The 71,575-nt window shown below is 44.6% G+C and overlaps 3 protein-coding genes, 1 long non-coding RNA gene and 2 other non-coding genes across 16 annotated transcripts in view; 2 read left to right on the top strand and 4 right to left on the bottom strand.

The window, feature by feature from the left end:
• Positions 1-3,454, top strand: part of LOC110524898 (ras-related protein Rab-6B) — a 178,433-nt gene extending 174,979 nt beyond the window's left edge. For 4 of the 5 annotated variants that reach the window (XM_090233558.1, XM_036982647.2, XM_036982599.2 and 1 more), the window contains exon 8: positions 1,547-3,454. In XM_090233558.1, the coding sequence (XP_090089684.1) occupies positions 1,547-1,611 (65 nt within the window). In that variant the 3' untranslated portion in view covers positions 1,612-3,454. The remainder of the gene's footprint in view (positions 1-1,546) is intronic. The other variant, XM_090233598.1, reaches the window with a different exon arrangement.
• Positions 3,455-26,679: 23,225 nt separating this feature from the next.
• Positions 26,680-31,865, bottom strand: im:7152348 (uncharacterized). Its single transcript, XM_021616297.3, has 4 exons — positions 31,577-31,865; positions 30,131-31,106; positions 28,183-28,293; positions 26,680-27,469 (listed from the first exon to the last, which is right to left on the bottom strand). The coding sequence occupies exons 2-4, from the start codon at positions 30,496-30,498 to the stop codon at positions 27,424-27,426; spliced, it is 525 nt and encodes a 174-aa protein (XP_021471972.2). The 5' UTR covers positions 30,499-31,106; positions 31,577-31,865; the 3' UTR covers positions 26,680-27,423.
• A 522-nt stretch (positions 31,866-32,387) lies between these two features.
• On the bottom strand, positions 32,388-32,459 carry trnap-ugg (transfer RNA proline (anticodon UGG)). Its single transcript has one exon. It is a non-coding gene; the product is annotated as a tRNA-Pro (tRNA).
• Positions 32,460-32,664: 205 nt separating this feature from the next.
• On the bottom strand, positions 32,665-32,736 carry trnap-cgg (transfer RNA proline (anticodon CGG)). The gene has a single exon. It is a non-coding gene; the product is annotated as a tRNA-Pro (tRNA).
• On the top strand, positions 32,679-54,908 carry cep63 (centrosomal protein 63). 4 transcript variants are annotated; one of them, XM_036981863.2, is made up of 15 exons: positions 32,697-32,846; positions 34,548-34,634; positions 34,772-34,949; positions 36,564-36,659; positions 37,212-37,307; positions 38,225-38,347; positions 38,686-38,799; positions 39,075-39,254; positions 41,296-41,540; positions 42,660-42,762; positions 45,517-45,714; positions 48,155-48,241; positions 48,386-48,588; positions 48,712-49,084; positions 50,299-54,908. In XM_036981863.2, exons 2-15 carry the CDS (start codon positions 34,567-34,569, stop codon positions 50,470-50,472), a joined length of 2,238 nt encoding a protein of 745 aa, XP_036837758.2. In that variant the 5' UTR covers positions 32,697-32,846; positions 34,548-34,566; the 3' UTR covers positions 50,473-54,908. The 4 variants fall into 4 exon arrangements, with proteins under 4 accessions (XP_090088831.1, XP_036837758.2, XP_036837739.2 ...); XM_036981844.2 differs by lacking the exon at positions 32,697-32,846 and adding an exon at positions 33,870-34,016; XM_090232705.1 differs by lacking the exon at positions 36,564-36,659 and having other exon boundaries at positions 32,679-32,846.
• Positions 51,856-56,687, bottom strand: LOC118965227 (uncharacterized). Of its 4 annotated transcripts, none has more exons than XR_016495390.1 (4): positions 53,915-56,687; positions 53,318-53,880; positions 53,057-53,255; positions 51,856-51,937 (listed from the first exon to the last, which is right to left on the bottom strand). It is a non-coding gene; the product is annotated as an uncharacterized LOC118965227 (long non-coding RNA). The 4 variants fall into 4 exon arrangements; XR_016495397.1 differs by lacking the exon at positions 51,856-51,937 and adding an exon at positions 52,916-52,957 and having other exon boundaries at positions 53,128-53,255; XR_016495388.1 differs by having other exon boundaries at positions 51,877-51,928; positions 52,059-53,880.
• Between the last annotated feature and the right edge of the window lie 14,888 nt (positions 56,688-71,575).

The following is a 71,575-nucleotide window of genomic DNA, read 5'->3' as shown; positions in this document are numbered from 1 at the left end:
TATATACAGTAGAAAGACTATATACAGTAGAAAGGCTATATACAGTAGAGAGGCTATGTACAGTAGAGAGGCTATATACAGTAGAGAGGCTATATACAGTAGAGAGACTATATACAGTAGAGAGGCTATATTCAGTAGAGAGGCTATATACAGTAGAGAGACTATATACAGTAGAGAGACTATATACAGTAGAAAGGCTATATACAGTAGAGAGGCTATATACAGTAGAGAGGCTATATACAGTAGAGAGGCTATATACAGTAGAGAGACTATATACAGTAGAGAGGCTATATTCAGTAGAGAGGCTATATACAGTAGAGAGACTATATACAGTAGAGAGACTATATACAGTAGAAAGGCTATATACAGTAGAGAGGCTATGTACAGTAGAGAGGCTATATACAGTAGAGGCTATATACAGTAGAGGCTATATACAGTAGAGAGGCTATGTACAGTAGAGAGGCTATATACAGTAGAGGCTATATACAGTAGAGGCTATATACAGTAGAGAGGCTATATACAGTAGAGGCTATATACAGTAGAGAGACTATATACAGTAGCGAGGCTATATACAGTAGAGAGGCTATATACAGTAGAGAGGCTACATACAGACACCGGTTAGTCAGGCTGATTGAGGTAGTATGTACATGTAGATATGGTTAAAGTGACTGTGCAGATATGATGAACAGAGAGTAGCAGCAGCAAATCGTTGGGCTTGTAAAGTCTATCCATCTCTTGGTATTTTCTCTTGTTCTTTTCTTGACTAAACGCTGGTGCTTTGCTTACTGTGTGTATTGAATGGTTGTATTTGACTAACAGTAGCTAATATACTCCCGGAAAGAGACCTATCTTAACATCTCATAAAAATGTATGATTTACTCTTATCCACTCTCCTAGCTGTCCTGGTAAAGAAGATGGTAATGGGTTGTCTTTTAAAAATATAAAAAAATTTACTTGCCTCTTCCATTTTTTTGTGGTAATGGGTTAAGTCATACTGGGCCTGAATTAAAGAAGCTAAAGTTAAACTTTCAAAGTAAGAGCTCTGTGTTCCACAGGAGGAGTAAATATTGGACAGTTGATCCGTGACCCTGTTATAACGCCCTCGTTGCATTGCTGCCTTTGAAAAAAGGTGAGATTTTTAGTCGTCGATGAACAACAGCACCACCTAGTGTCACAGAGATCATACTGCAGGTCCAGATTAAAACAGTACCAAGATGTTATGACTTTCGAGGACAGTGAAGCTCCATCCCTGAGTTACAGAGACAATTAAGACACCTTTTTTTTTTTCAACTCACCTTTCCTCGATTCCTCACATCCACTTCTTCACATCCTTCTCAAAACCCATTGGATAAGAACGTCTGAGAGGAGGAGCCTTATATCCTCTCCTTCAATGCAATTGAGAAGGAGGCGAGGAGATGTGGAGCCAGGAATCAGGGTAAGACTATTTTTAGATGAAGACATTGAATTCTGTTTCGCTGGTGTACAGCCGTATAATTGTTTATGCAAATACCTTCCCAAAGCTTCCTTAACCTGTCTTTCCCCCCAGTGATTGACATCAAGATGGACCAACCGCAGGAGCCTCCGACCACTGAAGGCGGGTGCTCCTGTTGATCCTGATTGGTTCATCTACACCCACTTGCTTGTTGTGTTACTTCCTATTGGTTAGCCTCGAATTTGCGTTTTCAGTTTAGAATCTGGTCTTTTCATCTAAATATTGGTTATCAGTTGGAAACTATCGTTATACACATAAAACACTGTACTTTATTAACAAATATTGGCAAAAGAAAAGTCTTTAAAATGATTACAATGATCATAATCATGAACAAAAAAATGTCCCTTAACCACATAAAACATGTCATATACTTGTTTTTGTAAAAGTAGAATGGAACGTTTTCTTTTTTTCCTTTTTTGTATTTTTGTAACGTTAAAGAAATAAAAAGACACGGACAACCTCTCCTCTTGGTTAGAGGCTCAAATGGCACCCTATTGTTCCCTATATAGTGCACAAATAAAGCCCTGGTAAGTGCACTCTGAAGGGAATAGGGTGTCACTGTGATGGAAGGAAAGAGATGAATTGGGAACACGCCATCTCGTATGGCTAGAGAGGACAAACTGACCAGTAACTTTTCACTGAATATCTAATGCATGCATGTAAAATATTATGATTATTTTTTTTAGGTTGGCCTATTAATGTGTCTGCTGATGTACACCGTTTGGATATGAAAAGGCTCTTAACCTACACATGTTCACTCGTTTATTTTTGTCTTCACAAAATGCTGTGATTGAAGCTGGATTTTAATAGTGTGTGTGTGTGTGTGTATGTGTGTGAGTGTGTAAATGTACGCTTTCTATATAAGACACTGTAGAATGCAACCATCCATTGAGGGCAGCTGCCAAACTGCGTCCTCACAGGGGGCCCATGTTCTAGCTGGTTATGACAACTGTAGAGGGGCTTGGGTTTGCCGCGTCACTCCTCCTAGCTGCTGCTGTTGCGGACTGCACTGTGTCATACATATCTACTATGGTATTGTGGTTAGGTGTTTGTCCCAAAGAGCACCCTTACTCCTTATACGGTGGACTACTTTGGACCAGGCCAAAACAGGGAGTAGAGCAGAGTGGACAGAAGATAGGTAGCAGAAAGCTTACCCCTCGCCTCCTAAACAGTAACTAAAATAAAATAAAATATTTTTAAAAACTCATCCTTTTATGCTTTATATGAAGTTCACCTCCACTGTTTCTGTTCTGTAAAAATAAAAAAAGCAGCTCGTCATTCACCACATAAACAAGTTGTAACAGTTCCCTCGTCCTAGCCTGAGGGCCAGTCTGTTTGTGTTATCATGCCAACTCCCTGTCACTCATTGTCATGCCAATTGACAGTCATGGAGTAAACAAGAGCACAGGGAGGGGGGGGGGGATCAGGCTATCCTGGTATCTGGTAACAGTTACACGTTCCTGTCAAATAAATCAAGAACAAATGACTCATTTGCACATGTAGACCTTTCAGGTTATTATGAAGTTGTTCCCAGACGCCTCGATTCCCGTCTGAGTTATTCCCTTTTTATGTACTTTTCTCTACATGCGTTTTTCTGACTTTAAACTTGAAGCTGCAATATGTACTTTTTTTTTTTTGCATGACAGGACAAAATACAAAATAGAAATGTGTATTATAGATCTGTCGTTCTCATTGAAAGCAAGTGCTAAGAAGTGGTAGATCTGTTCTATGTGCCCTATTTCTATGCTTCCCGTTTTTAAGTTTCGTTTTTGTATTTTTTTTTTTTAACTTTCGGTTTTTGTACACCAGCTTCAAACAGCTGAAAATACAATATTTTTGGTTATTGAAAATATATTTCACAGCGGTTTAGATGGTACAATTATTATTTACACTACACTTGATTGCCTACTGCCTACGTTTATATGTGACAAAACAAACTATTAAAATTGTAGTAGCCAGAAATGGCGGAGCGTTTCTGCGTAGTGTGTCTTTAAGCATGAGAACAGGTCTATTCGTTTTGGGTGGAAATGGAGGAAATGAAGGTGTGTCTACTGTTACACCAGATTCTGACCGTAACTTAATTCCCTCATTATTCCACCACCGTTACACACCCGGAAACCATGAATAAACTCGAGCAAACATACCGGTTCCAAGCGGGAAAAACATCATTTGATTTTTTCCTGATTAGAAATAACACCCCTCTCCACGCACTGTAATTTACTACTCGATAAGAGATATTGATAACAGCTAGCTAAAGGAGTCATCCGTTTGGAAAAGGGAATTGTAAATATAAATGACACTTGTTTTAGATCTATTTTACCTTGTAAACTCTGGAGAAAAATGTGAAACCCAGTTTTATAGCAGCAAACTAAAGCATATCAGCTTTCCCACGGTAAAGTTCATGAAAAGCTGTGCCATTATGCAGAATTTAAGTTGTGCAGCCTTTAAACTCGCGAATGTATTCATTGTAGTCTATCCCGACTTTCTCTGTTTCCTGTTTCTATCTTGTTAAATATGAGTCACTATCAGTATCGACCGTCAGTAGTCCTAATAACAACACAATGTACTGTTCGTTCCCTTCAGTTGGTATAGACTATATTATCATTCTATTTCATTCCAATGTTTCGTTTAGCTCCATGTGTTTCCTCGGTAAACGCCGTCACCGCCATGTGGTTGTTGCCGAGGATCGTTAGTAACGGTTAATAATATAGCAAATAAAAAAATCTGACATGTAGGCTAATTAAATCGCTATGGAGTGGAGTGCAAAAAAATAAATAATAATGATAGAAAAATATACAAAAATAAATAAATACTAAAAATAAATAAATTAAAACATTTTAATACAAATGGAATGGAGTGCAAAAAAAATAAAAAATGATACAAAAATAAAAATTTTAAATAAAATACTAAAAGTAAATTAAAAACATTAAAACATTTTAATAAAAATGAAGTGGAATGCAGACCAAGCCGTAACAGTTTGAACCTGATGCAAAACAAAATAGTTGGCTGTGTCATCACATAGTTCCATGGTTAGAGCAGGTAGTAGATGGGGGTATAGCTTACGATGTGTACACTATTCTCCCTGTTATAACAGTTCCATGGTTAGAGCAGGTAGTAGATGGGGGTATAGCTTACGATGTGTACACTATTCTCCCTGTTATAACAGTTCCATGGTTAGAGCAGGTAATAGATGGGGGGTATAGCCTACGATGTGTACACTATTCTCCCTGTTATAACAGCTCCATGGTTAGAGCAGGTAATAGATGGGGGTATAGCTTACACTATTCTCCCTGTTATAACAGTTCCATAGTTAGAGCAGGTAATAGATGGGGGTATAGCTTACACTATTCTCCCTGTTATAACAGTTCCATGGTTAGAGCAGGTAATAGATGGGGGTATAGCCTTCTATTGTACACTATTCTCCCTGTTATAGTTCCATGTACATTAATCTTCCAACATTACCATGGGTTAAAGAACTGAATCTGGCAATCTTCAGAATCAATCAAACCACTGTATTTTTTTATTCATCGATATATTTTGTGCCTAAAGGCTCTCCAAACTTGTTTTGTTACGATTCATACATACTTTCCTAAAACCCTAAAATATGCCTCAATAATCTACAAGATTAGAGTATTTTTTTTAAATCTACCAGTTTGTGTTAAAACTGAGATTTATATGCAGATATTTAGATGCCTGTCTTTCATTGATCCCTATTTTCTGAACCCGTTCTCTCAATGTATTTTAAGTCTGCCTGCAAAAATTCTAATTAAAGGTACACCGTATTTAAAGGGATATTTAAAGGGATGTTAAGAGAAATGTAGTGGAAAAACCCCTAATGAATGGAAAGTCCACCAGAGAATATGTGAGAGGGTTTTCAGCAATTCAATTACATTTAAACAGAAAACCTAGCCTGCAAAGCCTGTTATACACCTCAACGGTTGAACTGTTGAACAAGTGGAGGAGACTACATAACTTGGTTTTACATTGGATTGTAAACTGTCATCATCAAAACAAGCAAGTCCCGCAGGCTCTAGTTTTGTCTTATCTTCATTATTCTCCAGTCGTGTGATTGACTGCTGCAAAGAAAGACCTAGTGAAGCTGCAGCTGGCCCAGAACAGAGCGGCACGTCATGCTCGTCATTGTAATCAGAGGGCTGATATAAATGCTATGCATGCCCAGTCTCTCTTGGATAAGAGTTGAGGAGAGGCTGACTACATCACTTCTTCTTTTTATAAGACACAATGTGTTGAAAATCCCAAATTGTTTGCATAATTAACTAACACACAGCTCTGACACACACACACACACCCCTACCACACATGCCACCAGGGGTCTTTTCACAGTCCCCAAATCCAGACCAAATTCAACAAGGCGTACAGTATTATATAGAGCCATTATTGCATGGAACTTTCTTCTATCTCATATCGATCAAATAAACAGCCAACCTGGTTTCAATAAACAGATAAAGCAACACCTCACGGCACAGCGCCTCTCCTCGTTTTGACCCAGATATTTGTGTGCACAGTATTGATATGTAGGCAATGTGGGCTGTTTTTACATGTATATAGTTCTGTCTTTGAGCTGTTCTTGTCTATTCATGTTCTGTATTAGTTCATGTTCTATGTTTTGTGTGTGGACCCCAGGAAGACTAGCTGCTGCTATCGCAACAGCTACTGGGGTTTCCTAATAAAATGCCAAAATATCAAATAAGGTAAGTCTGAATACCAACTACTGAGAAGTGTGGAGTGAAGGCATGCGTAAGGAAAGGCGTCATTTCCTAAATCAGAATCGGGGCCTTGAAGCACTTCGTTGTAAATATACATCCTCCAGATATGTCAACTCCCCACGATGACAAAAACATTGACTTATTTTCTGCCTGTTGTTTAAACTGTTAAAAAGTTATTGCTACCAAAGTGAAGTTGCCATTATGCAATGTTGTCTTTTTTAAATTATTTTATAGATTCACAGTGGATGTCGTTTAAACTGAATTAATCTGGTCCTGTTTTTCAGGACCAGGTAACTTAATGTACTGGCGTTGTGGTTAAACCAGTGATCAGAACAAACCCTACTTTTATTTTGAAATGTGCGCTGTTATTTTCCAATGTCTTATGTGAGACTTTAATGCACTTTTAAGAACATATAGGTGTTTGAGAGTTAGTGAATATCTAGTTTTGTAGTCTTTCAAACACTGTAAAAAAAAAAAAGACCATATTCATCACATTTGTAGTACTGTGTCTTTAAGGTTAGTGTAGAATTTAAACATTTGTGAATATCTTACTCGCACATCTCCAAAAAGAGAAGCACCACCCTTGTGAATACTGGTGAAACATTTAATCCCGACCCACCTAATGAGCCAAATACTAGTCCAAGTTGAAGCCAAGTGAGCTAGCATCAGAACATGCCTTCAATTAGCCGGAGCAACAGCTCTCCACAGTGGGCTTACAAATGCACAGTAAAACGCAGTTGAATCCCTGATGTCGGAAGAGTCTCAGACAAAAGAAGAAGAAGGAGGAAACCTCAAAGTGAGAACTTCCAAGGTAGTTATTAGTCTTCTTCCTGACGCTTCTGTATTTGAGTTATTGATTTTACACAGCCCTTTGTAATGTACCCAAGTCTGACTGCGACTGCATACCACACGCTGTTGCCTGAGGACAAGGGCTTGAATTAGGTTAAAAAAATATATATATACTATTTTAGAATCATATAAATCTCCAGGCCTGGAGAGTCACAGAACTTCAGAACGACTTTGAAGAGAAAGAAAGGACAGGATACAGGATACCTATAGACTAGAACAGCCTAAAGTCAGACATATTAAGATACCTCAGTTTTAAAAGAAAAGCGGTGAATGAAGAATGTGTTCATGTCACCTCCTTATTCATGCCCACTGAAACATACCGCTGCACCAGAAACCAGTGAGGGGGGATTGATTCATTCTATTGTACTGTACACTTGTTGGTTTTTGTTTTTTTGTTTTCTCCTGACCTGGGTACAGCCTCCTCCTCTCCACTATAACAGGACTAGAGACAGTGTGTTCTCTCCTCCCCTGACCTGGGTACAGCCTCCTCCTCTCCACTATAGCAGGACTAGAGACAGTGTGTTCTCTCCTCCCCTGACCTGGGTACAGCCTCCTCTCCACTATAACAGGACTAGAGTTAATGTGTTTTCTCATGACCTGGGTACAGCCTCCTCCTCTCCACTATAACAAGACTAGAGACAGTGTGTTCTCTCCTCCCCTGACCTGGGTACAGCCTCCTCCTCTCCACTATAGCAGGACTAGAGACAGTGTGTTCTCTCCTCCCCTGACCTGGGTACAGCCTCCTCTCCACTATAACAGGACTAGAGTTAATGTGTTTTCTCCTGACCTGGGTACAGCCTCCTCCTCTCCACTATAACAGGACTAGAGTTAATGTGTTTTCTCCTGACCTGGGTACAGCCTCCTCCTCTCCACTATAACAAGACTAGAGACAGTGTGTTCTCTCCTCCCCTGACCTGGGTACAGCCTCCTCCTCTCCACTATAACAGGACTAGAGACAGTGTGTTCTCTCCTCTCCTGACCTGGGTACAGCCTCCTCCTCTCCACTATAACAGGACTAGAGACAGTGTGTTCTCTCCTCCCCTGACCTGGGTACAGCCTCCTCCTCTCCACTATAACAGGACTAGAGTTAATGTGTTTTCTCCTGACCTGGGTACAGCCTCCTCCTCTCCACTATAACAGGACTAGAGACAGTGTGTTATCTCCTCCCCTGACCTGGGTACAGCCTCCTCCTCTCCACTATAGCAGGACTAGAGACAGTGTGTTATCTCCTCTCCTGACCTGGGTACAGCCTCCTCCTCTCCACTATAGCAGGACTAGAGACAGTGTGTTCTCTCCTCCCCTGACCTGGGTACAGCCCCCTCCTCTACACTATAACAGGACTAGAGACAGTGTGTTATCTCCTCCCCTGACCTGGGTACAGCCCCCTCCTCTCCACTATAACAGGACTAGAGACAGTGTGTTATCTCCTCCCCTGACCTGGGTACAGCCTCCTCCTCTCCACTATAGCAGGACTATAGTTAGTGTCACAATCCTGAGATGGGACGATGTTTTAATGTGGATGGGACGATGTTTTAATGTTGATGGGATGATGTTTTAATGTGGATGGGACGATGTTGATTGGACGATGTTTTAATGTTGATGGGACGATGTTTTAATGTTGATGGGACGATGTTTTAATGTTGATGGGATGATGTTTTAATGTTGATGGGACGATGTTTTAATGTTGATGGGACGATGTTTTAATGTTGATGGGACGATGTTTTAATGTTGATGGGACGATGTTTTAATGTTGATGGGACGATGTTTTAATGTTGATGGGACGATGTTTTAATGTTGATGGGACGATGTTTTAATGTTGATGGGACGATGTTTTAATGTTGATGGGATGATGTTTTAATGTTGATGGGACGATGTTTTAATGTGTATGGGACGATGTTTTAATGTTGATGGGACGATGTTGATGGGATGATGTTTTAATGTTGATGGGATGATGTTTTAATAATGATGGGACGATGTTTTAATGTTGATGGGACGATGTTGATGGGATGATGTTTTAATGTTGATGGGATGATGTTTTAATGTTGATGGGACGATGTTGATGGGACGATGTTTTAATGTTGATGGGATGATGTTTTAATGTTGATGGGATGATGTTTTAATGTTGATGGGACGATGTTTTAATGTGGATGGGACGATGTTTTAATGTTGATTGGACGATGTTTTAATGTTGATGGGATGATGTTTTAATGTGGATGGGACAATGTTTTAATGTGGATGGGACGATGTTTTAATGTGGATGGGACGATGTTTTAATGTTGATGGGATGATGTTGATGGGACGATGTTTTAATGTGGATGGGACGATGTTTTAATGTTGATGGGATGATGTTTTAATGTTGATGGGATGATGTTTTAATGTTGATGGGACGATGTTTTAATGTGGATGGGACGATGTTTTAATGTTGATTGGACGATGTTTTAATGTTGATGGGATGATGTTTTAATGTGGATGGGACAATGTTTTAATGTGGATGGGACGATGTTTTAATGTGGATGGGACGATGTTTTAATGTTGATGGGATGATGTTGATGGGACGATGTTTTAATGTGGATGGGACGATGTTTTAATGTTGATGGGACGATGTTTTAATGTGGATGGGACGATGTTTTAATGTTGATGGGACGATGTTTTAATGTGTATGGGACGATGTTTTAATGTTGATGGGACTGCGACGCCACAGCAACTTTGAGAGAACGTCGTGTCTTTGTCCCAAATGGCACCCTCTTTCCAGGTCTTGGTCTAAAGTAGTGCACTATATAGGGAATAGGGCTCTGGTCTATAGTAGTGCACTATATAGGGAATAGGGCTCTGGTCTATAGTAGTGCACTATATAGGGAATGGGGCTCTGGTCTAAAGTAGTGCATTATATAGGAAATAGGGCTCTGGTCAAAAGTAGTGCACTATATAGGGAATAGGGCTCTGGTCTATAGTAGTGCACTATATAGGGAATAGGGCTCTGGTCTAAAGTAGTGCACTACATAGGGAATAGGGCTCTGGTCAAAAGTAGTGCACTATATAGGGAATGGGGCTCTGGTCTAAAGTAGTGCATTATATAGGAAATAGGGCTCTGGTCAAAAGTAGTGCACTATATAGGGAATAGGGCTCTGGTCTATAGTAGTGCACTATATAGGGAATAGGGCTCTGGTCAAGAGTAGTGCACTATATAGGGAATGGGGCTCTGGTCTATAGTAGTGCACTATATAGGGAATAGGATGCAATTTTGTGGGGGGGACAACCAATGTGATGTGACGACTGCTAGATGAGTTGGGTCATTCTGTACATTGAGGCTGAAGGCCAGCCTGCCCATCCCTGATTAGGTGTGGTGTACTGTAGATCATGTAGTCTGTCTCTCTGTCTGTAGGATAGGTATTTTATGCTTGATGCAAACCTGAGGTTTAAGTGTAGTTAATCAAGCAACGTCATCTTACTCGGTCTTTTCTCACGAGACAAATGTGTTCCGTGGTTTTTAACTGTCAAAATGCTGTACAGATGCATCTTTCACAGTCGGTGTTCTTGTAACAAAACTGCAGCTTATTTTCTCTCCTCAAACTAATAGACATGCTTGTGAATATTTCCCGACAAATCTTTCCCAGACTAGCAGCAATACCATAGAAATGTAATCTTTAGAAAGGGCTTAGAACCTATAAATCTGGCAGTTTTGACTGCTAAACTAGTGGGGTACATGTGCTCCTATGGGTACACTCCTAATGGCTGCCAGCCCACCCATTATGACGTCACTGACGTGAATGGGGAGACCCCTTCTATAGATTCTATTTCTATGCTAGAACCTGGTTAGTTAACGACTCAGAGTGGAGCTTGTTCTCCACTCCCACTGAATAGAGATTTAGCATGTCCCTAACCATGAATAAACATGACTTATTACAAAAACCAGCGCACGTTGTTCTTTGATTTCAGCAGATTTTACTTAACAAACGCAAGAGAGTTTCCTGGTTTGTACAGGAAGGCGACCGCGACGCAGAGATGTTTCCTGGTTTGTACAGGAAGGCGACCGCGACGCAGAGATGTTTCCTGGTTTGTACAGGAAGGCGACCGCGACGCAGAGATGTTTCCTGGTTTGTACAGGAAGGCGACCGCGACGCAGAGATGTTTCCTGGTTTGTACAGGAAGGCGACCGCGACGCAGAGATGTTTCCTGGTTTGTACAGGAAGGCGACCGCGACGCAGAGATGTTTCCTGGTTTGTACAGGAAGGCGACCGCGACGCAGAGATGTTTCCTGGTTTGTACAGGAAGGCGACCGCGACGCAGAGATGTTTCCTGGTTTGTACAGGAAGGCGACCGCGACGCAGAGATGTTTCCTGGTTTGTACAGGAAGGCGACCGCGACGCAGAGATGTTTCCTGGTTTGTACAGGAAGGCGACCGCGACGCAGAGATGTTTCCTGGTTTGTACAGGAAGGCGACCGCGACGCAGAGATGTTTCCTGGTTTGTACAGGAAGGCGACCGCGACGCAGAGATGTTTCCTGGTTTGTACAGGAAGGCGACCGCGACGCAGAGATGTTTCCTGGTTTGTACAGGAAGGCGACCGCGACGCAGAGATGTTTCCTGGTTTGTACAGGAAGGCGACCGCGACGCAGAGATGTTTCCTGGTTTGTACAGGAAGGCGACCGCGACGCAGAGATGTTTCCTGGTTTGTACAGGAAGGCGACCACGACCCAGAGATGTTTCCTTTCCATACATGACAGATAATAGATGACTCACCCCCAACCAAGAAAAGACAGCTACAGTAGCTACATACAGTAAACCACCTTCTGAAGTTTAACAGGCATGTTAACAACTCACATAACCTCACAATACAGCTAATATCGTGTCAAAGTATGGTACAATACGACTACTACAAATACTTATGATATTATATAGGTACGATACCACGACTACAAATACTTATGATATTATATAGGTACAATACGACTACTACAAATACTTATGATATTATATAGGTATGATACAACTACTACAAATAGTTATGACTCTGACTCTGTTATTATATAGACATGATACTACTACTGACTCTGTTATTATATAGACATGATACTACCACGACTACTGACTCTGTATTTTATAGGTCTACCACTTGAATCCATTGTTGCAATTACAGATTATGAGGTATTAGGATTGCTTGGGGAAGGAAATGTGATTCTGAAACAAGACTATTTCCCGGTACACGTTGTGACAAGCCCTTGGTCATTAGATCGTTGCAGGGTGATCTAGTTAGACAGGTATAACGAAACAGGTGTGTTTCCACCCTTTTTTCAGTTGCACACATTTACATAAGTTATTGTTGTTATGATGGGAACCACCATGCCTCTGATCTACCATAATGTCTCTCTAATAATATGGCTGGCTGTTGTGAATACTAGGAGGAGCTTAGCAAAGTTGATATGGGATGCTGCTTGCCATGTGTTCTATGGGGGAAGAGACCATGTGTTCTATAGAGGAAGAGACCATGTGTTCTATAGGGGAAGAGACCATGTGTTCTATAGGGAACGAGACCATGTGTTGCAGTGCCTTGCGAATGTATTCGGCCCCCTTGAACTTTGCGACCTTTTGCCACATTTCAGGCTTCAAACATAAAGATATAAAACTGTAGTTTTTTGTGAAGAATCAACAACAAGTGGGACACAATCATGAAGTGGAACGACATTTATTGGATATTTCAAATGCACCTGCACTGTGATAGTCTCAGAGGTCCGTTAAAAGCGCAGAGAGCATCATGAAGAACAAGGAACACACCAGGCAGGTCCGAGATACTGTTGTGGAGAAGTTTAAAGCCGGATTTGGATACAAAAAGATTTCCCAAGCTTTAAACATCCCAAGGAGCACTGTGCAAGCGATAATATTGAAATGGAAGGAGTATCAGACCACGGCAAATCTACCAAGACCTGGCCGTCCCTCTAAACTTTCAGCTCATACAAGGAGAAGACTGATCAGAGATGCAGCCAAGAGGCCCATGATCACTCTGGATGAACTGCAGAGATCTACAGCTGAGGTGGGAGACTCTGTCCATAGGACAACAATCAGTCGTATATTGCACAAATCTGGCCTTTATGGAAGAGTGGCAAGAAGAAAGCAATTTCTTAAAGATATCCATAAAAAGTATTGTTTAAAGTTTGCCACAAGCCACCTGGGAGACACACCAGGTTCTTCCACATGTGGAAGAAGGTGCTCTGGTCAGATGAAACCAAAATTGAACTTTTTGGCAACAATGCAAAACGTTATGTTTGGCGTAAAAGCAACACAGCTGAACACACCTGCTTTTCTTCAGCGGGGACAGGGAAGATGGTTAAAATTGATGGGAAGATGGATGGAGCCAAATACAGGACCATTCTGGAAGAGAACCTGATGGAGTCTGCAAAAGACCTGAGACTGGGACGGAGATTTGTCTTCCAACAAGACAATGATCCAAAACATAAAGCAAAATCTACAATGGAATGGTTCAATAATAAACATATCCAGGTGTTAGAATGGCCAAGTCAAAGTCCAGACCTGAATCCAATCGAGAATCTGTGGAAAGAACTGAAAACTGCTGTTCACAAATGCTCTCCATCCAACCTCACTGAGCTCGAGCTGTTTTGCAAGGAGGAATGGTAAAAAATGTCAGTCTCTCGATGTGCAAAACTGATAGAGACATACCCCAAGCGACTTACAGCTGTAATCGCAGCAAAAGGTGGCGCTACAAAGTATTAACTTAAGGGGGCTGAATAATTTTGCACGCCCAATTTTTCAGTTTTTGAATTTTAAAAAAGTTTGAAATATCCAATAAATGTCGTTCCACTTCATGATTGTGTCCCACTTGTTGTTGATTCTTCACAAAAAAAATACAGTTTTATATCTTTATGTTTGAAGCCTGAAATGTGGCAAAAGGTCGCAAAGTTCAAGGGGGCCGAATACTTTCGCTAGGCACTGTATATAGGGGAAGAGACCATGTGTTCTAGAGGGGAAGAGACCATGTGTTCTGTAGGGGAAGAGACCATGTGTTCTGTACGGGAAGAGACCATGTGTTCTATAGGGGAAGAGACCATGTGTTCTGTAGGGGAAGAGACCATGTGTTCTAGAGGGGAAGAGACCATGTGTTCTATAGGGGAAGAGATCATGTGTTCTATAGGGGAAGAGACCATGTGTTCTATAGGGGAAGAGACCATGTGTTCTGTAGGGGAAGAGACCATGTGTTCTATAAAGGAAGAGACCATGTGTTCTATAGGGGAAGAGACCATGTGTTCTATAGGGGAAGAGACCATGTGTTCTGTAGGGGAAGAGACCATGTGTTCTATAAAGGAAGAGACCATGTGTTCTGTAGGGGAAGAGACCATGTGTTCTATAAAGGAAGAGACCATGTGTTCTATAGGGGAAGAGATCATGTGTTCTAGAGGGGAAGAGACCATGTGTTCTATAGGGGAAGAGATCATGTGTTCTAGAGGGGAAGAGATCATGTGTTCTATAGGGGAAGAGACCATGTGTTCTATAGGGGAAGAGATCATGTGTTCTATAGGGGAAGAGATCATGTGTTCTATAGGGGAAGAGATCATGTGTTCTAGAGGGGAAGAGACCATGTGTTCTATAGGGGAAGAGACCATGTGTTCTATAGGGGAAGAGATCATGTGTTCTATAGGGGAAGAGACCATGTGTTCTATAGGGGAAGAGATCATGTGTTCTAGAGGGGAAGAGACCATGTGTTCTAGAGGGGAAGAGACCATGTGTTCTATAGGGGAAGAGACCATGTGTTCTATAGGGGAAGAGATCATGTGTTCTAGAGGGGAAGAGATCATGTGTTCTATAGGGGAAGAGACCATGTGTTCTATAGGAGAAGAGATCATGTGTTCTATGGGGGAAGAGACCATGTGTTCTATAGGGGAAGAGACCATGTGTTCTATAGGGGAAGAGACCATGTGTTCTATAGGGGAAGAGACCATGTGTTCTATAGGGGAAGAGACCATGTGTTCTATAAAGGAAGAGACCATGTGTTCTATAGGGGAAGAGATCATGTGTTCTATGGGGGAAGAGACCATGTGTTCTATAGGGGAAGAGACCATGTGTTCTGTAGGGGAAGAGACCATGTGTTCTATAAAGGAAGAGACCATGTGTTCTATAGGAGAAGAGACCATGTGTTCTATACGGGAAGAGACCATGTGTTCTATAGGAGAAGAGACCATGTGTTCTATAGGGGAAGAGACCATGTGTTCTATAGGGGAAGAGACCATGTGTTCTATAGGAGAAGAGACCATGTGTTCTATTGGGGAAGAGACCATGTGTTCTATAGGAGAAGAGACCATGTGTTCTATAGGGGAAGAGACAATGTGTTCTATAGGGGAAGAGACAATGTGTTCTATAGGGGAAGAGACCATGTGTTCTATTGGGGAAGAGACCATGTGTTCAACGGGGAAGAGACAATGTTGTTCTATGGGGGAAGAAACCATGTGCTCTATAGGGGAAGAGACCATGTGTTCTATAGGGGAAGAGACCATGTGTTCTATAGGGGAAGAGACCATGTGTTCTATAGGGGAAGAGACCATGTGTTCTATAGGGGAAGAGACCATGTGTTCTATAGGGGAAGAGACCATGTGTTCTATAGGGGAAGAGACCATGTGTTCTATAGGGGAAGAGACCATGTGTTCTATAGCTGTGCTTCTGCTAAAGGGTTTCCATCTACAGAGCTTCATATCTCAGACCGAAATAATAATAAAATAGCATAAGTGTGTGTGTGTGTGTGTGTGTGTGTGTGTGTGTGTGTGTGTGTGTGTGTGTGTGTGTGTGTGTGTGTGTGTGTGTGTGTGTGTGTAGATGTATTTAACTATACTTCGGGGGACTAGACTTGATTTCCCCACAAGAATAGTAAACAAACAACTGGGGACATTTTGTTGGTCCCCACAAGGTCAAATTCTATTTCCTGGGGGTTTAGGGTTAAGGTTAGAATTAGTGTTAGGGGCTAGGGTTAGGGTTTAGGATTAGGGTTAGGGTTAGGGTTAGGAGCTAGGGTTAGGTTTAGGGCTAAGAGCTATTGTTGGTTCTAGGGTTAGGGTTTGGAGCTAGGGTTAAGGTTAGGTTTTCAGGTTAGGGTTAAGGGTTAAGGAAAATAATATTTTGAATGGGAGTGAATTTTGTCCCCTCAAGGTTTGTTGTACGAGATAGATTCAACCTCTTATCAAATGAACCTGCATGGAAACATGCTCTTAAAGATCTGTTCTCACGGACGACCTTTGACCTGACCCCCCTTTCCTCACTGATTGGCCTTTGAACCCTGAATGACCCTTCCTAGTATACTCACAACCTACTTTCTGAAAGAAACCTTTGGTACATGGTTCAGTGCATGCCCACGCTTTGGGTCCACTTTTCTCACCCCCTCCTCAATTACTACATTGGGTTAGGGTTAGGGTTAGGGTTAGGAGTTAGGGTTAGGGTTAGGGTTAGGGCTAACCCACTTTTCCCACCCCTCCTCAATTACTACATTGGGTTAGGGTTAGGGTTAGGGCTAACCCACTTTTCCCACCCCCTCCTCAATTACTACGCTGTTTTTGAAGAGGTCACTGTCAGCAAACAGAGATTACTGATGTCTCATAGACAGATGGTGGCAGTTTGGTGTTACAGATCAGATGGGCTTACTTCCAACGCAATTATGATAAACTCAAATAACAATACTCTCTTTTTTTTTTTTTTTATCCATTAATTATAAACATAACAGATTCCAGCGTTCCCCCCCTGAATTAGACAGTGAGTAAAAGCCCCCTGACCCGAGTGACATTATAGTTGGAGCCTCAATAGGTTCCAAGAGGATAACAATTCCTGATGATCCTCATGAAGATATGTGCCTATTGGTTCATCCCTGCCTCGTCCTGGCTTTGATGATGCTTTGCATTTTGCCTTCTTATATATATTTATTTATTTATTTATTTTTCGTTTTGTTTTACATTTTTGATACTTTGCATTTTCTCCAGAATCAGGTGAGACAACACCCCACATGATTGATCTATTGAAGGTCCTGAAGGCTAATTCTTGACTGGTCATGCAGACTATGCATGCTATTCTGATGCATGTTCCTGGTGAGCTATAACCTACCAGTCTAGTCATGGTATCTATCTGGTGAGCTATAACCTACCAGTCTAGTCATGGTATCTATCTGGTGAATTATAACCTACCAGTGCCATGTCATTGAAGCATTATTGATATCCTCTGATGAATCTGATGTTATTCCTGCCCAGCCATAGCTATGCTGATAGAACCAGGTGAGACATGAACCAGGTGAGACAGGAACCAGGTGAGACATGAACCAGGTGAGACATGAACCAGGTGAGACATGAACAAGGTGACACATGAACCAGGTGACACATGAACCGGGTGAGACATGAACAAGGTGACACATGAACCAGGTGAGACATGAACCAGGTGAGACATGAACCAGGTGAGACATGAACAAGGTGACACATGAACCAGGTGAGACATGAACCAGGTGAGACATGAACCAGGTGAGACATGAACAAGGTGACACATGAACCAGGTGACACATGAACCAGGTGAGACATGAACAAGGTGACACATGAACCAGGTGAGACATGAACCAGGTGAGACATGAACCAGGTGAGACATGAACAAGGTGACACATGAACCAGGTGAGACATGAACCGGGTGAGACATGAACCAGGTGAGACATGAACCAGGTGAGACATGAACCAGGTGAGACATGAACCAGGTGAGACATGAACAAGGTGACACATGAACAAGGTGAGACATGAACCAGGTGACACATGACCTCGTCCCCAGGCTCAGAGCAAGATGGAAGAGCTGATTGAGATTTGAAATCTCTTTTTCAAGAGTGTCCTGGTGAAGATAGGCAGCACCAAGTCATTACACAATTACAGACAGACAACATCAACAACTATAGGTAATCTAGTAAAAAGAAACTGAATTCACAAGAGTATAACAAAATCATAAAACAGCCAATTAAAAACATTGACAGGTCAGGAAATCAGCCTCAAAAACACCAATCGGGACAAGATCATCCAGTTTAAAAGTATTTTGTAAGGCGTTCCAAGACGATGACGCAGAGTACGTAGAAGCCCTTTTACCAAATTCAGTTCGGACATTTGGAACAGTTAGCAGGATAAAGTCCAGCGAACGAAGAGACGACCCACCACAGAACTGAACAATAAAAATGCCCAAATAAAATGGTAGTAAACCCAAAATGGCTTTATAAATAAAAGTATACCAGTGACTGAGCCTACTAGTGACTAGAGAAGGCCAGCCAACCCTGGTATACAACGTGCAGTGGTGTGTAAGGGTTTGGCAGTTTAAAATACATCTCAATGCTTCATGGTAAAGGGTGTCAATTGATCTCAAACACTGAGCGGATGTCACGACTTCCGCCGAAGTCGGTCCCTCTCCTTGTTCGGGCGGCGTACGGCGGTCGAGGCCACCGGTCTTCTAGCCATCGCCGCTCCACCTTTCATTTTCCATTTGTTTTGTCTTGTTTTCCCGCACACCTGGTTCACATTCCCTCATCAGACTAAATGTATATTACCCTCTGTTTCCCCCATGTCTGTGTGTGGAATTGTTCTTTGTGTAGGATGTTATGCTACAGGCTGACTTACGCTAGGTTTGTTACAAACCAAGGTTTGTTTGTTTTGTTTAATCTGGTTCATGTTACCGTGGTTGTGCTTTGTGCTGCCTCGCCTGTGCCTTTGGGCCAGGGTGTATATTAAAGTTCCCCTGGTATCACCCATCTCTGCTCTCCTGCGCCTGACTTCCCGGCAACCAGTCACTCACACCGTTACAGTGGAAGCGTTCATATATAATATCTCCATAGTCTAGTAAAAGGCATAAATGTAGCTGATACTAGCCTCCTTCTGGCTTTAAAAAAGAAAAACAGGCCTTATTCCTAAAAATGAAATCCCAATTTCAGCTTCAATTTTTTTGTAAGTTGTTGAATATGCAATTTAAAAGAGAGGCTGTCATCAATTAAAATTCCAAGATATTTACATGAGGTTACAGTCTCAATCTCCTTGCCCTGACAGGTAGTAATAGGTGAAAGGTTCAGAGGTCTAATTATTGCTTTAGAAAACACCATTAGTTTAGTTTTGTCAGTATTGAGGATAAGCTTCAATTGTTGAACAGTATAAAAAGCAGTTTGCAAGTTCTGGAAAGCTTTTGTGAGAGACGAGGCACAACAGTAAATAACAGTATCATCAGCATGAAAGTGAAGTTGCGCATTTTGCAAATTTTTGTCTAAATTATTTATATAAGTTGTAAATAAGAGGGGACCAAGTACAGAGCCCTGGGGCACACCATTACAGACAGACAATTTAACAGACATGAGCCCATCCAACAGAGTGCACAGAGTTCTATCAGACAGATAGTTAGCAAACCATGCAACTACATGCTCCGAAAGACCAACACTCGACAATCTCTGCCTCAGAATAGCATGATCAACTGTATCAAAAGCCTTAGAGAGATCAATAAAAAGTGAGACACAGTGGTGTTTCTTGTCAAGGGCTTCAGTAATATCATTGTTAAACCTTCATTGCTGCTGTAATTGTGGTATGCTTCTTCCTGAAGCCCAATTGGTACATTGATAAAATAGAGTTAGTATGTAAAAACTATTTTAGCTGTTCACTAACAATGGATTCAAGTATTTTCACCAGGGGTGACAGCTTTGAGATTGGCCTGTAATTATTTAAAAGAGTTGTATCTCCCCCTTTTAAAAGTGGTAGGACAAATGCTGATTTCCAGATCTTTGGAAATTTCATTACATTCCAGGGTTAGATTGAACAGAGATGTAAGTGGTTCAGCTATGAAATCAGCTGCCAGATTTAAAAAGCAGGGATCAAGAAGATCGGGACCGGCATGCTTTCTCTGATCTAAGGATTTCAGGGCTTTATGTACCACCTGCACTGAGAATGGCAAAAAGCTAAAAGTTTGACCAGCTCTCACTGGTTCATCCACACGGGGTTGTACAGAGACAGAGGACACTGAATCAAACAGCCTACCAGATGATACAAAGTGCTCATTGAAACAATTCAGCATTTCAGTTGTCATATACAGCAACAGAGTCCTTCAAAACACATGACGGTAATTCATTAACATGACTGTTACCAGACATAGACTTAATAGCCTTCCAAAACTGTCTAGGGTCATTCAGGTTATCAGTGGTAACAGACATACAATATTAGACTTGGCCTTCCTGAGAAGAGAAGAACACTTGTTTCGTAGCTGCCTAAAAACAAGCCAATCAGCATCAGAACATGATGTCCTTGCCTTAGCCAAGGCTAGATTATATTTGTGAATAATACAAGACAGCTCAGAAGAAAATCATGCATTATCCCTCCCTTTAACTCTGAACCTGTGGAATGGGGCATGTTTGTTTACTATTTGGAGAAAACCATGCATTATCCCTCCCTTTAACTCTGAACCTGTGGAATGGGGCATGTTTGTTTACTATTTGGAGAAAACCATGCATTATCCCTACCTTTAACTCTGAACCTGTGGAATGGGGCATGTTTGTTTACTATTTGGAGAAAACCATGCATTATCCCTACCTTTAACTCTGAACCTGTGGAATGGGGCATGTTTGTTTACTATTTGGAGAAAACCATGCATTATCCCTACCTTTAACTCTGAACCTGTGGAATGGGGCATGTTTGTTTACTATTTGGAGAAAACCATGCATTATCCCTCCCTTTAACTCTGAACCTGTGGAATGGGGCATGTTTGTTTACTATTTGGAGAAAACCATGCATTATCCCTACCTTTAACTCTGAACCTGTGGAATGGGGCATGTTTGTTTACTATTTGGAGAAAACCATGCATTATCCCTACCTTTAACTCTGAACCTGTGGAATGGGGCATGTTTGTTTACTATTTGGAGAAAACCATGCATTATCCCTCCCTTTAACTCTGAACCTGTGGAATGGGGCATGTTTGTTTACTATTTGGAGAAAACCATGCATTATCCCTACCTTTAACTCTGAACCTGTGGAATGGGGCATGTTTGTTTACTATTTGGAGAAAACCATGCATTATCCCTACCTTTAACTCTGAACCTGTGGAATGGGGCATGTTTGTTTACTATTTGGAGAAAACCATGCATTATCCCTACCTTTAACTCTGAACCTGTGGAATGGGGCATGTTTGTTTGCTATTTGGAAAAAAAGTAATGAAAGAATTTCCAGGCAGTTTCCACATCAGGAATAAGCTCAATATGCTCCAGTCAAAATTAAACAAATCATGAATGCCTGCTCATTAAAACTTTTAACATTTCTCTTATGAATAAAGTGTGGGTTTGTCTTAGGAACCTTAGTATTTATAACAGCAACAACAGCACAATGGTCACTTAAATCATTTTTTAAAAAAAACACCAATCTCAGAATATTTATGTGGAACATTTGTTAATATCAAATTAATCAGGGTAGTTTTCTCTGGACGTTTGAGATTTGAGATGAGATTAGCTGAGGCATAACCTGCCACAGCCTGCTCACCTCCAAACCAGAATGGCAAGAAAGTAATCCTACCACCACATTAAGCCAATGTTGAGTAATGCCTTTTTCAGTGCATTTGGCCCATTTGTTGGTTCTCTCGTTCATCAATATCAGCATATGTCTAAAAGTAAACTGACCTCTGTCTTTCAGCTCGTTTGTCCTCAATATAACTGCAACAGCCTGTCACAGTGCCAGTATAACGACCATGTTAATTGTGTGCCGGCTTAAGCGTGTTTGTCTGTGTATTTAAGTGTGTAGATCCCTACAGTGCATGTCGGTGGTACTCAGCGGCCACCGAGCCCTTAATTTGCGGCTCGCAGTGATACAAAAAAATAATGATACAATTTCAATTCAATGCTTTAAAATAGCTTCAAAATAACATCGCCACACTGTTCATACCTGACAGACAGTTTGTTAATTTCCCAACACTCAGAGCAGTCACCACATCCAACCCAGACGTACTACAACATTTCAGCTAGGTGCGTGTGAGGGAAGAGTTGAAGTTGGAGTCAAGATTCATGGATATCATGTAGTTTTCAACTTAATTGAAAACCCCTTTTCATGTGCCAGTGTTATCTCTGACCCCCAGTCATCACAGCCCTCTGTCCTGACCGTGCTGGACTAGAGAGTGAGATAGTGTCATCTCTGACCCCCCAGTCATCACAGCCCTCTGTCCTGACCGTGCTGGACTAGAGAGTGAGATAGTGTCATCTCTGACCCCCCAGTCATCACAGCCCTCTGTCCTGACCGTGCTGGACTAGAGAGTGAGATAGTGTCATCACAGCCCTCTGTCCCGACCGTGCTGGACTAGAGAGTGAGATAGTGTCATCACAGCCCTCTGTCCTGACCGTGCTGGAATAGAGAGTGAGATAGTGTCATCACAGCCCTCTGTCCTGACCGTGCTGGACTAGAGAGTGAGATAGTGTCATCACAGCCCTCTGTCCTGACCGTGCTGGAATAGAGAGTGAGATAGTGTCATCACAGCCCTCTGTCCTGACCGTGCTGGACTAGAGAGTGAGATAGTGTCATCACAGCCCTCTGTCCTGACCGTGCTGGAATAGAGAGTGAGATAGTGTCATCACAGCCCTCTGTCCTGACTGTGCTGGAATAGAGAGTGAGATAGTGTCATCACAGCCCTCTGTCCTGACCGTGCTGGAATAGAGAGTGAGATAGTGTCATCACAGCCCTCTGTCCTGACCGTGCTGGACTAGAGAGTGAGATAGTGTCATCACAGCCCTCTGTCCTGACCGTGCTGGAATAGAGAGTGAGATAGTGTCATCACAGCCCTCTGTCCTGACCGTGCTGGAATAGAGAGTGAGATAGTGGAGCTGCGGGCACATGACACATTGCAAGGTGAACTAAGATCAGGCGTTACCTGTTTCTGGAGAAAACACAAAAAGGTGACATCGTGTTTTGTCAGCACTTATTCACGGGAAGAAACATTTTCAAAACATTTTTTATGTTTTTTATTTAACCAGTTGAGTCAATTATGAACACATTTTTATTTAAAATGATTGTCTACCCCGAACAAACCTTCCCCTAAGCCGGATGACGCTGGGCCAACTCCCGATCAAGGCTGGTTGTGATACAGCACGGGATTGAACCAGGGTCTGTAGTGATACCTCTAGCACTGCAATGCCTTAGACCGCTGTGCCACTCAGGAGCACAACGATGAACATTGTGAAACAAAAACATAGAAACAGACTAACCAATGCACACCTGGATTGCCTCACGAGGATAGCGAAAAACTGACTATACATTTACAATGAATTATATTTCGCTCATCATGAGGTAACCCTTAAAATGGATCTTATACATGCGATGTTGCCTGATTTGATGTGTGTACGTAGATATTTGTGATGTGCTGTACATCAAATCAATTGCACGTGCTCTGTTGCTCTGACGTTGCTCTCAAATTGATAATTGATCATATTGGAAGGAAAAGTACTACAAATGAAGGCTCTGTGAGGCCCACTGAATGATTGTCTCAACCCAAAGTGGCCCCCACTTACAAAAACAAAAACAAGTGAGTAACACCGGTCAATATGCACGAGGCATATACAGTATAGCCAAAGAGAAAGAGCCCATCTAGCTAGTAACATAAGCATTTCGCTGCACCTGCTATAACACCTGTAAATCTGTGTTACGCGACCAATAAACGTTGATTTGATCTACATAACAGAGATGATGATTCTATATTCTGGACTCGTAAAACGTTGAAATCGTCACAGATGCTCAATGAAGAAAAAAAAACAGAAGGCATGAAATTCACTTCCATAGCCGAGAGTGTTTTCTGTCATGCTATTGTTCTGTCATACAGCCCTCAGAGTAAGACAGTATTGTAGCGTTGACAAATCTCCCCTGTGTTTTCCCAGTACTTTATTAAGTGGTATACCGGTATGTGTCATGGGTCGGTATGTGTCATGGGTCGGTGATGTGTCATGGGTCGGTGATGTGGAAAAGGGAAACTAGGTGAGGGAAGTAGTCGCTATTCTAGTACCTCTTTCACAACTATAGGAGCATAGAAATAGAATGAATAGAACAGGCTTGGAAGCTCTAACCCTGGTAATATGACCGGTAACCTCATGGGTACACTCTCAGATTATACTTTGATGATTGTCCCCATGGAGAAGTAACCACTAGTACCTGTTTCAGAACAATAGGGCTGTGTCTCATTACATCCAACTTTTACACTACTTAGGGCCTGATTCCGATTTAGATATTGATACCTTTCCTATGCACGCCTTTCCTAGACAAGCCTTTCCTACAAACACCTTTCCTACACAAGCCTTTCCTAGACACGCCTTTCCTAGACAAGCCTTTCCTAGACAAGCCTTTTCTACACACACCTTTCCTAGACACGCCTTTCCTAGACAAGCCTTTCCTACACACACCTTTCCTAGACACGCCTTTCCTAGACAAGCCTTTCCTACACACACCTTTCCTAGACAAGCCTTTCCTACACACACCTTTCCTAGACACGCCTTTCCTAGACACGCCTTTCCTACACACGCCTTTCCTAGACACGCCCTTCCTAGACACGCCCTTCCTACACACACCTTTCCTAGACACGCCTTTCCTAGACACGCCTTTCCTACACACGCCTTTCCTACACACACCTTTCTACACACGCCTTTCCTAGACACGCCTTGTGTCTACAGATACACCGTATTAATGAAGGTGGGTTGGAGGATTGTCTTCATATCATTAATATGGTGTATCTATGGACACGCCTCCAACACAACTCCATTAATATGGTGTATCTATGGACACGCCTCCAACACACCTCCATTAATATGGTGTATCTGTAGACACGCCTCCAAAACACCTCCATTAATATGGTGTATCTGTAGACACGCCTCCAACACACCTCCATTAATATGGTGTATCTGTAGACACGCCTCCAACACACCTCCATTAATATGGTGTATCTGTAGACACGCCTCCACCACACCTCCATTAATATGGTGTATCTGTAGACACGCCTCCAACACACCTCCATTAATATGGTGTATCTGTAGACACGCCTCCAACACACCTTCATTAATATGGTGTATCTGTAGACACGCCTCCAACACACCTCCATTAATATGGTGTATCTGTAGACACGCCTCCACCACACCTCCATTAATATGGTGTATCTGTAGACACGCCTCCACCACACCTCCATTAATATGGTGTATCTGTAGACACGCCTCCAACACACCTCCATTAATATGGTGTATCTGTAGACACGCCTCCAACACACCTCCATTAATATGGTGTATCCGTAGACACGCCTCCAACACACCTCCATTAATATGGTGTATCTGTAGACACGCCTCCAACACACCTCCATTAATATGGTGTATCTATAGACACGCCTCCAACACACCTCCATTAATATGGTGTATCTGTAGACACGCCTCCACCACACCTCCATTAATATGGTGTATCTGTAGACACGCCTCCAACACACCTCCATTAATATGGTGTATCTATAGACACGACTCCAACACACCTCCATTAATATGGTGTATCTGTAGACACGCCTCCAACACACCTCCATTAATATGGTGTATCTATAGACACGCCTCCAACACACCTCCATTAATATGGTGTATCTGTAGACACGCCTCCACCACACCGTAATTTATTCGATCTCCCCCCCCAACCGAATCGCGGGTAAATAGCATGCTATTCTCATGCTTAAGTTCAAGGTCAGCATACGCGTAGAGAGAAAAGAGAATAAAAAAGGAATTACGCTCCATATACTCGCCCTTAACCCGGGTCGGGAATCGGCCCCTTAGTGCGCTACTGAAGACCATGGCCCATGGGGCTACAGTCAAAAGTAGTGCACTATATTGTGGTTATAGGGGGCCACTTTGAACACAGACTAGGAGTTGCCTAATTAAGCAATAAGGCCAGAGGAGGTGTGGCAAATGGCCGATATACCGCGGCTAAGGGATGTTTTAAGCACGACGCAACGTGGAGTGCCTTGACACTGCCCTTCGCCGTGGTATATTGGCCATATACCAAAAACCCCAGAGGTGCCTTATTGCTATTATAAACTGGTTACCAATGTAATTAGAGCAGTAAAAAATAAAATGTTTTGTCATACCAGTGGTATACGGTCTGATATACCATGGCTGTCAGCCAATCAGCATTCAGAGCTTGAACCACCCAGTTTATAATTGCGAATACTCTCCCTCTATTGTACTCACAGCTGAGTTGACGCTGTTCGACTGCACCATATTTACATTGTGAACGTACCAACCGACCATCTGTTCAGAGAGTTTCTGATAGAGGGGGGGTTGGATATATAAATGAGTTCATTGTGGTAAGGTTATATGTCCTTCTGTAGCATTCAAAACAAAACACACAATTTGTGCAAGTACTGGAGAGCCAATGTTGTGTCTGGTTATGAGGGGGTTCAAAGGAAAGGCTTTGGGATGGCCCGGGGATGCATGTTGTGTAGGAAACTATGCAGATGACTGTGCTCAGACCATCTGAGTAAAACCACAAGGTGAAACGGAACCCATTATCAACTGAAAGACCACTGACGGACCACTGTGTGAAGGTCAAATGACTTCTGAACCCCATGAACACAGAACAACACACAAACGTTCATATTTTCAAATCGATTTTTTTATTTATTAAAGATAATATATTTAAAAAAATTGACGTGAATGCAAAAGCTGATAATAAATTAAACGCTCTGTTTGCAGACACTGGGGAAGGAGGAGGGTGGAGGGGGGGGGGGGGTCATCCTCAGGAGGCCATCTGTTAAGAGGAGGAGGGGGGGGGGGCAACAGGAGGGAGTGGTTGGAGGGGGTACCCTGGCTTCCACTGGGACGTCTGTCCTAGAGACAGCTGAACCAAATCCCACTGCACCAGCTGTGGGGAATTAAGGCTAAAATAACCAATGGGGAAGAAGACAGGACCACTGGGGGCGGTTTCACTGCTTCTCAACAATGAAGGCTATCTTGTCAGAGTCAATACACACATGGACGCGTACTGGCTTCTCCAAACGTATGTCCCAAACGCCACCCTATTCCCTATATAGTGCACTACTTTTAACCAGAGCCCTATTCCCTATATAGTGCACTACTTTAGACCAGAGCCCTATGGAACCCTATTCCCTATATAGTGCACTACTTTTAACCAAAGCCTGTAGGGACTAGGGTGCCATATTGGATACAGACCCAACTGTCTCTGAGCTGTTCTTTAACAGTGTTGCCCGTTGACTGTGGGTGTCAACTGGTGATCTACACGTCATTGTTCAAAAGATGCAGATTATTATATCAGAGAGGAACTGTAAACACTCCACTGTTTATACAGTACACGTACATCCCTGCGTCGAGCGCGTGAGAGACCTAAAAAGTGTCAGCGGTTGGAAGCCTGCGCCAGGATTTCATCTCCCTGTTGAGGAAACAACAACAACAAAAAATACATAACATTAGTGCGCATATAGCCATGATCACAAGTGAAGCTCAAATTAATACATTAAAAATGTCATATGTTTCACTTTTGCTTTCAATCATCATAAATGTATTAACACAAGGTTAACCTGGCTGGAACAGAAGATAAGCATAGAAACCACTCGACCTAAATTACAGGAGAAATTCCTTCTTAATCACGTCATCAGGATATCTCAACATGTTTTGATCACAGAGGGGAGTTAGTAGGATTTATGTGTGGACGTTGAAATGTTTTGTACTACAGTACGCAACATCAGCAGGCCTTCCTTATACGTACAGATGTAGGATTTTAATTTGAGACAGTTTGCTACAGCGGGAAAATAATCCTGCAGCAATAGCAAACGTGAATAATAATTAATGGATATTTTTTTTGTAGGAGTTGATACATTTTTTTTTGTTAGAGCAAATCAAGTCTGACATTCTAAAGAGGAAATGACAAACGTTAGAAGCCTTTTTAAAGCTTGAATAGACAAAAAAAGTTTGCATTTCCTGCAGTGCAGGAAAATTATCAGCAAGATAACGGGCGATCAAATGAAGATCCTACATCTGTAGACCAAAGCTCCTGGTCGAAAGTAGTGCACTACATAAGGAATAGGGTGCCATTTGGACCTGACGATGAAGCAGATGATTCAACACAAGGTGAGGATTACTTACACGTTGCCACAGCCAGGCACGAGACTCTCTTGATGCTGTGGTTTTGTCAGACTGAATTTCCTGAGGAAGGCCGGAAATTTCAGCATTTTTCTAGAGCGCTTCGACGTAGGGCTGAGAGGATGAAGGGGGGAGAGAGAGAGAGAGAGAGAGAGAGAGAGAGAGAGAGAGAGAGAGAGAGAGAGAGAGAGAGAGAGAGAGAGAGAGAGAGAGAGAGAGAGAGAGAGAGAGAGAGAGAGAGAGAGAGAGAGAGAGAGAGAGAGAGAGAGAGAGAGAGAGAGAGAGAGAGAGAGAGAGAGAGAGAGAGAGAGAGAGAGAGAGAGAGAGAGAGAGAGAGAGACAGAGAGAGATTTGGTGAGTAACAGCAACAGACCAAAGACAGTGTAGGAAGTGTAGTCACGTTCGGTATTTGCCGTTAGGACATTGTTTGTGGTTAAAGGGGTATTATTGTTATGCAGTATTATTGTGTCATCACGATACTGTTTGCAGCCTGGATACTGGTCACCATCTATGGGCAAACAAACACATGTGTTTCTAAATATCCAGACTCCTCTATTATGACACTCAGGATAGGGGCATGCCGGTCCGGAGGGCAAGACAGAGGATTTTCAAGATTTAAATGAACAGAGAGGTGTGTGTGTGTGTGTGTGTGTGTGTGTGTGTGTGTGTGTGTGTGTGTGTGTGTGTGTGTGTGTGTGTGTGTGTGTGTGTGTGTGTGTGTGTGTGTGTGTGTGTGTGTGTGTGTGTGTGTGTGTGTGTGTGTGTGTGTGTGTGTGTGTGTGTGTGTGTGTGTGTGTGTGTGTGTGTGTGTGAGAGAGAATGTGTGTGTTTGTGCGTTTATGTTTTTTACGGATAATACTAATCTATAGTTCTCTAGTTTACTACAGAATTATATAGTAAACTGTAGTATTCTATAGTAAGTACTGTAGTATTCTATTGTAAGTGTTGTAGTATTCTATAATAAACTAATATTCTATAGTAAGTACTGCAGTATTCTACATTAAACTGTAGTATTCTATAATATGTACTGTTGTATTCTGTAGTAAACTGTAGTATTCTATAGTAAACTGTAGTATTCTATAGTAAACTGCAGTATTCCATAGTAAGTACTGTAGTATTCTATAGTAAGTACTGTAGTATTCTATAGTAAGTACTGTAGTATTCTATAGTAAACTGTAGTGTTCTATAGTAAGTACTGTAGTATTCCATAGTAAGTACTGTAGTATTCTATAGTAAACTGTAGTATTCTATAGTAAACTGTAGTATTCTATAGTAAGTACTGTTGTATTCTATAGTAAACTGTAGTATTCTATTGTTTAACTATAGTATCCTATAGTAAGTACTGTAGTGTTCTACAGTAAGTACTGTAGTATTCTATAGTAAGTACTGTAGTATTCTATAGTAAACTGTAGTATTCTATAGTAAGTACTGTAGTATTCTATGGCAAACTGTAGTATTCTATAGTAAACTGTAATATTTTATAGTAAAATGTAGTATTTTATAGTAAACTATAGTATTCTATAGTAAGTACTGTTGTATTCTATAGTAAACTGTAGTATTCTATTGTTTAACTATAGTATTCTATAGTAAGTACTGTAGTATTCTATTGTAAACTGTAGTATTCTTTAGACAGTACTGTTGTATTCTATAGTAAACTGTAGTATTCTATAGTAAGTACTGTAGTATTCTATAGTAAACTGTAGTATTCTTTAGTAAGTACTGTTGTATTCTATAGTAAGTACTGTAGTATTCTATAGTAAACTGTAGTATTCTACATTAAACTGTAGCATTCTATAGTAAGTACTGTAGTATTCTATAGTAAGTACTGTAGTACTCTATAGTAAGTACTGTAGTATTCTATAGTAAGTACTCTAGTATTCTATAGTAAGTACTGTAGTATTCTTATTACATTGTTGTATTTGTTCATGTGGGTCAAGTGAAGAAGGCTCACCATTCTGCCCGTGAGGAGGCCTGTGTCTGTCTGTCAGCCTCCACTCTCTCCTCCTCCTCTTCTTCCTTCACCTCCTCCTCCTCCTCTTCTTCCTTCACCTCCTCTTCCTCTTCTTTGCTCTCAGGTATGTATTCCCAGAGGCGTGAGTTGACCCACAGCGCCTCCTGAAGGCTGAGGCCGCGCCCTACACAGGTGGTCTGGCGGCACAGCGGGCAGCACACGGTGACCATGTCACTCTTGGGCTGGGACATGGTCTCTAAGCAGGTGGCACAGAAGGTGTGTCTACAGTGGAGCACCCGGGGGATCCGATCCTGACGGGAGTAGGGCTGATAACACACCCCACACTCCCTGTCCTCACACAGAACCATGGCCGGGCCGGACAGCGATAGCTGGACCTGGACTGGAAGAGCCTGGGTGGAGCAGCAAGACTGGAGTACTGGGGTTGGCGGGCCTACCTGGCTGGAGGAATGGAGGCCACGAAGGCTTATCTGTCGGTGGTTAGGCGGTAGGCCTGGCAAGGATACCTGGACCTGAGAAAGCCTGGTCTGGAGGGGCCCGGGTATAGGCTGCAGAGACTGGAGCACTGGGTAGCAGGGCTGGACCAAGAGATATTGGAAACCTAACTAGATACTGGACACCTAACTAGATAAGGGACACCTAACTAGATACTGGACACCTAACTAGATACTGGACACCTAACTAGGCCGGCACTTAAACCAGGTGGGGAGAAGACACAGATTACCTGGCTGGATGGGTATGTCTGTCTGTCTGTCTGTCTGTCTGTCTGTCTGTCTGTCTGTCTGTCTGTCTGTCTGTCTGTCTGTCTGTCTGTCTGTCTGTCTGTCTGTCTGTCTGTGTGAGAGGAAGAGGAGTCGCTGGGGAGATGGAGGTACTGCTGGGCCGGCAGAAGTTGGGCTAATGATTATTGTGTCCAGGTTTGTTTATTTTGTTATACAGTTCTTCTCTGGTCCTCTCTCTGTGGTTAAAAACAAATCAAAATCAAAATCAAATCAAAAATCAAATCAAATGTATTTATGTAGCCCTTCGTACATCAGCTGATATCTCAAAGTGCTGTACAGAAACCCAGCCTAAAACCCCCAAACAGCAAAGCAATGCAGGTGTAGAAGATGTATCAGCCATGACATCCTTTTCATTCAGAGATATACAAAATGACTGACACAACTTAAAAGTGTGTATGTCCATAAACAGTTACAAAAAGTTTTAGGTCTAAGAGGTTGGTCACTCTCACATAAAACGTTAGTTAAATATTAAAGTTCTCGCTAATAAGTTTACAAGGTTTAATCTTTAAATCTTCAATTAGCTAATTAATTGTTACAAAAAAATATAGATCATGACCATTTCTGTTCAAAATGAACATTACACTAAAATTAAACTTCTAAATCAATCCCCCAAAAAAAGGCTACTTTTAAAATAAAATGTACTTACACTTAAATATGAAGGAATATTCCAGAAGGTTAAAGTGATGGTCCTGTAGTTGTTATATGATAGAGAGATAGAAACAGAAAGACAGACTCTACTGCCTGCCTCCTTTTCAGTGTGTCTGTGTGTTGAGGGGGCAGTTTTGGGTTGTCTCTTTTCTAAGGGCAGGCCCAACCGGCACAGCAGCTGTGGCAGCCAGGGGATGGCCTGCCTGCTGCCTGCCTGCCTGCCTGTGTGAAGGTTTACTAGCAGCCCGGAGGGGAGGAGGGGTGACTGGGCTGAAAGCTGTCTGACTGGCTGGGAGCTCACTCCCTTTGTTTAGGGTGCCTGACAGTGGGTGGTGGAGGGGGAGGGAATCCTTTTTGAGTTCAATACTTACTGTTCAATTCTAATATTTTTTGTCGTTGTTGTTTTGTGTTTTTAATTGTTTATTAGTCTTGCTTTGGCAATGTAAGCATATGTTTCCCATTCCAATAAAGCACATTTCAATTGAAAGAGAGAGATTACTTCACCATTATGGCCTATTTATTGCCTTTACCTCCCTAATCTTACTACATTTGCACACACTGTATATAGACTTTTCTATTGTGTTATTGACTGTACGTTTGTTTATCCCATGAGTATCCCAAAATGTAACCCTAAATCTAGACTTATTTTCTCTATCTGCAGCAGAAATTGGGCTGATAATTATTGTGTCCCAGCTTGTTTATTTTGTTTTGCTGTTCTTGTCTCTGTGGTTGTCTCAGTCATTATATCCTTTACATCGTTTGAGATGAACGTCTGAGTCTGATTTATATCGTACCCGGACTGAAAAGAAGGGCTCGTCCGGGATTTGAACCCGGGACCTCTCGCACCCAAAGCGAGAATCATACCCCTAGACCAACGAGCCACGATAAAAAAAGAAAGAACATTTTGCAAGATATAGATAGCTAACTAACTATACCTTCATTTTAAGACTGACTGGATACCACATATGGCACGGATTGGATACCACAAATGGCACTATTTAAATAACATCCGCAGATATCACGGGGAACGCATTAGTTAACGTCATTTGGATGTAGCAAACGTCAAAGTAACAAAAAAAAAAAACAGGGCTCGTCCGGGATTTGAACCCGGGACCTCTCGCACCCGAAGCGAGAATCATACCCCTAGACCAACGAGCCGCGTGCACTGGGTGGTGACATTTTGACGTTATAAGTGACTACAATACAACAGCAAACCATTAGTTTAAACCTGCAATTCCGAGTATATAAAGCATTTCTAAATGCGCCAGGTAATTAGCCAAATTTTACATGTTGCATTGCTTGTTTCAGGATGGGACTAATGTGTTACCGAAACGTTTGCTGGCTAACTAACTAGCTTAGCTAACGTTATCACATACGTTACCGTTAGCTTTACATGCCAGCATAGCTTCAACTCACAACTTGGCTAGCTATCCATCTAGCTACTGTAGCTAGCTAACTATATAGCTATCTAGTTAACTAGCTAGCTAACTAACAATCTAGCTACTGTATCTATCTATCTAGCTACTGTAGCTAGCTCCCTATCTAGCCAACTAGCTACTGTATCTAGCTAACTATATAGCAACTGTAGCTAGCTAACTATCTAGCTACTGTATCTATCTAACTATCTAGCTACTGTATCTAGCTATCTATATAGCTACTGTATCTAGCTATCTATCTAGCTACTGTATATAGCTACTGGATCTAGCTATCTATCTATCTAGCTACTGTATCTAACTATCTAGCTACTGTATCTAGCTAACTATATAGCTACTGTAGCTAGCTAACTATCTAGCTATCTATCTAGCTACTGTATCTATCTAACTATCTAGCTACTGTATCTAGCTATCTATGTAGCTAACTATCTAGCTACTGTATCTAGCTATATATCTAGCTACTGTATCTATCTAACTATCTAGCTACTGTATCTAGCTACTGTATCTAGCTATCTATGTAGCTAACTATCTAGCTACTGTATCTAGCTATCTATCTAGCTACTGTATCTAGCTATCTATCTAGCTATTGTAGCTAGCTAACAATCTAGCTAACTATCTAACTACTGTATCTAGCTAACTATCTATCTATCCAGCTACTGTATCTATCTATCTAGCTACTGTATCTAGCTAACTATCTAGCTACTGTATCTAGCTATCTATCTACTGTATCTAGCTACTGTATCTAGCTATCTATCTAGCTAACTATCTAGCTACTGTATCTAGCTAACTATCAAGCTTTTGCATCTAGCTACTGTATCTAGCTAACTATCTAGCTAACTCTATCCCAGAATGCCCTGCGGGGGGGGGAACGGACTGTAAACACAACAGTTGTTATATCCCAGAATGCCCTGCGGGGGGGAACGCACTGTAAACACAACAGTTGTTATCCAGAGCTCACTAGTAGCAACTAGCTGCTATCTGACGTTACCAGGCCTTGCTATTCTTGTGAGTATCATCATATATTACTATAATAATCGATTATCTCCTGGTTTCACAGGTGTAAGTTACAGCAAATTAATCTAATATCCTATATTGACATGAATGTTATGACTACGGATACAACGTTAATAAATTCATAGCTAGTTATTAGGTGTCTCTAGTTTTTTTTGTCGTCAACAGTCAAGCTAGCTAACCAAGTTGCTAGCTCGTTTAGTGGCTAACAAGCGAATGTAATGTTATACTGTCCTTGACTTACTTTAGTTAGCTAACGTTAACTAGTACAAACAACAAACAAACAAAAAACTGCATTGTCTGGCAAGCTAGCTAGCTGACAGTCAATACATTTAGATACAATCTGGTTGGCTAACAAGTTTGTTGATAAGCTGGCGTAGTGGTCTGCATGATCAAAACACTCTGCAGACAGTACTGATGATGGACTGCTAACTGATAGCTATCTAACTGTCGCTCATGTAAGTGAATTTCAAAGTAGCTTCCCAGTCCTAATCACGAGTCATACATTCATTGTTTTATTTACAGGGACCATGTAGCTAAGTGGATGCCGGTTAGAAGCCAATTACTAGAGATGGATGCCTTTTTGGGATCTCTGCAAGACCATGACGTGAGGTGAGACCAGATACGAGCAGCTACCTTTAGTTCTAATAGGAGTAACAATGCATTGGAAGATATCTATGTTGTTGTTGTTTTTTTTAAGACCTCAAGCGTTTCAGAAAATAAATGTTGTCCTGCTCCGCCCTTCCCAGCTCTGTCCTGACGTCCTGTGAGCCCGAGCTGCAGGAGCTGATGAGACAAATAGACATCATGGTGAACCATAAGAGGACGGAGTGGGAGGCAGAGATCCATGCCATGGAGCTGCGTCTGCACAACGGAGAAGAGGAGCTCCTCTCAGCCAGAAACCTCATAGACCAAAGGAACTCAGAGGTACGGTTGTGCATAGATATTATTGTTGTTGTTATTGTTGTTATTATTGTTGTTATTGTAAGATTTGTATTTATTTTCAAACAATACAAAACACATACAAACATTATGCAAAGGCAGACAACGAGCATCACCCATCCCCAGACTCCCCCTGCTCACACCCCCATCTCCAGACTCCCCCTGCTCACACCCCCATCCTCAGACTCCCCCTGCTCACACCCCCATCCCCAGACTCCCCCTGCTCACACCCCCATCCCCAGACTCCCCCTGCTCACACCCCCATCCCCAGACTCCCCCTGCTCACACCCCCATCCCCAGACTCCCCCTGCTCACACCCCCATTCCCAGACTCCCCCTGCTCACACCCCCATCCCCAGACTCCCCCTGCTCACACCCCCATCCCCAGACTCCCCCTGCTCACACCCCCATCTCCAGCGCCTGCATCACTCTCCGCCACATGGTCTCAAACTGCACCATTTTGTTTCTCTCCATTGCCCCACACACTTTTCAATTGTAAGATAATAAAGCATGTGACCTTTCCATTTTGTTAACGATGGAGGATTGGTTCATTTCCAGTTTTAAGTATACCTTTTTTTCAAGCGGATTGACAAGAAAACTATTGCCCAACCCATTGGGTATCTCACCCCACACATATAATTATCTGTAAGGTCCCTCATCTCTGTACCCTACACATATAATTATCTGTAAGGTCCCTCATCTCTGTACCCCACACATATAATTATCTGTAAGGTCCCTCATCTCTGTACCCCACACATATAATTATCTGTAAGGTCCCTCATCTCTGTACCCCACTCATACAATTATCTGTAAGGTCCCTCATCTCTGTACCCCACACATATAATTATCTGTAAGGTCCCTCATCTCTGTACCCCACACATACAATTATCTGTAAGGTCCCTCATCTCTGTACCCCACACATACATTTATCTGTAAGGTCCCTCATCTCTGTACCCCACTCATACAATTATCTGTAAGGTCCCTCATCTCTGTACCCCACACATACATTTATCTGTAAGGTCCCTCATCTCTGTACCCCACTCATACAATTATCTGTAAGGTCCCTCATCTCTGTACCCCACACATACAATTATCTGTAAGGTCCCTCATCTCTGTACCCCACACATACATTTATCTGTAAGGTCCCTCATCTCTGTACCCCACACATACAATTATCTGTAAGGTCCCTCATCTCTGTACCCCACACATACATTTATCTGTAAGGTCCCTCATCTCTGTATCCCACACATACATTTATCTGTAAGGTCCCTCATCTCTGTACCCCACTCATACAATTATCTGTAAGGTCCCTAAGTCCAGCAGTGAATTTCAAACACAAATAACTTATTGACTCAAGACATTTAAACTATTCTTTTGTTAAAAAAAATAAAAAAATATAAACATAATTCCACTTTGACATTATTGGGTATTGTGTGTAGATCAGTTACAACATCTTAATTTAATCTATTTTAAATTCAGGCTGTAACACAACAAAATGTGGGAAAAAGTCAAGGGGTGTGAATACTTTCTGAAGGCAGTATATATAATCTCTGTTTTAACTCCTGATGTCTCACTCCTTGCCTTTTATACCCTGTGGAAGATGTACAAAGTGACAGTGGCTATAGTTTCACTGTTAGACCTGCAGAACACTGGCTGTCGGTTGTTGAAAGTGGTAGTGGAGAAAGAGCTGATGCAGGTGAACTAGACTGAGTGGCTATGTGGAAGTAGAATTGCAAATCTCCTCTTAACTTTCCCCAAATTCTCCAGTTTTCTAGAAATCCTGTTTAGAAGATTATTGGAATAAGCAAAACAATAAAATACATTGGAATCCTTCAACCAGGATTTCTGGAAAACCTGCAAATTCGAGGAAAGTTAGATTTTTGCAGCCTTATGTGTGAGGCAAGCTTTTCTGCTGCATGTAAACGTGAGCGTTCAGCTTTCCGTCAGTCTCCGTCAACTTAAGGTGTGGGGCCTAAAACTGAGCTTGAATGCTAATCTCCCAGAAGAAACACCCTAATGGAATGAACTGCGACGGCTGTCATGTTGTCGGTGAGAAACTTACACTAGAGATGGGCGCGATACAGCAAGACACAACATTGGAACAATTCTGTGACTACTACTACAAGTTTGTTTTAATTTAACATGCATTGCTGCACGACAGTGTTTGTTCCTAAAGTGTGTTTTGTAGCTGTGAATGCAGCCTGCCTACCAGGTTCTCTTGAACACGAGCCTGTTTATCTTCCCACAGGTTGGGTTGCTCCGCAAGCAGCTAAATGAGGTCCAGACAGGGAAGCAAGAGCTGGTCGTTAAATATGAGGAACAACTGCAGCGTGTCAAAGATGAGGTACGTTAGTGAGCGCTTTAGTGCAACGCAAAGACGGTGGCGGTCTGTCCGTTAGTCTGTCTACCTATCTGTCGGTCTGTCCGTTAGTCTGTCTACCTATCTGTCTGTCCGTCTGTCTACCTATCTGTCGGTCTGTCTGTCAGTCTGTCTACCCATCTGTCAGTCTGTCTGTCAGTCTGTCCGTCAGTCTGTCTACCTATCTGTCGGTCTGTCCGTCAGTCTGTCTACCTATCTGTCTGTCCGTCTGTCTACCTATCCGTCAGTCTGTCAACCTATCTGTCAGTCTGTCCGTCAGTCTGTCCGTCAGTCTGTCCGTCAGTCTGTCTGTCTGTCTGTCTGTCTGTCCGTCTGTCTACCTGTCCGTCAGTCTGTCAACCTATCTGTCAGTCTGTCCGTCAGTCTGTCAGTCTGTCCGTCAGTCTGTCCGTCAGTCTGTCTGTCTGTCCGTCAGTCTGTCAACCTATCTGTCTGTCCGTCAGTCTGTCAACCTATCTGTCTGTCTGTCCGTCTGTCTACCTATTTGTCAGTATGTCCGTCTGTCTGTCCGTCTACCTATCTGTCAGTCTGTCCGTCAGTCTGTCTGTTTGTCTGTCTGTCTGTCTGTCTGTCTACCTATCTGTCAGTCTGTCCGTCAGTCTGTCTGTCTGTCTGTCTGTCCGTAGACTGACAGATAGGTAGACAGACAGACGGACAGACAGACTGACAGATAGGTAGACATGTCTGTCCGTCTGTCTGTCTGTCTGTCTGTCCATCTGTCTTTACTCTAGATTAGAGAACCAATAATAGCCATTTTCCGTATGCTCAAGGTGCTTACATAGTAGGGGTGAAACCCAGTCTAGTCCAATGTGTACAGAGAGCTGCATGAATCAAGCCACACCATTCCCATGTCTCCTCTCTCTCTCCCTCCCTCCCTCCAGTTGTCTAAGCTAAAGCACAGCTACCAGAAGCTTCAGAGTAAACAGCTGAAGGAGTCTCGTGAAGGAGCCAAGAGCCGAGAGGAGGACCGGACAGAGGTGACCCGCCTCAATGGAAAGATAGAGGTACGGCCTGGTTCTTTTCTCAGAAGCTATGGACCAGTGTTCTCGGTGCTCCTGGACATGTACAGTATGTAGACATTTTGTCAGAGAAGGAGTGATCATCAGTTTGACCTTTTCAAAGATCCTAATGAATAACATTATATTGGACAAGAAGGACCTGATCCTAGATCAGCGCTACTTTGAGGTGCATATTGCTGTTCCCTAGCTGTGTGTTCATCCCTGACCTCTGTGTTGTGTTCATCCCTGACCTCTGTGTTGTGTTCATCCCTGACCTCTGTGTTGTGTTCATCCCTGACCTCTGTGTTGTTATTGACCCCTGACCTCCGTGTTGTGTTCATCAGGAGTTCCGTCAGAGGTCAGCGGAGTGGGAGAACCAGAGGATGCAGTACCAGAAGCAGGTGTCGTCCTTGGAGACCCAGAGGAAGGGTCTGGCAGAGCAGTTCACTAATATGAAGGTAACTTAGCAACCAGGGACTTTACGATTTACTATATGTTGTGTTGTACAGATAGTTTTACATCACAATTTACAGGGTCGTGACCTTGAAGCTGATTCCCCTCTAATCTTCTATCATCACCTGTCTCATCGAGAGATTTACTTTTATTCTGCATATTTGAACACTGAAGACTACTGTTGACATTAGAATTTAGGAGCCTTAAGACTTTATAGGAAAATTACCCCCCACTTTCAAAATATCCTGAAATGAGCTATCTGCTGTACCTCCTCCTCCAGTCCCAGGGTGCAGCGTGGCTACAGGACCCAGGAGGAGGGCGTGCCGGGCAGGCAGATCTGCAGAGGCTGAGGGGTCAGTTGGAGAGGGCCCAGGATACACTGCACTCCCAGGAACTGGAGCTGGAACGACTCAGACACCTCCAGGAGCAGCTGAGGGGAGAGCCCAGGAGGGGACAGCATGTAGGAGACTGGAGGGAGGGAGGGAGGGGGAACCCGGCGCCTGTTGGCAGACCTGAGACGGACCGTTTTCTTGAAATAGACAGTCAGTGCCAGCCAGGTGCAGGTCTCTGTGATTGATGTTGTAACACAGTTGATGTTACAGTCAGGAACAGACGACGAGGTGAGGCAGTGGTGTGAAATGCACTGTTGTTGTAAACCAAAGATGCTGCAGATTGGTGTGAATGAAAAATAACATGGTATTAGACCATAACTTATAGACTGGTTCATAGACCTGCTTATAGACTGGTTCATAGACCTGCTTATAGACTGCCTTATAGACTGATTCATAGACCTGCTTATAGACTGATTCATAGACCTGCTTATAGACTGCCTTATAGACTGGTTCATAGACCTGCTTATAGACTGGCTTATAGACTGATTCATAGACTGGCTTATAGACTGGCTTATAGACTGGCTTATAGACTGCCTTATAGACTGGTTCATAGACCTGCTTATAGACTGGCTTATAGACTGATTCAGAAACCTGCTTATAGACTGGCTTATAGACTGATTCATAGACTGGCTTATAGACTGGCTTATAGACTGATTCATAAACCTGCTTATAGACTGGCTTATAGACTGATTCATAGACTGGCTTATAGACTGGCTTATAGACTGGCTTATAGACTGTGGGTTTGGTGTTGTAGACTGGTTCATAGACTGACTTATAGACAGTGGGTTTGGTGTTGTAGACTGGTTCATAGACTGGCTTATAGACTGTGGGTTTAGTGTTGTAGACTGGTTAATAGACTGGCAAATAGACAGTGGGTTTGGTGTTGTAGACTGGTTCATAGACTGGCTTATAGACTATGGGTTTAGTGTTGTAGACTGGTTCATAGACTGGCGTATAGACTGATTCATAGACCTGCTTATAGACTGGCTTATAGACTGGCTTATAGACTGTAGGTTTGGTGTTGTAGACTGGTTCATAGACTGGCGTATAGACTGATTCATAGACCTGCTTATAGACTGGCTTATAGACTGTAGGTTTGGTGTTGTAGACTGGCTTATTGACTGTATGTTTGGTGTTGTAAACTGGTTCATAGACTGGCGTATAGACTGATTAATAGACCTGCTTATAGACTGGCTTATAGACTGTTGGTTTGGTGTTGTAGACCGGTTCATAGACTGGCTTATAGACAGTGGGTTTGGTGTTGTAGACTGGTTCATAGACCTGCTTATAGACTGGCTTATAGACTGTAGGTTTGGTGTTGTAGACTGGTTCATAGACCTGCTTATAGACTGGCTTATAGACTGTGGGTTTGGTGTTATAGACTGGTTCATAGACTGGTACATAGACTGTAGGTTTGGTGTTGTAGACTGGTTCATAGACTAGCTTATAGACTGTGGGTTTGGTGTTGTAGACTGGTTCATCGACTGGCTTATAGACTGTGGGTTTGGTGTTGTAGACTGATTCATAGACTGGCTTATAGACAGTGGGTTTGGTGTTGTAGACTGGTTCATAGACTGGCTTATATACAGTGGGTTCGGGGTTATAGACTGGTTCATCGACTGGCTTATAGACTGATTCATAAACCTGCTTATAGACTGGCTTATAGACTGTGGGTTTGGTGTTGTAGACTGGCTTATAGACTGGCTTATAGACTGATTCATAGACCTGTTCATAGACTGGCTTATAGACCGTGGGTTTTGTTGTTATAGACTGATTCATAGACTGTGGGTTTTGGTGTTGTAGACTGGTTCATAGACTGGCTTATAGACAGTGGGTTTGGTGTTGTAGACTGATTCATAGACTGTGGGTTTTGTTGTTGTAGACTGGTTCATAGACTGACTTATAGACAGTGGGTTTGGTGTTATAGACTGGCATAGACTGTGGGTTTGGTGATATAGACTGATTCATAGACAGTGGGGTTGTTGTAGACTGATTCATAGACTGACTTATAGACAGTGGGTTTTGTTGTTGTAGACTGATTCATAGTCGGTGGGTTTGTTGTTGTAGACTGATTCATAGACGGTGGGTTCACTCTGCTCCCCCCTGCAGGTGCTGACAGAGGAGAAGGAGGGGCAGAAGCAACAGTTCTGTAATGACCTGTCCAAGCTGACCAGGGCCCTGCAGGCTAAAGAAGAAGTCATCCAGTCTCTAGAGGAGTGTCTAGGAGCCCAGGGGAGAGGTGGCTCAGGACTACAGCTCCTCAGACAGGACCTAGAGAAGACTACCACCAAGCTACACTCTGCCCAGGCCTGTGAGGTCCACCTGAAGACTGAACTGGCCAGACTCAGAGACAGGTGATCTGACTGACTGACTGGTTGACTGTGACTAAATGACTGACTGGTTGGTTGACTGACTGACTGGTTGGTTGACTGACTGGCTGGTTGGTTGACTGGCTGGTTGGTTGACTGGCTGGCTGGTTGGTTGACTGTCTGACTGGTTGGTTGACTGACTGGCTTGTTGGTTGACTGTCTGACTGGTTGTCTGGTTAACTGTATGACTAAATTGTTGACTGGCTGACTGACTGACCGACTGACTGACTGTCTGATTGGCTGACTGTCTGATTGGCTGACTGTCTGACTGGTTGGCTGACTGTCTGATTGGCTGACTGTCTGATTGGCTGACTGGTTGACTGACTGTCTGATTGGCTGACTGTCTGATTGGCTGACTGATTGACTGATTGGCTGACTGTCTGATTGGCTGACTGTCTGATTGGCTGACTGTCTGACTGGCTGACTGATTGACTGGTTGGCTGACTGTCTGATTGGCTGACTGGTTGGCTGACTGTCTGATTGGCTGACTGGCTGACTGATTGACTGGTTGGTTGACTGACTGGCTTGTTGGTTGACTGTCTGACTGGTTGTCTGGTTAACTGTATGACTAAATTGTTGACTGACTGACTGTCTGATTGGCTGACTGTCTGATTGGCTGACTGGCTGACTGACTGGTTGGCTGACTGTCTGATTGGCTGACTGTCTGATTGGCTGACTGACTGTCTGACTGTCTGATTGGCTGACTGATTGACTGTGCCATGTCACACTGTCTCCCACTTCATGTTTAAATTGTCTGAATAAAGTCTAGGAGCATCACATGTGAATTGAGTTCATTTAACAACAACAACGAGATGTTGTCTTTCATTTTACAGTTGTGTTGAATTAATTGTGTTAAGGTTGAAAAGTTTACATAACGAATTGTGAAAGAATATTTCAACTAAGCGTTGTTGAATTGTGGGTCCTCTGTTTTATCGTGTAGTCAATCTGCATCCATCTGTGTCACAGTTTGGTTGATGAAGGAACAAAATCTGCTTTGTCGTCATACTGCAGCCCGGTATCAGTTTATATGCATCACAATTTGATGTTTTTACAACAACAACAAAAACCTATGTGCCCATAGTGAAACCTGTCTTCTCTCCTCAGACTGGAGACTATGAGCAGACAGAGAGGAGAGTTGGTCACGAGAGAAACGGAGCTAAAGCATATCAAGGAAGAGAGGAGTCGCTCTGTGACTGAGGTGAAACGGGTAAGTGGCAGTGACCAGGGTCCCACAGTAAGTGGCAGTGACCAGGGTCCCACAGTAAGTGGCAGTGACCAGGGTCCCACAGTAAGTGGCAGTGACCAGGGTCCCACAGTAAGTGGCAGTGACCAGGGTCCCACAGTAAGTGGCAGTGACCAGGGTCCCACAGTAAGTGGCAGTGACCAGGGTCCCACAGTAAGTGGCAGTGACCAGGGTCCCACAGTAAGTGGCATGGACCAGGGTCCCACAGTAAGTGGCAGTGACCAGGGTCCCACAGTAAGTGGCAGTGACCAGGGTCCCACAGTAAGTGGCAGTGACCAGGGTCCCACAGTAAGTGGCAGTGACCAGGGTCCCACAGTTAGTGGCAGTGACCAGGGTCCCACAGTAAGTGGCAGTGACCAGGGTCCCACAGTAAGTGGCAGTGACCAGGGTCCCACAGTAAGTGGCAGTGACCAGGGTCCCACAGTAAGTGGCAGTGACCAGGGTCCCACAGTAAGTGGCAGTGACCAGGGTCCCACAGTAAGTGGCATGGACCAGGGTCCCACAGTAAGTGGCATGGACCAGGGTCCCACAGTAAGTGGCATGGACCAGGGTCCCACAGTAAGTGGCAGTGACCAGGGTCCCACAGTAAGTGGCATGGACCAGGGTCCCACAGTAAGTGGCATGGACCAGGGTCCCACAGTAAGTGGCAGTGACCAGGGTCCCACAGTAAGTGGCAGTGACCAGGGTCCCACAGTAAGTGGCATGGACCAGGGTCCCACAGTAAGTGGCATGGACCAGGGTCCCACAGTAAGTGGCAGTGACCAGGGTCCCACAGTAAGTGGCAGTGACCAGGGTCCCACAGTAAGTGGCATGGACCAGGGTCCCACAGTGGGGTCAGAGGAGTCGCTCTGTAACTGAGGTGAAACAGATAATGCGTACACTACATGACTTTCAAAATACTAACATCGCTGAGCCTCTCACATGAAACTTTCCTGTAGTTTGTTTGTCTTGCCAACGTAGTGGTGCGTATACTGCATGATGTAGCAGAGACTGAGGGTCACACACTACAAGATTCTTCACTTTGGTCGGGAGGATTCTCCATGTTAACCTTAACCCTCCTGACCATCCAGACACCTCCTAACCAACCAGACACCTCCTAACCCTCACACACTACAAGATTCTTCACTTTGGTCGGGAGGATTCTCCATGTTAACCTTAACCCTCCTGACCATCCAGACACCTCCTGACCATCCAGACACCTCCTAACCCTCCTGACCAACCAGACTCCTCCTAACCCTCCTGACCATCCAGACACCTCCTAACCATCCAGACACCTCCTAACCCTCCTGACCATCCAGACACCTCCTAACCATCCAGACACCTCCTAACCCTCCTGACCATCCAGACACCTTCTAACCCTCCTAACCATCCAGACACCTCCTAACCCTCCTGACCAACCAGACACCTCCTAACCCTCCTGACCATCCAGACACCTCCTAACCCTCCTGACCAACCAGACACCTCCTAACCCTCCTGACCAACCAGACACCTCCTAACCCTCACACACTACAAGATTCTTCACTTTGGTCGGGAGCATTCTCCATGCCACCACGCTGTCTCTCTAAAACAATGATGTGATTACATTGTTAACGTAGCTACAACGAGCTGTGATAAAAAGCAGCCTCATAAATGTTTTCAGTCAGACATTCACTCTTTGCCATACGGAGTGTAAATATCTAGTCCCAATACATTTTTGAATTGAGTAACATTGCTTGTGAACTTCAGAGTTGTGACGATTTGACTCTTTGGTTTTTAAAGACGAGTACAAACGCATACCAGTAGTAGTCCTGGCTCCTGCTCCAGAGTCTACACCTTCTGGGAGTCGTGATACAACGTCATCATCGCAATGGCTGATAGCTGTTCTCAACACTTGTCGTTGTACATCGCACACTACAAGAGCATTCCATTGTTCCGTGCTGAAGCTCCACCGGACAAACTCAACCCTGTTCCGTGCTGAAGCCCGTCCAGACAAACTCAACCCTGTTCCGTGCTGAAGCCCGACCAGACAAACTCAACCCTGCTCCGTGCTGAAGCTCCACCGGACAAACTCAACCCTGTTCCGTGCTGAAGCCCGTCCAGACAAACTCAACCCTGTTCTGTGCTGAAGCCCGACCAGACAAACTCAACCCTGTTCCGTGCTGAAGCCCGTCCAGACAAACTCAACCCTGTTCCGTGCTGAAGCCCGACAAGACAAACTCAACCCTGTTCCGTGCTGAAGCCCGACCAGACAAACTCAACTCTGTTCTGTGCTGAAGCCCGACCAGACAAACTCAACCCTGTTCCGTGCTGAAGCCCGACCAGACAAACTCAACCCTGTTCTGTGCTGAAGCCCGACCAGACAAACTCAACCCTGTTCTGTGCTGAAGCCCGACCAGACAAACTCAACCCTGTTCTGTGCTGAAGCCCGACCAGACAAACTCAACCCTGTTCCGTGCTGAAGCCCGACCAGACAAACTCAACCCTGTTCCGTGCTGAAGGTCCACCAGACAAACTCAACCCTGTTCCGCGCTGAAGCCCGTCCAGACAGGAGTATTAAAACATATTTACCTGTACTTAGCCTCTGTCGAAGCTTTTAATAACATTATCTTAAGTCACGATTCGTCCAGTTGTAGCATGCGGCGGTCGTTTTCAGTGGCTGGCCAATAGATGGGAAATACCAGGATGTTTAATGAGCACATAACGACAGGACAGTCCTATTTACATTCCGTTCTCTTATAGCTGCGTGAGGAGCTGGCGAGGGCGGAGCAGACGCGCTGCTGGGAGGTGGAGGGCATGAGGAAGGAGGTGTCCCAGATGACCAATGAACTGCACCAGCGTGACATCACCATCGCCACCCTCAGTGGCTCCGCCTCCAGCGTGGAGCGCCAGCTAAGTGGCGAGGTGGAGAGGGCAGAGCGCCGGGCGGCTGAGCTCAAGGTGAGGTCCACCAGGGTGAAAGGAGTCTTAAAGGAAAGATTGTATACAATTACAAAAAATAATATCACTCCTCTTAAACGGTCTACCAAGGGGGAGCTGCCTGAGCTGAGGATGATGTTAAAGAGTTTTAGTATAGCCAATTGGAATTTGTTGTCTGTATATTTGATAATTTCATTAAGGATACCATTAACACCACAGGCCTTTTTGGGTTGGAGGGTTTTTATTTTGTCCTGTTCAAGGTAATTGGAGAATCCAGTGGGTTCTGGTAGTCTTTAATAGTGGATTCTAAGATTTGTATTTGATCATGTATATGTTTTTGCTCTTTATTCTTTGTTATAGAGCCAAAAAGATGCAGAAGTGGTTTACCCATACATCTCCATTTTGGATAGATAATTCTTCATGTTGTTGTTTGTTTAGCGGTTTCCAATTTTCCCAGAAGTGGTTAGAGTCTATGGATTCTTCAATTACATTTAGCTGATTTCTGACATGCTGTTCCTTCTTTTCCCGTAGTGTATTTCTGTGTTGTTTTAGTGATTCACCATAGTGAAGGCGTAGACTCAGGTTTTCCGGGTCTCTATGTTTTTGGTTGGATTTCTTAGATTTTTTGCATTCTTCATCAAACCATTTGTCATTGTTGTTAATTTTCTTCGGTTTTCTATTTGAGATTTTTAGATTTGATAGGGAAGCTGAGAGGTCAAATATACTGTTAGATTTTCTACTGCCAAGTTTACACCTTCACTATTGCAGTGGAACGTTTTACCCAGGAAATTGTCTAGAAGGGATTGAATTTGTTGTTGCCTAATTGTTTTTTGGTAGGTTTCCAAACTGCATTCCTTCCATCTATAGCATTTCTTAATGTTACTCAGTTCCTTTGGCTTTGATGCCCCATTGCTCTGTTCAAGTAGACTGTGATTTTGCTGTCATCTGATAGGGGTGTCAGTGGGCTGACTGTGAACGCTCTGAGAGACTCTGGGTTGAGGTCAGTGATAAAGTAGTCTACAGTACTACTGCCAAGAGATGAGCTACTCAATATTGGGAAGGTGTTCCTAGTGGTTGGTACTGTATGCTCAGTGTATATAGTAGTCTCTTGTTCTATGGACCAATGCTTTTGTGTCCAGGCTTTTGCCGTTTCCACAGGTGCCTGTGGATAGAAATCCACTTGTTTTTTTTGTTGCCAATTTGAACCGCTCACTTGTTGTTTGTGTGGATTTTATAATGTCATATGTTTTCCCCCCAATACCTCTTTCCATCAATTTGTATAGCAGACCCTCATGCCAAATTGAGTCAAAAGCTTTTTTTAAATCTCTCTTTCTTTCCATTTCGCTTTCCACACAGACCAGCTCCTTCGCCTGTCACTCATGGAACTAATTTGTTGTTGCTCGACCAAGAGACTACTTGCGGTCATTCTGCATGATCAATGCAGCACATGCAACAATCCACAGGCGTTGTATAATATTAGTTTGTCTTTTATTACATCTGCAAACAGCTAGTTTGTCTTTTCTTAGCAAGTTTTAGCTAAATCGTGTTAGCCGTTAATGCTAATCGCTAGTTAGCTGGCTAGCTAGCTAATTTATTTATTTATTTCAACTTTATTTAACCAGGTAGGCAAGTTGAGAACAAGTTCTCATTTACAACTGCGACCTGGCCAAGATAAAGCAAACCAGTTCGACACAAACAACAACACAGAGTTACACATGGAGTACAACAAACATACAGTCAATAATACAGTAGAAAAATAAGTGTTTATACAATGTGAGCAAATGAGGTGAGATAAGGGAGGTAAAGGCAAAAAAAGGCCATGGTGGCGAAGTAAATACAATATAGCAAGTAAAACACTGGAATGGTAGATTTGCAGTGGAAGAATGTGCAAAGTTGAGATAGAAATAATGGGGTGCAAAGGAGCTAAATAAATAAATACAGTAGGGGAAGAGGTAGTTGTTTGGGCTAAATTATAGATGGGCTATGTACAGGTGCAGTAATCTGTGAGCTAATGAATGTATTGAGTTAGCTAAATCATGTTAGCCACTAATGCTAATCTCAAGTTAGCTGGCTAGCTAGCTAATAAATGTACTAGAGTTAGAAAGCTAGCTAATACAGCTTTGCCCGTATCGTGCAGGCACGTGGCAGTGTGAAAATGATTTCAAACGAGTGCCAGGAAATGGATGGAAATGCAGGAAAATAATTTGAGGTTGCAGTTGAATTGAACAGTATAAACCAATCAGAATAGAGAAAGACCCATTTGAACATCACTTCGAATATATGTGTTGCTAACCTGAGCTAATACACTACTCATAAATCATACTTAGAAATGTTAGTAATAAAAAATATAAAAAATAAAATACCATCCAAAATATGAAGAATATAATACTGTGATATGATATTTTGGCCATATCGCCAAGCCCTACTTATACCAGTGGCTCTGTTACTCTATTCCATCCAGGTGACTCAGGTGCAGCTGGAAACTCTGAAGATTGAGAACCAACATCTGAATGATCTGCTGGAGAGAGTGGAGTCGAGGTCAACTATGGTCTGGACTGATTTATACTTCTTTGGAATGTTGTCCAAATCTACTGTACATGTCCCCTTTAGTCCTAATGTATCTTTCATTATCTTTCAACATCTTTCTTGCCCTCTTTTTCAATCTCTCTCCTTCACTCCCCCCCCCCTACAGAAAGGGGACCCCTGCCTGGCCTCTCTGAGAGAGAGCTATGTATCGTCTCTGAGTAGCTTGGAGCAGGAGAACAGGCAGATGAGACAGGAGTTGGCGGAGGTGAGAGCTCGTCTGGAGGCCTCTACACAAACCTGGCAGGACAAGCTAGACAGATCCCTGCTACACAACCAGTCCAGGGCCGGTCCACGACAAACACAAGATGGGTAGGCTACAGTAGACAGACAACACACACACTGCAGTCTCACTCAGGTCACACAAAGCCTGGTGAATTATGCTTTGTGTTCTCCGCTAATGTTTAGTGAACCTCGGTGTTGTTCCTGCTGTAGGAATGAAGAGGAACTGCAACAGAGACACAGAGAGGAGATCTTAGCCATGGAGGCCAGGATGCAGGAGAACACCTCGCACTACGAAGAGGAGATCCAGCGTCTCCTCCAACAGCTAGAGGCCCTCTCCTCCTCCTCCCCTCACAGACACCACGTACAGACCCTGGACCACAGGCCCGTCTCAGCCTCCTCTTCCTCCTCCTCCTCCTCGTCCTGTAGAGAAAGCAGACTAGCCCGGGGGACAGCCTCAACCCTCGTCTGTGTTCCTAATGGACCTGCACCTCTACCTGTCTCTGCACCTGGTGGTGCTGAGGGCCAGTTGTCCAATTCAGAGGAGGCTCTACACCTGCAGGCCAGTCAAGACATACTGAACATGGTGAGGCTACATGTCAGTGACGATTTAGATACACTCACTCTGCCAGACTCATGTGGTTACTATATACAGCTGCTCTGTTAAAAAACATGTTAGTCATTTAGCAGACACTCTTATCCAGAGACACTTACAGACTTCCTCGGTGAAGCTGCTGTAAGAAAAGACAAGTGCAGTTGTTAAGCGACTAGGAGACTAATGTTAAGCGACTAGGAGACTAATGTTAAGCGACTAGGAGACTAATGTTAAGCGACTAGGAGACTAATGTTAAGCGACTAGGAGACTAATGTTAAGCGACTAGGAGACTAATGTTAAGCGACTAGGAGACTAATGTTAAGCGACTAGGAGACTAATGTTAAGCGACTAGGAGACTAATGTTAAGCGACTAGGAGACTAATGTTAAGCGACTAGGAGACTAATGTTAAGCGACTAGAAGACTAATGTTAAGCGACTAGGAGACTAATGTTAAGCGACTAGGAGACTAATGTTAAGCGACTAGGAGACTAATGTTGAGCGACTAGGAGACTAATGTTGAGCGACTAGGAGACTAGCGTTGAGCGACTAGGAGACTAGCGTTGAGCGACTAGGAGACTAACGTTGAGCGACTAGGAGACTAACGTTGAGCGACTAGGAGACTAACGTTGAGCGACTAGGAGACTAACGTTAAGCGACTAGGAGACTAACGTTAAGCGACTAGGAGACTAGCGTTAAGCGACTAGGAGACTAACCTTGAGCGACTAGGAGACTAACGTTGAGCGACTAGGAGACTAACGTTGAGCGACTAGGAGGCTAGCGTTGAGCGACTAGGAGGCTAGCGTTGAGCGACTAGGAGGCTAGCGTTGAGCGACTAGGAGGCTAGCGTTGAGCGACTAGGAGGCTAGCGTTGAGCGACTAGGAGGCTAGCGTTGAGCGACTAGGAGGCTAGCGTTGAGCGACTAGGCGACTATAATTATTTCAGCATAAGGCCTTTCTGGGGACCAGTCTCCTTTTCAGTCTTCAGTTAGTACGGCAATATAATACTGTGTCTAGGGTTTCAAATCACTAACTTTCTCCAAATTCACAGAATTCCCAGTTGGAGGATTTCCTGTTTATTCCCTCCAGATTCCTGGAATCTTCCAGCCGTGATTTCAAATTATTATTATTATTTTTTTAAATGGTAATTTGAGGAAAGTTAGCGGAATTGCGCAACCTTATAGTGTCTAATACCTCCTGTTCTCCAGGAGCGCTGTGTGGCTTCCCCTGCTGGCTCGGTGGCTTCCCGGTACCTGGAGGAGGAGAACCTGCGCTCCCAGGAGCTGCTCCAGAGACTAGATGCTCACATCCAGGGCATGAGACAGGACAATGTCAGGACTGTTTCTAAATACCTGGGCCATCCAGACACCTCCCAACCTTAACCTTCCTGACCATTCAGACACCTCCCAACCTTAACCCTCCTGACCATCCAGACACCTCCCAACCTTAACCCTCCTCACCATCCAGACACCTCCCAACCTTAACCCTCCTCACCATCCAGACACCTCCCAACCTTAACCCTCCTCACCATCCAGACACCTCCCAACCTTAACCCTCCTCACCATCCAGACACCTCCCAACCTTAACCCTCCTCACCATCCAGACACCTCCCAACCTTAACCCTCCTGACCATCCAGACACCTCCTAACCTTAACCCTCCTGACCAACCAGACACCTCCTAACCTTAACCCTCCTGACCATCCAGACACCTCCTAACCTTAACCCTCCTGACCAACCAGACGCCTCCTGACCATCCAGACACCTCCCAACTTTAACCCTCCTGACACCTCCTAACCCTCCTGACCATCCAGACACCTCCCAACCTTAACCCTCCTTACACCTCCTAACCCTCCTGACCACCCAGACACCTCCCAACCCTCATGACCATCCAGACACCTCCTAACCTTAACCCTCCTGACCAACCAGACACCTCCTAACCCTCCTGACCATCCAGACACCTCCCAACCCTAACCCTCCTGACCATCCAGACACCTCCCAACCTTAACCCTCCTGACCATCCAGACACCTCCCAACCTTAACCCTCCTGACCATCCAGACACCTCCCAACCTTAACCCTCCTGACCATCCAGACACCTCCCAACCCTAACCCTCCTGACCATCCAGACACCTCCCAACCTTAACCCTCCTGACCATCCAGACACCTCCCAACCTTAACCCTCCTGACCATCCAGACACCTCCCAACCTTAACCCTCCTGACCATCCAGACACCTCCCAACCTTAACCCTCCTGACCATCCAGACACCTCCCAACCTTAACCCTCCTGACCATCCAGACACCTATTAACCTTAACCCTCCTGACCAACCAGACACCTCCTAACCCTCCTGACCATCCATACACCTCCCAACCTTAACCCTCCTGACCAACCAGACACCTCCTAACCTAACCCTCCTGACCAACCAGACACCTCCTAACCCCCCTGACCATCCAGACACCTCCCAACCTAAACCCTCCTGACCAACCAGACACCTCCTAACCTAACCCTCCTGACCATCCAGACACCTCCTAACCTTAACCCTCCTGACCAACCAGACACATCCTAACCCTCCTGACCATCCAGACACCTCCTGACCATCCAGACACCTCCTAACCCTCCTGACCAACCAGACACCTCCTAACCTAACCCTCCTGACCAACCAGACACCTCCTAACCTTATCCCTCCTGACCATCCAGACTCCTCCTAACCTACCTGACCATCCAGACACCTCCTAACCCTCCTGACCATCCAGACACCTCCTAACCCTCCTGACCATCCAGACACCTCCTAACCCTCCTGACCATCCAGACACCTCCTAACCATCCTGACCATCCAGACTCCTCCTAACCCTCCTGACCAACCAGACACCACCCAACCTTAACCCTCCTCACCATCCAGACACCTCCCAACCTTAACCCTCCTGACCATCCAGACACCTCCCAACCTTAACCCTCCTGACCATCCAGACACCTCCTAACCTTAACCCTCCTGACCAACCAGACACCTCCTAACCTTAACCCTCCTGACCATCCAGACACCTCCTAACCTTAACCCTCCTGACCAACCAGACGCCTCCTGACCATCCAGACACCTCCCAACTTTAACCCTCCTGACACCTCCTAACCCTCCTGACCATCCAGACACCTCCCAACCTTAACCCTCCTGACACCTCCTAACCCTCCTGACCACCCAGACACCTCCCAACCCTCATGACCATCCAGACACCTCCTAACCTTAACCCTCCTGACCAACCAGACACCTCCTAACCCTCCTGACCATCCAGACACCTCCCAACCCTAACCCTCCTGACCATCCAGACACCTCCCAACCTTAACCCTCCTGACCATCCAGACACCTCCCAACCTTAACCCTCCTGACCATCCAGACACCTCCCAACCTTAACCCTCCTGACCATCCAGACACCTCCCAACCCTAACCCTCCTGACCATCCAGACACCTCCCAACCTTAACCCTCCTGACCATCCAGACACCTCCCAACCTTAACCCTCCTGACCATCCAGACACCTCCCAACCTTAACCCTCCTGACCATCCAGACACCTCCCAACCTTAACCCTCCTGACCATCCAGACACCTCCCAACCTTAACCCTCCTGACCATCCAGACACCTATTAACCTTAACCCTCCTGACCAACCAGACACCTCCTAACCCTCCTGACCATCCATACACCTCCCAACCTTAACCCTCCTGACCAACCAGACACCTCCTAACCTAACCCTCCTGACCAACCAGACACCTCCTAACCCCCCTGACCATCCAGACACCTCCCAACCTAAACCCTCCTGACCAACCAGACACCTCCTAACCTAACCCTCCTGACCATCCAGACACCTCCTAACCTTAACCCTCCTGACCAACCAGACACATCCTAACCCTCCTGACCATCCAGACACCTCCTGACCATCCAGACACCTCCTAACCCTCCTGACCAACCAGACACCTCCTAACCTAACCCTCCTGACCAACCAGACACCTCCTAACCTTATCCCTCCTGACCATCCAGACTCCTCCTAACCTACCTGACCATCCAGACACCTCCTAACCCTCCTGACCATCCAGACACCTCCTAACCCTCCTGACCATCCAGACACCTCCTAACCCTCCTGACCATCCAGACACCTCCTAACCATCCTGACCATCCAGACTCCTCCTAACCCTCCTGACCAACCAGACACCACCTAACCTTAACCCTCCTGACCATCCAGACACCTCCTAACCATCCTGACCATCCAGACTCCTCCTAACCTTAACCCTCATGACCAACCAGACACCTCCTAACCTTCCTGACCATCCAGACACCTCCTAACCCTCCTGACCATCCAGACTCCTCCTGACCTTAACCCTCCTGACCATCCAGACACCTCCTAACCATCCTGACCATCCAGACTCCTCCTAACCTTAACCCTCATGACCAACCAGACACCTCCTAACCCTCCTGACCATCCAGACTCCTCCTAACCCTCCTGACCATCCAGACACCTCCTAACCTTAACCCTCCTGACCATCCAGACACCTCCTAACCATCCTGACCATCCAGACTCCTCCTAACCTTAACCCTCATGACCAACCAGACACCTCCTAACCCTCCTGACCATCCAGACACCTCCTAACCCTCCTGACCATCCAGACTCCTCCTGACCTTAACCCTCCTAACCTTCCTGACCATCCAGACACCTCCTAACACTCCTGTTCATCCAGACTCCTCCTGACCTTAACCCTCCTGACCATCCAGACACCTCCTAACCCTCCTGTCCATCCAGACTCCTCCTGACCTTAACCCTCCTGACCATCCAGACACCTCCTAACTGTAACCTTAACTGAAAATAGCTGACCAGACAGACAGCTCACCTCTGGAGTCGTCACCAGATATGTGCCACTGACCGACCGTACTGACCGACCGACCACCAGGTTTCTCTAGTTCTAGGAGTATTAGTGAGGCAGTTCTCTGGCTTTGTGTGTCTCTACAGACGGACCTTTTGGAAAGATTCACTGTAAATGTGACCGGTGACAGTTTGTTGGAGAGTTCACGTGTGTGATTTAGTCCAGGGTAGTTTAGGTGTGTCTCTGAACCCACTGACTCAAATCTACAGTGTCGTCGTGTGAGTTAGCGCCTCTGTAAAGCACTTTAGAAACGTATTGTATTGCTAAGCCGAGGTAGTGGTGCTTAGATTCGTCCTTGACAATCTCCTTCCTTTTGTACCTGTTTTTCTGGATGTGGAATGTGTTTTTGGCGGTGCTGTAGCAGTCATTGTTTGCCTCCTGTGATATCATCCATATAAACCCAAGATGGAATGTAACTATGTTTGTAAACATAGAAATATATATTTTTTTTTTAAATATTCAAAACCTCATTCTTCAATGGCTCAGATGCTGTCCTCATTTGTTGACGAGAACATGGTACATCTTCTCTCTCTGTCAGCAGTGTGTGGGCGGGGTCTCTCTCCTCAGGGTTAAGGTGTGACTGCATCCCTCCCTGAGAGAGAGCGAATAAAAAATAATCTGTTAGTGCCAGAAAATCTGTCATCCTCTCTGTGATTCTGTGACGGTTCCGCAAGGTCCCAGCGACATCTCTCAGTAGAGGGATAACATGGTAGAACGAACGGAGGGAGGGAGGGAGGGGTGTCCTTGGCTCTCGACCCTTTCCCACAACACACACAAAAAAAGGCCCATAGCACTCTGGTTAAAAGTAGTGCACTATATGGGGAAATAGGGTGCAATTTAGGATGTACCCAGGTGTTTGTGGGAATGAAATAAAGACAAAATATTAATATACCAAATAAATGTAAAATGTTTTGAGGAATGTATTGTTATGTGTTTTCTGTTCCATCCTTTTTGTGGATTAGGGACGTGTGTGTTAAGGAAATATGTATCGCTTCAGTCTTCATTCTAGAAGTTTTTCATATTGGTATTTAGTAACCGTGGTTACTGGGGCTGTCGTCAGGCCCAACAAACTGGAGAGTGGAACTTGGCAGAGCAAACCTCTTGCTAGCTACTCTCTATGCTGAAGCAGAGGAGAGCGAGGGCTTACGTCCCAAATTGCACCCTATTCACTATTTTAGTGTCGTAGGGTCAAAAGTAGTGCCCTATATAGGGAATAGGGTTCCATGTTGGACGAACACAGGGGTTTTAACGGATGAGGATTCTTTCAAGGGGCCTGGAGTAAGGGAAGAATTAGCTAAGCCTAATTTTACCACCTGCCTACGGATTTCTGGTTAAGATACACAACAGATAAAGACGCAGATCACAGTAGTTCCATGACCTAGCTACCTAAGGAAGAATATGATAAAGCTTCAACGTGACTAAAGATGCAATAGAACGAGCCTGCATGCCGGTATGTTTCTGTTCTCTTGTCATTGACAGACAGACAGACAGTCATTCATTGCCATGCCAAGCTGTCCATAAGGAGTTGGCAAGGGAACAGAAACAGACAGGCTCTCAGGCTACAATAGAGCAAATAGTACATAAAGTTTGAATGAACAAACTGTTTTGTTGTGTTAGCGCCAGCTGGGGTACTACGGACTGGGACAGTGTTCTTGCTGTACAACAATAAGCAGCAAGTCATTGGACCGCAGGAAGCTGAACTGAACTGCTGTTCTGAAAGCCACCAGCAGAGGGCGCTGTTACATTGAACTCATGCCGGTCAGGATTTACCAGGGAAGAGCAATGCCGTTGCATATGATGACAGACGGCTACAAATGGTTTGCTACAGTAACCTGCTGTATCTACACATGATGTCGACGGGGTCACTTGAAGCTACAGGTTTCCCTGGTAACATCAGCTTTCCTGCCGTTTTCAAGTCTCTGCCGTCATTGGTCTCTGCTTCCAGTTTCTAACGGCATTACTGAGTGACTGTCGTTGCATCACAGATTCCTTTTTTCCTCATTGACTTCCATTGTTTTTTTGTGGGTTGAAATTTCAAAAATGTTTAAATGGCTTATTTGCTTAGACTTTTAAGGCCAGATTTTGACTGGAAGTAAGTAGACTCCACACTGATTTTAAAGAATGTTTTTTAAAAGTTTTAGTTTTAAAAAAAAAGTTTTAGTTTTTTACTTTAGTCTATGTCAAATCAACTTATGACAAGTCTAAATCGGGCCCATAAAGTACAGTCCTGGTAAATGTTACTGCACACAACCTGGCTTTGCTTCTCATACCATACCATAGCTGTTTCTGGACTGCTGCCTCGGGCATAGCTGAGATTCCTGACGTCAATGAAGTCTGGAACATATTTGTGTTCTAGTGAGTCCATTTCTCTCAGTCAGGATGAGAATGGAGTCCGGTAAAACACTCTCCTCCTCTCACAGCTGTTTGTAACATCGTGAGGTCTGAACAGACACAGACTACAGACACAGATTACAGACACAGTTGATCAGTTGAGTTTACTGACAACTGGATAAGAAAATGTTCCTTTTGTTTGGGCTATAAATAACCCAACCACTCATCAAATCAAAATCTAATTTTATTGGTCACGTGTGCATATTTATCAGATGTTATTGCGAGAGTAGCGAAAGGCTTGTGTTCCTAGCTCCAACAGTGTAGTAATATCTAACAATTCACAACAATACACAAATCTAAAAGTAAAATAAAATATAAGAAATATATAAATATTAGATTGAGCAATGCAGGAGTGACATTGACTAAAATACAGTAGAATAGAATACAGTATATACATATGAAATGAGTAAATCAGTATGTAAACATTATTAAAGGGACCAGTGTTCCATTATTAAAGGGACCAGTGTTCCATTATTAAAGTGACCAGTGTTCCATTAATAGAGTGACTAGTGTTCCATTATTAAAGGGACCAGTGTTCCATTATTAAAGGGACCAGTGTTCCATTATTAAAGTGACCAGTGTTCCATTATTAAAGGGACCAGTGTTCCATTATTAAAGTGACCAGTGTTCCATTATTAAAGGGACCAGTGTTCCATTATTAAAGTGACTATTGTTCCATTATTAAAGGGACCAGTGTTCCATTAATAGAGTGACCAGTGTTCCATTATTAAAGTGACCAGTGATTCCATGTCTATGTATATAGGGCAGCAGCATCTAAGATGCAGTGTTGAGTAACCAGGTGGAAGGCAGCTAGTGATGACTATTTACCAGTCTCGATGGCCTTGAGATATAAGCTGTTTTTCAGTCTTCTCGGTCCCAGCTTTGATGCACCTGTACTGACCTCGCCTTCTGGATGATAGCGGGGTGAACAGGCAGTGGCTCGGGTGGTTGTTGTCCTTAGTGATCTTTATGGCCTTCCTGTGACATCGGGTGGTGTAGGTGTCCTGGAGGGCTGGTAGTTTGCCCCTGGTGATGCGTTGTGCAGACCTCACTACCCTCTGGAGAGCCTTACGGTTGTGGGCGGTGCAGTTGCCGTACCAGGCGGTGATACAGCCTGACAGGATGCTCTCAATTGTGCATCTGTAGAAGTTTGTGAGGGTCTTTAGGGGCCAAGACAAATTTCTTCAGCCTCCTGAGGTTGAAGAGGCGCTGTTACGCCTTCTTCACCACACTGTCTGTGTGGGTGGACCATTTCAGATCGTCAGTGATGTGTACGCCGACAAACTTTCCACCTTCTCCACTTCGGTCCTATTAATGTAGATGGAGGCAGGCTCCCTCTGCTGTTTCCTGAAGTACCTTTGTTTTGTTGACGTTGAGGGAGAGGTTGTTTTCCTGGGCACCACTCTCCCCTGCCTGCTAGCAGCTGGTTAGCATCCTGAGCCCATATGTTTCCCTCTGAGCTTCAGAGAACTCTTCCCTTCCCATGCCCTGGTATCCTGTGGCAAACCACCGCAGCTCTCTGGTCAGTCCCACTACAGCCTTACCTCTCTGGTCAGTCCCACTACAGCCTTACCTCTCTGGTCAGTCCCACTACAGTCTTACCTCTCTGGTCAGTCCCACTACAGTCTTACCTCTCTGGTCAGTCCCACTACAGTCTTACCTCACTGGTCAGTCCCACTACAGTCTTACCTCTCTGGTCAGTCCCACTACAGTCTTACCTCACTGGTCAGTCCCACTACAGTCTTACCTCACTGGTCAGTCCCACTACAGTCTTACCTCTCTGGTCAGTCCCACTACAGTCTTACCTCTCTGGTCAGTCCCACTACAGTCTTACCTCTCTGGTCAGTCCCACTACAGTCTTACCTCACTGGTCAGTCCCACTACAGTCTTACCTCACTGGTCAGTCCCACTACAGTCTTACCTCACTGGTCAGTCCCACTACAGTCTTACCTCTGGTTAGCCCTACTACAGTCTTACCTCTGGTTAGCCCTACTACAGCCATACTACAGTCTTACCTCTCTGGTTAGCCCCACTACAGTCTTAACTCACTGGTTAGCCCTACTATAGCCTTAGTACAGCCATACTACAGTCTTACCTCTCTGATTAGCCCTACTACAGCCCTGCTACAGTCTTACCTCTCTGGTTAGTCCCACTACAGTCTTACCTCTGGTTAGCCCTACTACAGTCTTACCTCTGGTTAGCCCTACTACAGCCATACTACAGTCTTACCTCTCTGGTTAGCCCCACTACAGTCTTAACTCACTGGTTAGCCCTACTATAGCCTTAGTACAGCCATACTACAGTCTTACCTCTCTGATTAGCCCTACTACAGCCCTACTACAGTCTTACCTCTCTGGTTAGTCCTACTACAGCCCTACTACAGTCTTACCTCTCTGGTCAGTCCTACTACAGTCTTACCTCTCTGGTTAGCCCTACTACAGCCCTACTACAGCCATTCTACAGTCTTACATCTCTGGTCAGTCCTACTACAGCCATACTACAGCCTTAGCTCTCTGCTCAGTCCTACTACAGCCATACTACAGTCTTACTTCTCTGCTCAGTCCTACTAGAGTCTTACCTCTGGTCAGTCCTACTACAGTCCTACTACAGTCTTTACCTCTGGTCAGTCTTACTACAGCCCTACTACAGCCTTACCTCTCTGGTCAGCCCTACCTCTCTGGTCAGCCCTACTACAGCCCTACTACAGTCTTACCTCTCTGGTCAGTCCTACTACAGCCCTACTACAGCCTTACCTCTCTCGTCAGCCCTACTACTGCCCTACCTCTCTGGTTAGCCCTATTACAGCCCTACCTCTCTGGTTAGCCCTACTACAGCCCTACTACAGCCCTACTACAGCCCTACCTCTCTGGTCAGCCCTACTACAGCCCTACTACAGCCCTACCTCTCTGGTCCGCCCTACTACAGCCCTACCTCTCTGGTCCGCCCTACTACAGCCCTACTACAGCCCTACTACAGCCCTACCTCTCTGGTCAGCCCTACTACAGCCCTACTACAGCCCTACCTCTCTGGTCCGCCCTACTACAGCCCTACCTCTCTGGTCCACCCTACTACAGCCCTACCTCTCTGGTCAGCCCTACTACAGCCCTACTACAGCCCTACCTCTCTGGTCAGCCCTACTACAGCCCTACTACAGCCCTACCTCTCTGGTCAGCCCTACTACAGCCCTACTACAGCCCTACCTCTCTGGTCCGCCCTACTACAGCCCTACCTCTCTGGTCCGCCCTACTACAGCCCTACTACAGCCCTACTACAGCCCTACCTCTCTGGTCAGCCCTACTACAGCCCTACCTCTCTGGTCCGCCCTACTACAGCCCTACCTCTCTGGTCAGCCCTACTACAGCCCTACTACAGCCCTACCTCTCTGGTCAGCCCTACTACAGCCCTACTACAGCCCTACCTCTCTGGTCCGCCCTACTACAGCCCTACCTCTCTGGTCGGCCCTACTACAGCCCTACCTCTCTGGTCAGCCCTACTACAGCCCTACCTCTCTGGTCAGCCCTACTACATCCCTACTACAGCCCTACCTCTCTGGTCAGCCCTACTACAGCCCTACTACAGACCTAACTCTCTGGTCCGCCCTACTACAGCCCTACCTCTCTGGTCAGCCCTACTACAGCCCTACCTCTCTGGTCAGCCCTACTACAGCCCTACCTCTCTGGTCAGCCCTACTACAGCCCTACCTCTCTGGTCAGCCCTACTACAGCCCTACTACAGACCTAACTCTCTGGTCCGCCCTACTACAGCCCTACCTCTCTGGTCCGCCCTACTACAGCCCTACCTCTCTGGTCAGCCCTACTACAGCCCTACTACAGCCCTACCTCTTATCTCATGTCTTTTATTATGGTTGCAAATTTCCGCTAACTTTCCCAAAATTCCCCAGTGTTCCAGAAATACTGGTTCTTGGAATTTATTTACGAGGGAATGAGCAGGAAATATGGGAATCTGGCCACCAGAACTTCTGGAAAAACTGCATTTTGGGAAAGTTAATGGAATTTTGCAACCCAACTTGTATTATTTGATCTCTAGTTTAATGAGAGTTTTGAGACGTCCTCAGGTCCTTCTGTGAGCCATACGTTCTTGTGGTATTTACAGTGTCTTGATAAATGATTCATACCCCTTGACCTGTTCCACATTTTATTTTGTTACTGCCTGAATTCAAAATGGATTCAATATATTTTGTTTTCTCTTACCTCTCTATACACAAAGCCCCGTTATGACAAAGTGAAAACATGTTGTGTAATTTTTTGGGGAAAAATAATTGAAAATGAAATACTGAAATATCTCATTTACATAAGTATTCACACACCTAAGTCAATACATTGTAGGGTTGCATTTACCAATTATTAGTTTAAAAAATCTTCCAAGCTCTGACAAAATTGGTTGTTGTTCATTGCGAGACAGAAATGTTCATGTCTTGCCATAGATTTTCAAACCAATTTAAGTTAAAACTGTAACTAGGCCACTCAGGAAAATGCAGTGTTGTCTTGGTAAACAACTCCAGTGTATATTCGGCCTTGTGTTTTAGGTTATTGACCTGCTGAAAGGTGAATTTGTCTTCCAGTGTCTGTTGGGAAGTGGAACCAGGTTTTCCTCCTGGATTTTACCTGTGCTTAGCTCTATTCCGTTTCTTTTTATCCTGGAAAACACCCCTAGTCTTTGCCAATGTCAAGCATACCCATAACATGATACAGCCACTGCCATGTTTGAAAATATGAAGAGTGGTACTCCGTGATGTGTCATGTTGGGTTTGTCCCAAACGTAACACTTTGTATTCAGGACATAAAGTTAATTTATTTTCCAGATTGTTTATTTTATGTGCCTTATTGCAAACAGGATGTATGTTTTTCATTCTGTACAGGTTTCCTTCTTTTCACTCTGTAATTTAAGTTAGTATTGTGGAGTAGCTACAATGTTGTTGATCCATCCTCAGTTTTCTCCTATGACAGCCATTAAACTCTGTAACTGTTTTAAAGTCACCATTGGCTTCATGGTGAAATCCCTGAGCAGTTTCCTTCCTCTCTGGCAACTGAGTTAGGAATATTTGTAGTGACTGGGTGTATTGATGCACCATCCAAAGTGTAATTAATAACTTCACCATGCTCAAAGGGATATTCAATGTCTGTTTTTTTTTTTGTTAACCCATCTACCAATAGGTGTCCTTCTTTGCGAGGCTGAATGTGGTTGAATCTGTGTTTGAAATGCACTGCTGGACTGAGGGACCTTACAGATAAATGTATGTGTGGGGTACAGAGATGAGGTAGTCATTCAAAAATTCATGTTAAACACTATTATTGCACACAGAGTGAATCCATGCAATTTATTATGTGACTTGTTAAGCGAAATTGTACTCCTACACATATTTAGGCTTTCCATGAGGGGTTGAATACTTATTGACTCAAGACATTTCCGATTTAAACATTTTAATTAATTTTTGCTAACATTTCTAAAAACATAATTCCACTTTGACGTTATGGGGTATTGTGTGTAGATCAGTGACACAACATTTCAATTTAATGTCTTTTAAATTCAAGATGTAACACAACAAAATGTGGAAAAAGTCCAGGTTTGTAAATACTTTCTGAAGGCTCTGTATATAAGTTGTACCCTTCCTGACTACACGGATATTCCTTCTTAAAACGGTTTTCTCAGTGACCATAGCTGTTTTCCTGTACAGTATACAACATGACAATACCCCTCATTCTGACTTATTGTACCTCCATCAAACACAAGCCCCTCCACCAATCCTGATTTATTCTACCTCCATCAAACACAAGCCCCTCCACCCATCCTGACTTATTGTACCTCCATCAAACACAAGCCCCTCCACCCATCCTGACTTATTCTACCTCTATCAAACACAAGCCCCTCCACCAATCCTGACTTAGTCTACCTCCATCAAACACAAGCCCCTCCACCCATCCTGACCATGAAATATGATGGTATGTTTTTGAGTCAAATGGCTGAAATTCTTTTACGAGATATGAAGAGAGAGAGAGAGACTGACTTTCCCACGATTGTTACTGCCTGCCTGCATTCATTCTTTATCATACATTCCCTGGGGGGCCTCTGAGAGAGAGAAGTAGAGAGAGAGAGAGAGAGCATGCCTGTCTTGCCTCTGTCCCGCCGTGTCCCACTTCCAGCTTCAGCCCTATGTCCCCCTGTCTGACCATCTGTCTGACGGGAAGGTCTCATTGTTCATGGGGCTGATGGCGTAGATGTCTGGGGGGGGTGGTGCTTGTGCTCCTCTGGTCCTCCAGACACCGGCCACAGGACTCTGGAATGTTGCAGAGACAGGGGGGGCTGTGGAGGCTGAGTGGAACTGGGCTTGTGGAACGCTGCCAGACTGACTGACAGACAGGCCAGGAGAAAAAAACGTTCTCTTTCTTTCTCCCTCCCTCTTTCTCTCTCTTTCCTCTATATCTCCTTCCTCCCTCTCTCTCTCTTTTTCCCCTTTCTCGCTCTCATCTAACAAAGGATGTAGCTCAGCAGCCATGTAGTTATCACAGCATCACAGCAGAGCTATGTAAACCTGCTGGTATAGGCTGGCTGGCTGCCCCATCACCAGTGCCTTGGTCTGGTGACTAACCTTACCTGTCTTCCTGTGTTGACTGGGTCCTTCTCCAACTCTACTGTGTTGACTGGGACCTTCTCCACCTCTACTGTGTTGTCTGGGACCTTCTCCACCTCTACTGTGTTGACTGGGTCCTTCTCCACCTCTACTGTGATGACTGGATCCTTCTCCACCTCTACTGTGTTGACTGGGACCTCCTCCACCTCTACTGTGATGACTGGGTCCTTCTCCACCTCTACTGTGTTGACTGGGACCTTCTCCACCTCTACTGTGATGACTGGGTCCTTCTCCACCTCTACTGTGTTGACTGGGACCTTCTCCACCTCTACTGTGATGACTGGGTCCTTCTCCACCTCTACTGTGTTGACTGGGACCTTCTCCACCTCTACTGTGATGACTGGGTCCTTCTCCACCTCTACTGTGATGACGGGGACCTTCTCCACCTCTACTGTGATGACGGGGACCTCCTCCACCTCTACTGTGATGACTGGGTCCTTCTCCACCTCTACTGTGTTGACTGGGACCTTCTCCACCTCTACTGTGATGACTGGGTCCTTCTCCACCTCTACTGTGATGACTGGGTCCTTCTCCACCTCTACTGTGTTGACTGGGACCTTCTCCACCTCTACTGTGATGACTGGGTCCTTCTCCACCTCTACTGTGATGACGGGGACCTTCTCCACCTCTACTGTGTTGACGGGGTCCTTCCCCAGTCCTACTGTGTTGACTTTTTTTCTTCATATTTCAACACAGTAGGACTGATTTTAAGCATACAGCGGCAAGAAAAAGTATGTGAACCCTTTGGAATCACCTGGATTTCTGCATAAATTGGTCATAAAATTGTATCTGATCTTTATCTAAGTCACAACAATAGACAAACACAGTCTGCCTAAACTAATAACACTTCCATTTTTGTATTTTTCCTGTCTATATTAAATACATCATTTAAACATTCACAGTGTAGGTTGGAAAAAGTACGTGAACCCCCTTAGGCTAATGACTTCTCCAAAAGCTAGAGTCAGCAGTCAGCTAACCTGAGTCCAATCAATTAGACAATCAATCTCCTTTCCCCTGGTGACCATGGAGAGATGGTCTCATCTCCTTTCCCCTGGTGACCATAGAGAGGTGGTCTCATCTCCTTTTCCCTGGTGACCATGGAGAGGTGGTCTCATCTCCTTTCCCCTGGTGACCATGGAGAGGTGGTCTCATCTCCTTTCCCCTGGTGACCATAGAGAGGTGGTCTCATCTCCTTTTCCCTGGTGACCATGGAGAGGTGGTCTCATCTCCTTTCCCCTGGTGACCATGGAGAGGTGGTCTCATCTCCTTTTCCCTGGTTTCACCGAGTCGTGGCTGAATGATGACATGAATAACATACAGCTGGCGGGTTACACTGTTGTGTCATCAGCAAACTAAATGATGGTGTTGGAGTCGTGCCTAGCACGGGCCGTCCCCAGGTGGAAAGGGCAGGCAACAACACATCTGCCACGCTGATCCTCAACACGGGGGCCCTCAGGGGTGCGTGCTCAGTCCCTTCCTGTACTCCCTGTTCACCCACGTGGTCAGCCCATCCCACCTATCACCATAGACCACCCCCTCAGCCCATCCCACCTATCACCATAGACCACCCCCTCAGCCCATCCCACCTATCACCATAGACCACCCCCTCAGCCCATCCCCCCTATAACCATAGACCACCCCCTCAGCCCATCCCACCTATCACCATAGACCACCCCCTCAGCCCATCCCACCTATCACCATAGACCACCCCCTCAGCCCATCCCACCTATCACCATAGACCACCCCCTCAGCCCATCCCCAATATCACCATAGACCACCCCCTCAGCCCATCCCACCTATCACCATAGACCACCCCCTCAGCCCATCCCACCTATCACCATAGACCACCCCCTCAGCCCATCCCACCTATCACCATAGACCACCCTCTCAGCCCATCCCACCTATCACCATAGACCACCCTCTCAGCCCATCCCACCTATCACCATAGACCACCCCCTCAGCCCATCCCATCTATCACCATAGATCACCCCCTCAGCCCATCCCACCTATCACCATAGACCACCCTCTCAGCCCATCCCACCTATCACCATAGACTACCCTCTCAGCCCATCCCACCTATCACCATAGACCACCCCCTCAGCCCATCCCACCTATCACCATAGACCACCCTCTCAGCCCATCCCATCTATCACCATAGACCTCGTTTGGTTTCCATGTGCCATATATTTTTAAATTGTGCTGTGATGTTTTACAAAATGTTTGAATCTTTCTAATCCACAGATCGTGAGCTAAAGATGAAAACCTTTCCTCTGAGTATTATTATATATTATATATTGACTGACTGGTAAGAAGTTCCCTTACTTTCTCCCTTTTCCACTTTGCGCCTCCATTGTTGTGGTAATGGATCAATCAGTTGGTTGTAAATTAGTTTTTTTGTTAAATATATTTGAGTTTAAACACAACATTTGTTGTGATATTTGTTAATTTTTTCAGAGTATAAATCAGAAATTGTGTAACGTCAGATTTCCTCCTCTTCATCTGAAGAGGAGGTGTAGCTGGGATTGGACCAAAACGCAGCGTGGTAAGTGTCCATATCGTTTATTATAAAACAAACTGAACACTAAGAACTACAAAACAATAAATGTGAACATGAACGAAAACCAAACCGAAACAGTCCCGTGTGGTGACAAATCCCGGAAACAAACACCCACAAACCAACAGTGAAACCCAGGCTACCTAAATATGGTTCTCAATCAGGGACAACGATATAAACAGCTGCCTCTGATTGAGAACCATATCAGGCCAAACATAGAAATGGAATAACATAGAAAAACACACATAGACTGCCCACCCCAACTCACGCCCTGACCATACTAAATAAAGACAAAACAAAGGAAATAAAGGTCGGAACGTGACAAATTGTAACCAACTTTGTATTTTTTCTTTAAGAAAGAGCGATACTTTAAACAAAATGTCATTTTTCAATGATTTGGGAAATGAGAAGTTGTAATCTGAATGAAGGAGAAAAGGATGAGCCTTCCTTAATAATCTACTGGAGAACCGTTTGGGGTTTCAGTATAATTTATGTATGAGTGAGGCTTTTAGGGAAAGGTTTAAAGCTTTAATATTTCATCATTTTAGCTCCCCCAATCTCATATTCATTATTTAAATAGTTTAATTTTGTCTGGCTTAGCATTCCAAATATACCCAATATTTACCTCTCCATGGTTGCAGAATCTGATCTATTTTTGCTAACGTTCTATTGAAATTAATTGTGGTAAGTTCATTTATATTTTTTGAGATGTGAATACTAAGTATGTCTACTTCACCATCCGCCCATTTTATTGGTAAACAAGGTAGTGTAAACACAGAATTGTTTAACGATCCAATATGTAATATGGTGCACTTGTCATAATTAGGTTTTAATCCAGAGAGGCTAGAAAAGTGTAGGTATTACAGATTTGGCCAGGGAGAGGTTGGAAATGTCAGTGAAGACACTTGATAGTTGGTCTGCGCATGCTCTGAGTACACGTCCTGGTAATCCGTCTGGCCCCGCAGCTTTGTGAATGTTGACCTGTTTAAAGGTCTTGCTCACATCGGCTACGGAGAGCGTGATCACACAGTCATCTGGAACAGCTGGTGCTCTCATGCATGCTTCAGTGTTGCTTGCCTCGAAGTGAGCATAAAAGGTATTTACCTCGTCTGGTAGGCTCGCATCACTGGGAAGCTTGCGTCTGGGTTTCCCTTTGTAGTCTGTAATAGTTTTCAGGTCCTGCCACATCCAACGAGCGTCAGAGCCAGTGTAGAAGGATTCAATCTTAGTCATGTATTGACACTTTGTCTATTTGATGGTTCATCTGAGGGCATAGCGGGATTTCTTATAAGCATCCAGATTAGTGTCCCACTCCTTGAAAGTCCCACTCCTAGCATTTATTTTGGTGCTGATGTTGCCTGTAATCAATGGCTTCAGGTTGGGAAATGTACGTACGGTCACTGTGGGGACGACATAGTTGATGCACTTATTGATGAAGCCGGTGACTGAGGTGGTGTACATCTCAATGCCATTGGATGAATCCTGGAACATATTCCAGTCTGTGCTAGCAAAACAGTCGTGTAGCTTAACTTCCGCGTCATATGACCACTTCCGTATTGAGCGAGTCACTGGTACTTCCTGCTTTTAGTTTTTGCTTGTAAGCAGGAATCAGGAGGATAGAATTATGGTCAGATTTGCCAAATGGAAGGCGAAGGAGAGCTTTGTCATGTGGAGTAAAGGTGTTCATCCTCTGGTTGCACATGTGATATGCTGGTAGAAATGAGGTAAAACAGATTTAAGTTTGCCTGCATTAATGTCCCCGGCCACTAGGAGTGCCGCCTCTGGATGAGCATTGTCTTGTTTGTATACAGCTTGTTGAGTGGAATGTTGTTGAGTGGAATGTTGTTGAGTGGAATGTTGTTGAGTGGAATGTTGCAACTCTACTTCAACATTCGATCTAGCGACCTTTCGGGTTACTGGCCCAACGCTGTAACCACTAGACTACCTGCCGCCCCATTTAACTTATACAGTCATTCTAATAATAAATTGACATGTACATTTGAGTCATTTAGGGGTTTTCCCTGAGTGGAAACTCAGTATCTCCTTGTGGTCGGTGAGAAACGAAGCATCCCAACCATCTAATTTCCCCTTTAGGTTTGACTCACTCTGTTCCTGCTGTCTTTATGACCCTTTCGTTATACAGTTCGTTAAGTGGTACCTGTGGTTAAGAAGATCAGAGGGGCAGATAGTCTCGTCACCTGTAGAGAGAGGTCACTCATTTTGACCAGTACATTTGAGTCATTTTAGCAGACGCTGTTTGTCCAGAGAGACTTACAGTTAGTGCATTCATCTTAATAAGATAGCTATATGGGATACCCACATATCTCAGTCTTAGTAAGTACACGTTTCTTCAGTAAAGTAAAATACAGAGCTAGTATAGTCCACGAGGGGGGGGGGGGGGGTCAGAGGTTTTCGGAAGATGAGCAGGGACTTTGCTGTCCTGTCCTGACATTAGGGGGGGAAGCTCATTCCACCATCGGGGTGCCAGGACAGTCTGGGCTGAGCGGGTGGTTTGATTGGGCTGAGCGGGTGCTTTGATTAGGCTGAGCGGGTGCTTTGATTGGGCTGAGCGGGTGCTTTGTCTGGGCTGAGCGTGTGCTTTGTCTGGGCTGAGCTGGTGCTTTGTCTGGGCTGAGCGGGTGCTTTGTCTGGGCTGAGCTGGTGCTTTGTCTGGGCTGAGCTGGTGCTTTGTCTGGGCTGAGCGGGTGCTTTGTCTGGGCTGAGCTGGTGCTTTGTCTGGGCTGAGCGGGTGCTTTGTCTGGGCTGGGCGGGTGCTTTGTCTGGGCTGAGCTGGTGCTTTGTCTGGGCTGAGCGGGTGCTTTGTCTAGGCTGAGCGGGTGCTTTGTCTCAGCTGAGCGGGTGCTTTGTCTAGGCTGAGCGGGTGCTTTGTCTAGGCTGAGCGGGTGCTTTGTCTAGGCTGAGCGGGTGCTTTGTCTAGGCTGAGCGTGTGCTTTGTCTAGGCTGAGTGGGTGCTTTGTCTAGGCTGAGCGGGTGCTTTGTCTAGGCTGAGCTGGTGCTTTGTCTGGGCTGAGCAGATGTTTTGTCTAGGCTGAGCTGATGCTTTGACTAGGCTGAGCGGGTGCTTTGTCTGGGCTGAGCGGGTGCTTTGTCTGGGCTGAGTGGGTGCTTTGTCTAGGCTGAGCGGGTGCTTTGTCTGGGCTGAGCGGGTGCTTTGTCTGGGCTGAGTGGGTGCTTTGTCTAGGCTGAGCGGGTGCTTTGTCTGGGCTGAGCGGGTGCTTTGTCTGGGCTGAGTGGGTGCTTTGTCTAGGCTGAGCGGGTGCTTTGTCTGGGCTGAGTGGGTGCTTTGTCTAGGCTGAGCGGGTGCTTTGTCTGGGCTGAGCGGGTGCTTTGTCTGGGCTGAGTGGGTGCTTTGTCTAGGCTGAGCGGGTGCTTTGTCTAGGCTGAGTGGGTGCTTTGTCTAGGCTGAGCGGGTGCTTTGTCTAGGCTGAGCGGGTGCTTTGTCTAGGCTGAGCGGGTGCTTTGTCTGGGCTGAGCGGGCGCTTTGATTGGGCTTAGCGGGTGCTTTGTCTAGGCTGAGCGGGTGCTTTGTCTGGGCTGAGCGGGTGCTTTGTCTGGGCTGAGCGGGTGCTTTGATTGGGCTGAGCTGGTACCTTGATTAGGCTGAGCTGGTGCTTTGTCTAGGCTGAGCGGGTGCTTTGTCTAGGCTGAGCGGGTGCTTTGACTGGGCTGAGCTGGAGGGCCAAGAGACCAGAGGTGGCAGACTGAAGTGCTCGGGTCGGGGATGTTGGGTTTGAGCCTGAAAGTAGGGAGGGATTCCTGCCTGCTCTGTGTGAGGATGAGTCGTACTCTACGGATGTTGTAGAGCAGGAACCTGCAGGAGCTAGGCACCACTTTGATGTTTCCGTTGAACCACGTGGTTTTGCCTCGGGTCACACCAAGGTTATTTTACACTCTGGGGAGGGGGGGCACCGTGGAGTTGTCAAACGTGATGGAGAGGTCTTGGAGCGGGAAGGCCTTCCCAGGGAGGAAAAGCAGCTCAGTCTTGTCAACGTTATTCCCTTTGAACATTCTTGGGATGTGTTGAGAAACAACAATCTCTCTCTGTCATTCCTCCATCTGGTTCCCACCGTAGCGATTCTATATGTACTTGTCATTCCTATCAGTTAGACTGTTTCTAGCCGGGAAATACAAGGGAGAAAGAGGACAGTTGACCTTAACAATCCCCTTCCTGCTGTGCCTCAGGAAGCTAATTCTATATTATTTTTGTGTGTGTATTGAGATAGGCCCCGATTCTGACCCGAGTTAAGCGACCATAAATGGAACGTAATTCCCTTTTTTAGGCACTTTTTTTTCTGACCTTGAACTTAAGATGAGATGAGAATAGCATGCTATTTACCCGCTATTCAGTTGGGGGGAGATTTAATAAATTACGGTGTGGTGGAGGCGTGTCTACAGATACACCATATTAATGGAGGTGTGGTGGAGGCGTGTCTACAGATACACCATATTAATGGAGGTGTGGTGGAGGCGTGTCTACAGATACACCATATTAATGGAGGTGTGGTGGAGGCGTGTCTACAGATACACCATATTAATGGAGGTGTGTTGGAGGCGTGTCTATAGATACACTATATTAATGGAGGTGTGTTGGAGGCGTGTCTACAGATACACCATATTAATGGAGGTGTGTTGGAGGCGTGTCTATAGATACACTATATTAATGGAGGTGTGGTGGAGGCGTGTCTACAGATACACCATATTAATGGAGGTGTGTTGGAGTCGTGTCTATAGATACACCATATTAATGGAGGTGTGTTGGAGGCGTGTCTATAGATACACCATATTAATGGAGGTGTGTTGGAGGCGTGTCTACAGATACACCATATTAATGGAGGTGTGTTGGAGCCGTGTCTACAGATACACCATATTAATGGAGGTGTGTTGGAGGCGTGTCTATAGATACACTATATTAATGGAGGTGTGGTGGAGGCGTGTCTACAGATACACCATATTAATGGAGGTGTGTTGGAGGCGTGTCTACAGATACACCATATTAATGGAAGTGTAGTGGAGGTGTGTCTACAGATACACCATATTAATGGAGGTGTGGTGGAGGCGTGTCTACAGATACACCATATTAATGGAGGTGTGTTGGAGTCGTGTCCATAGATACACCATATTAATGGAGGTGTGGTGGAGGCGTGTCTACAGATACACCATATTAATGGAGGTGTATTGGAGGCGTGTCTACAGATACACCATATTAATGGAGGTGTGTTGGAGGCGTGTCTATAGATACACCATATTAATGGAGGTGTGTTGGAGGTGTGTCTACAGATACACCATATTAATGGAGGTGTGTTGGAGGCGTGTCTATAGATACACCATATTAATGGAGGTGTGTTGGAGGCGTGTCTACAGATACACCATATTAATGGAGGTGTGGTGGAGTTGTGTCCATAGATACACCATATTAATGGAGGTGTGGTGGAGGCGTGTCTACAGATACACCATATTAATGGAGGTGTGTTGGAGGCGTGTCTATAGATACACCATATTAATGGAGGTGTGTTGGAGTCGTGTCTACAGATACACCATATTAATGGAGGTGTGTTGGAGCCGTGTCTACAGATACACCATATTAATGGAGGTGTGTTGGAGGCGTGTCTACAGATACACCATATTAATGGAAGTGTAGTGGAGGTGTGTCTACAGATACACCATATTAATGGAGGTGTGGTGGAGGCGTGTCTACAGATACACCATATTAATGGAGGTGTGTTGGAGTCGTGTCCATAGATACACCATATTAATGGAGGTGTGGTGGAGGCGTGTCTACAGATACACCATATTAATGGAGGTGTGTTGGAGGCGTGTCTACAGATACACCATATTAATGGAGGTGTGTTGGAGGCGTGTCTATAGATACACCATATTAATGGAGGTGTGTTGGAGGCGTGTCTACAGATACACCATATTAATGGAGGTGTGGTGGAGGCGTGTCTACAGATACACCATATTAATGAAGGTG

Source organism: Oncorhynchus mykiss, chromosome 1 (assembly GCF_057628025.1).
Source record: "Oncorhynchus mykiss isolate SJ-2025 chromosome 1, ASM5762802v1, whole genome shotgun sequence".
Lineage (NCBI taxonomy): Eukaryota > Metazoa > Chordata > Actinopteri > Salmoniformes > Salmonidae > Oncorhynchus > Oncorhynchus mykiss.
This window is presented reverse-complemented; position numbering and strand designations above follow the sequence as displayed.

What these genes read in the sequence shown, in the direction of transcription:
- im:7152348 (XM_021616297.3), bottom strand. Translation starts at nt 30,498, where the DNA reads ATGGTTCTGTGTGAGGACAGGGAGTGTGGGGTGTGTTATCAGCCCTAC. An exon ending in GCCTCCTCACGGGCAGAATG is followed by an intron (nt 28,294 to 30,130) that starts GTGAGCCTTCTT and finishes TCATCCTCTCAG; the next exon opens with CCCTACGTCGAAGCGCTCTA. An exon ending in GTGCCTGGCTGTGGCAACGT is followed by an intron (nt 27,470 to 28,182) that starts GTAAGTAATCCT and finishes TTTCCTCAACAG; the next exon opens with GGAGATGAAATCCTGGCGCA.
- cep63 (XM_036981863.2), top strand. Translation starts at nt 34,567, where the DNA reads ATGCCGGTTAGAAGCCAATTACTAGAGATGGATGCCTTTTTGGGATCT. An exon ending in AGCAGTTCACTAATATGAAG is followed by an intron (nt 38,800 to 39,074) that starts GTAACTTAGCAA and finishes CTCCTCCTCCAG; the next exon opens with TCCCAGGGTGCAGCGTGGCT. An exon ending in CCACGACAAACACAAGATGG is followed by an intron (nt 48,589 to 48,711) that starts GTAGGCTACAGT and finishes TTCCTGCTGTAG; the next exon opens with GAATGAAGAGGAACTGCAAC.